The sequence below is a fragment of the Gopherus evgoodei genome, chromosome 8, assembly GCF_007399415.2.
Source record: "Gopherus evgoodei ecotype Sinaloan lineage chromosome 8, rGopEvg1_v1.p, whole genome shotgun sequence".
In the NCBI taxonomy this organism is placed as follows: Eukaryota; Metazoa; Chordata; order Testudines; family Testudinidae; genus Gopherus; species Gopherus evgoodei.
In genome coordinates this window covers 26,147,634-26,219,722 of record NC_044329.1, presented here as the reverse complement: position 1 = coordinate 26,219,722, position 72,089 = coordinate 26,147,634, and positions in this window count along the sequence as shown.

Sequence of the window (72,089 nt, the reverse complement as noted above, 5' to 3'; positions counted from 1 at the left end):
AGAGTTCTGTACTTACTCATGGACGTATGATGTAACTTTTTATTTTTAATTCGCTTTGAGTGTAGTTCTAATTTGAAACAGCGAGAAACACAAGCCCAAGGTGTATGTTTTGAAAGCTGTCTAAAACAAGCAAGGTATGATGGGGATGAGCTATGGTAAGATTCACTTTCCAACTTTGCCTCATTTTATACTTGTTGGAATGATGTGACCACTATGATAGAGAAGTTCCAGTCTGGAGCTTTGATTCCAATGACCCTTCATGCTTTTCTAGCAAAGAAAAATTAACTTCAAACCCGTAATCCTGTATTTCCCCATTGCCAGAAGAATATCTGCTAGAAAAGAAAACAAGTATTTCTTTCTTAGCACAGTGTTTCTTTCTTAGCATTCATCCCAATCTACTGGGCCTGTTCTCTCATATTCGTATGCAATAATTTGCATTCACTTCTTTTGGAGTTGTGAGCAAGTCAGTAGTAGATGTTTCTACTTTCACTGGTTCATTTCCCATTCAAAGTGCACGTACATCATTAACAACACAGATAAATCCCTTTCTTTCTGTGCTTTAGTTTTTGTGTGTGTTATCTCTCTGACACACCCCTATTATTAGGGAAGTAGTGATAGTAGCCATCATAATACAGATCCAGCAAACCAGCCATTGACAGGCCAGCAACATCAAGACAGGATCCTAAATCCTCAGAGAAATGCTTGGCATTAGAGTAAACACACTGCAGAAGTGCATATGCTGTATAATCCTGTATAATGGGAATAGCCACAGAGTTAATATTAGTACAGTTTCTAACTGAGCGGCCAAAATTCAGCATGTATGGAATGACCTCATTTGGATTGTAATCCCAATAGATTCGAACTCATGTTACCCATCTCCTGGAACATGCACACAAACATTTTTAAAAAGGCGCTTTACTCTGTGACAGGAAGTCTAATGATTTAAGTGATGTGAGAGAGAAAGGCTCCTTCCTTATAGGCTCTACCAGGGTAGCCAGACCTTTGTTACTTATTATTTCTATCGAGGTAGTGTCTAGGAGCCCCAGTCATAGACACGGAGCACTTTGTGCTAGCTGCTGTACAAATGCAGGACAAAAGGATGGTCCCTGCTCCCAAAGAATCTAACTTAAACCTTGTGCTGCAGCCTCTTATGGACTGGGGAGCAGGTAGAAATGGACTATTATTTAGTTATAATTCCTGTAACCCTGAAAACTAATTTTATTTTGCTGCCTTTGAGAATAGACTGATCATCATTGCAAAGGCTACAGAGTACCAAGTTTTATACCAGCTTTTCATTCATAACTGCTGGGACTCCTGCCAGGCCTGGGACCCTCTTCTCAGCCCTTATCCTCTCTGAGGCTATTTCAGAGCAGCAGAAGCTGCAGATAGTTCTTGTGGCAAGGGGCTCCCTGAACAGGGGACCAAGGAGCCACAGTGAGGAGCAACAGTTTACTAAAGGAAAAAGAACAGAAAATAAGGTATGCGGAGCCTGCCCCTGAGGGTATGTGATGGTGGTGGTTGGGGCTTACTTTTTAGTATGTGTCTACCTGACAGGGGCGGCTCCAGGCACCCGTGCACCAAGCGGGTGCCGGGGGCAGCAAACCATGGGGGGCGGCCTGCCAGTTGCCGTGAGGGTGGCAGTCAGGCTGCCTTCGACGGCATGCCTGAGGGAGGCCCAGCAGTCCCGCGGTTTTGGCGGCAATTGGGCAGCGGGTATGCCAAAGGCGTGGGACCAGCAGACCTCCCACAAGCATGCCACCGAATCCGTGTTACCAGCGGACCTCTCGCAGGGGGAGGAGGGGGAGGAAAGTGGGGCAATTTGCCCCAGGGGCCCCCACGAGAGTTTTTCGGGGCCCCTGGAGCGGGGTCCTTCACTTGCTCCAGGGGCCCTGGAAAACTCTCATGGGGCCCAGGCCCCCAGAGCTTGTTCCGCTCTGGGTCTTCGGCGCCAATTCAGTGGTGAGGGGTCCTTCCGCTCCAGGACCTGCTGCCAAAGTGCCCCGAAGACCAGCGGTGGGAAGTCCTTCCACCCCAGGACCCACCGCCGAAGTGCCGGGGAAGATCCCCAGGTCCCCTGAATTCTTTGCGCGGCCCTGACTTGGGGTGGCAAAATACATAGAGCTGCCCCTTCTATCTGGGGGAAAGGGCATATCTAATATATAAAGTGATGTGGGTCATACTAGGTTCTACCCTTTACCAATGTAGGGGCACCTCTTCAATCAATTCTTCTGACAACTTTTGAGTTCACTGGTGTTCAGGAGTGAACCACTGCCCCAACAACTCACTGGGTCACTTGCAGTGAGATGGTTCCTCTAGATGCATTTCCATGCTCAACATTGCTCCAAATCTGTGCTTCTGAATTATCAGTGGCAAAGGTTGTCTATTAAATATAGGTCTTTTGAAAGGTAGCAATGGTTTATCCTAGCTGGAGAAGTGAGTTACAGTGTCAGAGATGTACCAAAGTGATGCATAATCATCCAGGATTTTATTTGTCTCCCTTCCTTCCCCCCACCTGACTACAGTGAAAATGCTTAATTCCTCTTAGAATACTTAAATCAAACTCAGCTACTTTTTGTATTCTTCATGCATCCACCCTATTGCAGGTTACAATGATTATAAATCAAGAAGCATCAAATGGAATTGAACTCCAAAGCAATAATTTACTGGATAAATAACCTATATGTATTTGGGTGCTGTACTTTTTTACAATCAAAGAAGTAAAATTTCCATGTTGTAATCAAAGATACTGTGCCAGAAAGCTAGGAAAGTTTCTCACACCACGGGCTTTTAAGAGACCATTGGTATGTGAAGTAACTCTTCTTGGGGATGGAATTTAATAATACAATCTTTATAATGCCAGGGAGTTGTCAAATCATTCATAGATTGCATGTATTTTATCCCTTTTTCCAAGCTGAATATGCGCTATGAAAACAGTCGCAAGATGGAGTTATTAATAAAAAACCATTCAGTCTCAAAGAAAATTTATGTTCATAGCCTGATGGATATATTAGATTGGGTAATTTATCTCCCTGGGAAAAAAAAACATTTGTGTCACCCATTTTCTTCTTTCAAATATACAACCGTATGCCTGTTATTAAAGAGTTGGTAAATCTTAAATAGTAGCACCTCAAAAAAGCATTTTATCCAAAAAGAATTCCCATTTAGTAACTGTACAGCAGCTTCAGTCTTACAAAAAAATCTGATGTAGTGTGATAAATTCCCAGTTCGCCTTCACATAATTGTCTATATACTTTCTTTTCCAAGAAATAAAGCATACACTGAAAAGTTCTGGAGGGCTTAATATACATTGTCGACACTTTCCAATGCTGACCTTGTACCAGCACTGAACTCCTCATCAACAATATCTGCTCCTGTCAGCGTACGAATTATTAGTTGTTGTGTCATATTCAGAGTTAGATTGTCAGACTCTCAAGGTATAAACTTTGGTCCTGATTCTAATCTCGTTTACTCTATTGACTTCAGTGGAGTTTCTCCTAATATAGACTGGTGTAACTGAGAACATATGCAGTTCCTGTGTCTCCTAAGTATTCTGTAAAGTCCTATGCACACTTAGGTGCTCTAGAAATAATAAAGAGATGTTACCAGGAACTGTGGTTCTTTGAAAATGTTGCTTCTTGATCCTGCAAATGGATCAATACCGTCTTGAAGAGGAACAACTGAGAAATGTCTCAGAAGGAACAGAATTAGTTGTAAACAAGAATAGATAATAGAACTGGCAGTAGGAGCAGAAGAATGAATAGTTACTCTTAAGTCCCTACGTGCACATGCCTGGAACAGTTCTCCCCAGTTGATATCAAACTTTTAGAGGACAGTGTTGGAGGATGCTTTTTCTGCTGGGGATCCCTGGGTGGTGAATGCAAGTTCTTCAAACTCTTCTCTCTTCCTACCAGTATCACCCTACCAGACTTTCTGTGATTCAGCAGCATTAAATAGTAGCATGAAATATAGCTTAAGATAAACATAAAAACATGCATTTATTAGATTTCAGTCTTAAAAAAGCTCTACACCAAAGGTTACCTAGCCATATCTCTGAGCCCACTTGACGTAAGTTTAAGAACATAAGAGATACAAAATAAAAACTGACTAGAGGAGCAGCACTTTTTCCTCCCACTCAGCCATGTATCATTGATCACCAATCATGTGACCAATACAGGTTAAAAGCACCTCCCTTGCATCTTCCCACCATCAGCTGTCCCAATCTTCTAAGAATGTCAGCTCAAACTGGTGGGATTTGTCAATAAATTGTCAATGTCAATAAATAAAAAATGTCAATAAATTAGGCTCATTTGGGAGACTGAGATCAGAACGTTTCATAAAATAAAAAGGGGCATGGGGAAGGGGTGATGCAGAGACTGCTCTGCCAGCTGCCGTCTCCCTTTTACAATAAGGGGGATCCATATCAAGGGACCCTTATGATTGCAAAGGTAGCCATATGACATGGGAAGAAGCAGCTCCCAAGTCATTTAACCCAGGACTTTCAAAGCAGCAAAAGGCAGTTAGGTGCCCAATTTCCCTTGAATTCCCATGGGTTGGGCACCTAAATTCCTTAGGGCCTGTAGAGATTCACACATCATAACCAACAACTTAAACATCACCTGGAAACAAACAAGCAGCTAATGCCATGCCAAACATGATAGCACATATTGCCACCAGCAGGCACCGCATACCAAGGGAAACACTATTTCTCTCTCCCCCCACCCCCGTATACATGTGTGTCTCTGGAATACCTAGGAACAGCCAGATATCTATTTTTTTCCCATTGCAATCCTAGAAAAGTAGTAAGTGAACTGATAAGTGTTAGCAGTGAAAAGACCAAAGGAAAATACAAGCACATGAAATAATAATGATCCCTGTGTATTTTGAAACTAAAGGAGAAGAAATGAAATTGTATTTAAAATTTATCATGACAGGAGTTTAAAGCCTGACAGTTTATCTAAGGTAATATTAAGACTGCCAATTAATGAAGCTATTCTGAATCTAGCATAATCTTTGACAAACAAAAAGAAAACAAAAAGGAAAATTAAGCAAGACACTGTGTCGAGCATTCAAACATTTATGCAAACAGATAGACCTGTTCTTTGGTATTCCTTATCAAATTAGTTGTGGGCCTAGGACCTGTTTTGGTCCTGTTCTAGGCCCTAGTTCAACAAAGTACATAAGCATGTGCTTAACTTTAAGAACATGCTTAACTCTCATTGATTTAATTGGGATTTAAGCACATTTACGGTTAAGTGCATGTTCATGTTATGTTGAATCTGACCCCTAATGATTTGCATGCTAACATTCACTTTAGTGGTACAAGATCAGAGCCCTTGTCCAGTGGCTACAGAACAATTGTCTACATCACCAAAGCCATCATCACAAATGGCATGACTCGCTGACTGTCTCAGCAGCCAGCTGGCTTCACAGGTAGGTGAAAGAAGGAAAGGTGCTAATGGTTTAAAATTACACCTTTTTAAAAGCAGCTTTTGAGTAAAGTATCATGTAGCAAACCTTTCCTATCAAAGGAACCAAAACCCCCACCTGGCTTGCTAGCCCAACTCCTCTGGCTTCCTTTACCCTGTAAGGTGCCAGGCAACAATCTGAACACCCACCCCAAGCCAGCAGACTGAAGAGAACCAAACATAGGCCAAGGGATCTTCTGCCCAGCTGGCTGTACAGAGTTCAGGTAAGATGACCCAAAGCACAGAATAAAGTCAGTGGTTTGCAGCCACTGCAGAAGAATAACAATTTGCATGATGGTTACCAAGCCATGTTGTATACAAACGGCTGTAAAAATCATTAAACCTGAATAACTAATGCTTGATATTTAGCATATTTGTAACAGGATAGCTTTCCCCACGGCCTTGAGATCCTGGGGCTAAACCAGCCCTGACTGCAGGATGAGCCCCACCTAAGTGGGATCAGGTCATTTCTTATAAAGGGCAACGAGTGACTGCAATGGTGGCAGCGTGCACAGAAGCCCGAGGAGCAGTAGCTGTCTTGAAGAAGCAGCTGCAGAGACAGTGAACTGTGACTCAGCTCTGAGAAAGAGGGCTGGAAACTCCCCAATGACAGGGAAAAATATACTGAACTGGGGGTGGGGCCTGGAGGGCCAGTGTGTACTTCAGACTGAATAAACTAGATCTCCTTGGGGGATATTTTAATTGCCTTTGGACTGTTGAGAGTTTATTTTAGGAGGGCTGAAGAAGAAGAGGAAAGTAGAAGCAGGACCTCACAGAGACACTCTTCACCACAAGGGGGCACATGGGGGCAGCCAACCCTGTTACACCACCTTTAAAATAACTCTTCCTCTCCTGGTATTAATGACCGAGTTAACCAGCTAATGTCTATATAGAAATTTGATGATTAAAGTAGCTATTTAAGCTCTCTCTTTCTCTCTCTCTCTCTCTCTCTCTGTGTGTGTGTGTGTATATATATATATATATATATATATATATATATATAATGCATTTAAATTAAACTCATAGCTAAGTGTGTTCATTGTAGGATATCTAATAGGAAACCATATCAACTATACCATCCACAGATAAAACTGAAAGAAGAATTTGATCCAACCAGGTTTGTTTGGATCTTTCTGTCTCTAATGCTGCCCATCCATTATGGCACAAATTCCTGTTAACTCCCACCTACTGCCTTGGAGTGGTGAACTCTCTGACAGCCTTTGGGGAGGCAGGAATTCACCAGAAATCACTCCAATCCCACTTCAAACGGGAATTGTATCAGGTTCATTCTACTGCCTGGGTCAGACTAGATGATCATAATGGTCCCTTCTGGCCTTGGAGTCTATGATCTGCAAATGAGCAAACAAACCATCCAACTAGTCCCCCCAGCATCTGTCCCTCAGTCACCTTTCAGTATGCCTCCTTCTTTTTGGTCTCTGGCTGATTCAGGCATGCAGCATAAGCTCAGAGGTCCATTTATACTGGACTAAAAGACCCGCAGCATGGCCATGCCTGGCCCATGTCAGTTGACTCAGGCTCACTGGACTCAGGTCTGTGGGACTGTAAAATGTCTGGATCCTGGGCTCCCTACTCGCTGGACCCCAGAGCGTGTGCTTCAGCCTGAGCCCAAATGTCAAGACAGCAATTTCACCCCCTTCACCCCTCCCCCCCTCGCAGCCCAAGCCCTGTGAGCCCAAGTCAACTGACACAGGCCAGCTGCATGTGTTTAATTGCTGAATAGATGAACCCATAGTGGCCACACAGTGAGGCTGCTGCCTGCACCTGTCCCCCAGCCCATAGCTCAGACTCTCATCTTTCTTGTGTCCCTGCAGCAAATGGCATACCCACTCCCCAGGAGGAGTGGGATTGCTTGCTAGCTCCCTAATCAACCAGGTCTCGGGGGGATGGAGGGCTAACCCCCTTTCACACTGCTGATATGTGGAGTGAGGGCTCCAAATAACAGAAACCACATTTCAGAAGGGATACTAGTTACATTCATCAAGGCATTGTTTTTTTAAGAGCCAGGCCCTTACTGTTTCACTGTTGCGTTTCATAATGTCCAGTTTAGAAAGGCAAACACACCTGGCCTTACTAGTTTATCATTTATTTTCCTACTTGGTATAAATTCATTCTTTAAGGTAAACTGACACCCATAACAAATATTTTTGTTTTATTACATGCCAAACAGCTCAGTCCCTGTTCGATTTGAAAAGCTATGGGCAGAAATTTAATCTACAAAATATGATACAAATAATAATTTTATCAAAATAAACCCAAAGGTCAGGAAACCAGAGAAATACTAAACACCTTGGGTGCAATCATTGAAGTCAAAGGCAATTTTGTCATCAACTTCTATGGGGCCAGCATCTTTCTGCCATTAATGCTTTTTGCCAGTAATGCTCAAATTTTGACCTGTGGATCACAGTTAATTAGTGGATCAATAAGAACTGATGGGTCATGTGTTTCTAAGTCCCCTTCTTTTCACCTGCTAAACTCATTAAAAGGAGGTAACAATTCACTAAGTGCTTTTTTGATTTGATTTTCCATGAAAGTGATTGCTGGAGTTATTACAGGGCTGTTCTGCAGTAGCAAAAAGGAGGGAAGTGGTCCATAGAAGCGTAAGTGGAAGGTGAGTTGATCCAACAAAATCTCCTTGTTAAGGCATGGTCCATGGTATGAAAAAGTTTGGGAATTCCTGCTTTAGGAAAAATTCTGCCCAACTCAAACAGGCAAAACTCCCACTGAAGACGATGGGAATTCTGCTCAATTGAACATTGTTGAAATTGAGCTTTTGGCATTACAATAACTACATTTGACTAAATGGGTTTTCAAGGCTGGACCCAACTCAGTATTTCTTATTGGTTTACATTAATATTACACACAGAGACATGCCCACTGAATAATGGAGAATCTGCTTCCAAATGGAGTAGGTGGGAATCTTATCACTCACTTCAGTGGGACCAGGGTAAAGTCCTAAGTATACATATTTATTCCCAAATTCTGGCCCTGATCCTAAAATTATTATTAGCTCTGCTGTTGGTATCAATAGGCACAGGATTAAACACATCTGAAGTGTGCCCATTCAGGTTGTACTTTTGGGGTGTTTACAATCAGACACGGGCATGAGCCACAAACGTTGTATTAACTTCAGCAAAAACTGGGGTTTTTTTGAATCCAGGCTTTAGATTAGGACTTATATCTAGTTAAAGCTAGTCAGCCTTCCGTCTCATGAAATTTTACATTACCACCCAAGCTGAGCTAAAATTGCCCTGAAATGCATTGCCTGTTGGGAATTATTGCTTAAGTATACAAAAGGTTCAAGCAGATAAATTATCCAATCTCACAGTTTCACTTTTTCTGCACAGAGTGAATTAGACTATTGCCTCTTAAAATATTTAATTAAACAATTCTATCAATTATCCTGAACAAATATGCAAATACAACTACTGCTGCTTCATGTGGTGTTTTCAAACTTAGCATTCATTAAAAACTCTTCTAGACTGTGTAGCATATTAAATGAATTTAGCAAACATAGCAATTGTCTTACCTATGAAAATTGCTTCTTGTAATTAAAACATTTGCTCTTATTTTGGCACTTTTCCCTATGCAAGATGAATTACAACAGCTAGACAAGGTTTCTCTTTAGTATTCATAGGTCTGAGCACTGGGGAAAGGACAGACTTATTTAGTTTATTTGTTCAAATGATAAATATGCAATTAGACTTCAGAAAAACCGTACTTCTCTTTTTTGCACAATGCACAATTAACCTGTGAAACTCATTGCCACAAGATATCACTGAAACCAAGGTTTAATAAGATTCAAAAGAAGACTAGACATTTATTAGTAAATAAGAATATCCAGAGGTTCTCTCCCAGGTCACTGGGCTATAGCAAAATATGGATCTTCCATGAATACTCAGCAGGGCTGACTGACTTTCAGCACCTGCAAAGTCTTCCCTTTGGGAGGTGTAACCAGTGGTTAATACAGTGAAAAAACACCTTTTGAAAAAAGTATGGTTTAATCTGAACAGAAGAAATAGCAAAGCAGAACCAGAGAAAAGGGTTTTTAACCCAACAGTCTATATAGGCATATGTATTTTCCCTATGGCTTACCATTGCCCTGGAAGTTTAGGAAGGCTTAGCTGCTCCATAACCCCAAGTAGGAGTTATGTCTGAGTCAGTCTGATCGTGACACCTGACCCTCCCCACTCTACCACCACCTCTCTAGAGAGTGGCTTTATACCTGTTACTGTTCTTTTTATCTGTAGGCTCCCAGCTTTGGCAAAACAGTTGGGTAACTTTGTCTGGAACCTGGAATTAGCATCTTCACAGCTAACAGCTCAGGTATTGTCCTCTAACCTCCTGATGTGTTTTAACAGGAAGTGTTTTTTTGTTGCCTTCCCCCTTGATTCCTAACAGCCTGATATTAAAGTAAACCACCTATGTATACAGTGAATTTACCCCATATAGACATACAGTAAGTACCCAAATAACCAAGTCATGTACACTATTCATACATTATTATAGTTCAACCCCACATCCTTCATATAGGGCATAAGCCAACCTCTAATTAATGGAGATTAGAGGAAAAAAAAAAGCTTTGCCCACTTCAGGATTCTATGCATCTTCCCCTGAAACATCTGGTACTGGCCACTGCTGGAGACAGAAACACTTGACTAAACAGACTACTGGTCTGATCCACTATGGTAACTCCCTTAAAAACTCTGCATTTACAAACACTCACTAGACATGAAGAGCAAAGGCTTGTTTTCACTGAAGTATTATCAAGAGCTTGCTCCTCTTGAGTTAATCTAGCTCAAGTGAGAGCAGGTACACTGCAAAACAGCACAAGCAGCACAGACTGAGTGTACCATCAGCACAGAGCGTAGCTACATCCCTACTGCATTACTAGCTTGAGCATCAGCAGCACTCAAGCTTCAACCCTCAAGCCCTGCTGGACCAGATAGCTCAAGTTTAAAGCACCATTTAACTCAAGCTAGAGATTTTTGTGTGTGGACATGAGTTAGGCTAGGGGCAAGGCCGGCTCTAGGTTTTTTGCTGCCAGTCATGGCCGGTCATGGCTAGGGGTAATGTTCAAATTATAACTCAGATTAACACTGTATGAAGACATACTGTGATAGGATGTTTGGAGGGCCAGGCTACCTAGCAGTTAGCACTGACCTCCAGTTCCTGTCTTTCAGTCAGAGCAGTAGAGATCTCTGGTTTATGGCTGGAGTCTTTTGGCCTACATCCATATCAGGGCCTTTGTCCTGACGGAGAGCATGGTAGGGTGACCCAGGTTCTCCCTCTCCATTGGGTCCCAGACCAGCAACTTGTAGAAAGCAACATGTTGGGTCCTCCCTGCAGAGTGTCCAAGTGCATTGCCCTGGGTTACTTCCTACCTATGTGTTCCTTCAGTTTGGGGCAGGGCCCCTATAGTCCAAACGGTCAGTAGTTTAATAAAAGAATCCAAATGAGCAGGGTTATGTGGGACCTCATGGTTCTCAATAGGGTGGTGGGCCTTCAGCCACTCTGTGGTCAGTCTTCTATCTGGTTTCCCACAGAGGTATTCATTTCTCCTACAACCTGGCCACCACCCTTTGGCTGGGCTTTTGAGCTCCTTTTAACCTACTCCTCCAGCCAGAGCATGCTACCTGAGCTCCAGCTGAAGCACTGCCTTTTAACCCCTTCGAGCCCAGCATGCAGTTTATATACCCCATCACACATATCCTAAGATACCATGGTCCCTCTGTAGAATGAAAAAGGAAAATAACTGTGCCAGCAATGTAGTATCTGTTGACAAATATTGATTTTTTAATGGTGATAACTGTAGTACTTCTTTCAGTAAGCACAGCCTGAAGGATGAGATGCTTCATTCCTTGTGCACCCACAATTCCCAGTGAAGTCAGGAGGAGTTTTGGTGAACAAGAAATAGATAAACCAGCTTCAAATCTGGCATCTGGAAAAATAAATGGAGTTGTCATTTTATTCATGGAATGCAGAGTATGCTGGAAATCAAACTGAATCAGATACACATACATACACTCACACACATGATGCTGTGCTATGGTTTCATCAGCATGAGTTAGGGATGGGGCATTATGCATGAGTGGCAAAGTCATCAGTGAGTTATGTAGGATATACCAAATGAATATTGTTAAACCTTTTCTTATGTTTTCTTATATGCCACATGGGCATATTTTCAGAAATTCTCAGCATCAGAGTTTCTGTTAAAGTTAACAGGAGGTACTAGAATTCATGGTCTTTGTAAATAAGGTCTCATATGTTAGAGAAAATTCCTATTCTAGCAATGTCCTGAAGAGATTTACAACATTTTATTGGGCTATTTTTCATATCACTACACCTGTAAAATAAAGAACTTTTGTTACTTCGAATCCAGTTGTATGGGGCTTAGTAGGAACCACAAAATCTCTCAACCTGACCAAAAATAGGGTTTTTTTATGCCCTAAAATCTCAAATTAATGGCCAAAATCTTGGATTCTTCCACAGCTAGAAGTGAGAGCTGTATCCTAATGGGAAGCTGAGAGCTTTCTGTTTCTAGGGATATGATATACCCAGTTTTAGCCCTGCAGGTCCACAGGATACTAGATTTTACAGATACTTTTATATCTAGGAAACCTATCATAGGCCAACGCCTGACTGATACCCACCCTGTGACTCAGGCCAATGTCATCAGGATCAAAGTCCACATTTGCAGGAAAAAGACAGCAATATTTCTGCGGCAGGTTGATTTTTTTTTTTTTAATGCTGGCAGTTGTTTAAATTTGTTTGTCAGGGATGGAATATTAGGTTTTAAAGAGATGAAATAGTGGGAAGAGGGCAGGTGAAATGGCCAAAAGTGCATGACAAACTTACTATATGACACAAGATATTTAATCTTCTAAAGGAGTTTACATTTTTTAATTTCAATTTTATATCTACAAGTTTATATCTATTATATATTTTTACTGGTTCTATGGCTGGTGGAATTTATTTATTATTATTATTATTATTATTATTATTATTATTATTTTCACTGGTTCTGAAATTTCAGAAAGTCAGAAAAACTTTTCAAAAAACACTTTCTTTAAAATTTGTATTGGTTTTTTTTTTTCAGACCGTTTTAAATGAAGCTCATGGTTCTGGAATTTTATCCATGGGCATCACTTACACATATGTGGTGTTTTATATATTTCATGGGGGCTCCAGTCCTGACTCCATGATTAAGGCTGAGTTCTGTTTTGCAATAGAAGAGGGGACTCAACTCCTTTGCTATGTATGAACAATACAGTATATCTTCCCCCAAACTTACAGCACTTACTCTTTGAGCACAGAATGATTTTTTAAGAATGTAATAGTAAATTGTTAATTATGAAATCAAGAAACTTAGCATCTATTATTTTTTATTATTACAGTAGTGCTTAGGAACCAAGTGGGAACGGAGGCCCAAATTGTGTAAGCATTATAGAAACATAATGCTTGATTTCTGAATAATTACAAAATCCCTGTAGAGTGTGTAAGTTGTTTGTACACACACACACACACACACACCTGCCCTAGATGATTCTAGATCACTGTGCATTTGTGAGATATACAAATCTCCTATGTGGTTTCACAAATTTCATGCCTTGCCTTTACTCAATCTGGATGCAGAGTTGAAAGCAGCCAGGATACAGTTGAGAATAATAATCTCCTGCATGAAGTTGTAAAATGGAAGGCAACATGAGAGAACATGTGACTCATAAGATCTAATGCCAAATCTAAATACTATTATAATAACCACTGCATTTAATGCTCATAAATCTTTCTGTGGTATCCCCTCTCCTTGAGAGGTCTTGACCAAAATTAAACTCAGTTCTCCAAAGCTTGCTTCTAGATTGCCGTCCTCAGTAAAGATATCACTGATCTTGGGGAAAAATTTGGGCTTCTAACAGAAAGTAAATCAGGCAAATTTGAATAGTTATTACACAGCTGATAACTCAGCAACATCTGAACACTTGTTACATTGCAGCTAGTGATAGCCACAAGGGGAGTAGTAATTGCATCATTAATTTAAACATTTATGCAACAGCAGAATCACAGATAGTGTAGGGTAGAGACCTTTTTATTTGCTGTGTGCATTTCTGTCTAGTCCCTTCTAATAATGAAATCGTATGTCAAGGCTGCATCTTGAGCATCCTAAAGTGTTTGGTAAGTGATATTTGATGCACAAGACATCAAAGGCAGATTACAAGCTATCCTTTTAGGTACATAAAATGTCAAGATTTTAGTGACCACTTGCTGTTCTTATCACAATAGCTTTGTAGCTATTTACAGATTTTGCTAATTTAAACAATCTATGAACATAAATAAAGACTAGAAGCCTGAAATAAAAAAGCATTCTTAGGGCTTTTAGAAGAGATTAAACAGAATGCATTTGATTGTCTCTGTTATAGGTTCTGTGTACCGAAATGTGTTCTTTATGTGCCAGTATTTGTGTTTGTCAAATTAGAAGAAGGCTGTAGCACTGAAAACTGAAAGCTATTTTTCACAGGACTCCTGAAGTGGTATAATCTCAGGCAAAGCCTGGGAGTGGAAGGCAGAGGGAAGCAGTCAGAGGTTCCCTGGGTATTCTAGCTCATGACTTCTATCCCATGAAGCACAAGGAATATAAAGATAAAAGGTTGGAATAGTTCTTCATCCCTGTGGGGGTGAGGAGTAGGAGTTAATGCAGTGACATCTGTGCATTATTCAATATCCCTCCAACATTAATTAAATCAGTCTGTGGAAGAAGACAAATTGCTTGTCATTTATGAGACAAGCTAAACTTTCAGAAGTGACTCATCATTTTGAATATTCCAGTATTGGTGTGTCCAATTTGAGACACCTTTTAGAGGGGCCAAAAATTTAGAGGGTGGGTGCTCAGGTGCCCAGAAATTTCTGAAAATTCGATGTGATGTTTCAAGTTAAGCACCCAAACTTGAGGCACCTAAAATCAGATCTTCATTTTTTTAACATTTAGATTGAAAGAGACACTCATATAAAGCATGTACATATATGTATTATATATAAGCGCACACATACACATCCCTCCCTTACTTACCCAGAGTCTTTTTGACTATTCAGGTATATTTTTTATGGTTCCTCATTTTATTCCTGCAGCATACTCCATAGCCTGCATATACAGGATATTATTGGGGGCAGCTATTCATTGGAATTCAGGATACAAGCTGCAAATACTTATTTGGGGGGTGGGGAGGGGTTTTCCTTGTTGTTTATTACATAGTTCTACCTAAATGATGAAGATTCCCAGAAAATTACAGCCTGCTGACAATTCCCAGTTTCTTATGAATAGCTATTTGGAATTTAAATTAAAGATTATGTGTTGAGGGTTTATTTTCCTATAAACAAAACCTATATCTATTCCATAAAAATATTTTACTATTAATGGAGTACTTATGTACTCCACTCTCTCATATATATAGGAAAATAACTTAAAACAGAGATTTGTAAACATACAGCTCAAAAGATAGTGTACTATATGTTTCTCTTCCTGGAGAAGAGTATATTTTAGTAATAAAACCTGTACTTCTTTCTATACTAAAATACACTGATACTATATATCATTATATTTTTTCCTCTTTAGTATTATTTGTATTGCAGGAGAGCTTAGGAGTCCCAGCTATGAACCAGGATTGCTCTGTGGCAGATGCTGTACAAACACAGAATAATGATATATAGTGAAAAGTAGTTAAAAGATTTTTTTTAAATCCCATTTTTATTAATTTCCATATTAGGGAACAAATTACATAAGCAGCAGCTCTTTTCAAAGTATTATTTTTAAAATATACTTATTATTCTAGAAATGTTTCTATAAAATGAAGTTTTTATTCATAGTGTGGATTAACAGCAGATATGCTTGATTACTTTCCATGAGCAATAAGATTAAGCAGAGCAGAGAAAAACTGCCAGGTTAACCCCTCTACGCCCACTCTCCAACCCCTTTTCAATGTGTTGAGTTTACATATTTTAAAAAGGAAAAAGTTGAAAAAAAATCTTTCAGTAAGGATGGATCAGGAATCAATTTTCCTTTTTCTAATGCAGTTGCTCATATCATCTTATATGTGTAGGGCAACATTTTGGGCTTCATTCTGTTGCCTGAACTGAGGGGTGAAAGGAGTGGAAAAAGACAGACACAGCGATGGTCAGTCCCAGAAGAGTTGCGACTAACACAGCGTTACTGAGCCAAACCCTTGCCTCTGCTCCAGTTGCTGTCTAGTACTCTGGAAGATGCAAAGCAGCTGAAAGCCAGAGGATCCAGGCCACTAAGGATTCACCTGCATAGAAGAAACCAGGTGGTATAGAGCCATCATAGCAGAGTCCTCATGAGAACAAGCACTAGTCATAGTCCTCTGCTTTGAAGGGATTTTGGTCTTGGTCTTCTTGTATGTTCACTCTCTTACTCTAGAGTTCAAGGTAAAAGTGGGGCAGAGAATGGCATGTCTGAGGAGTCACAGGTTTAAGTGACAACCTTGCCATGCAAATATGGTGCTTTGCTGCCTACCCTATTTTTGTCCTGCTTGTTACTTTTTACTTTTATAGAAATGCCTTTCTACACTCCTGAAGCTCAAGATCAAGCCCATTTTGTTGTTGCAGTGTACAGCCTTTGGGTTGGAGCAACCTTGGTATGATTTCTTCTCTGAAAATCCCTTGCTCTCCTTCCGCTGATTAGTAGGATTTGAATAAAATTGCTGTATAAACACAACTTCCCAGATCTTTATGTTTTATGTAGAATTGTTCCCTTCTAGAAGCCAGTACTTTAAAGATGGTAAGTATTTTAATGAAGTGTTCGCTGCTCAGTGAAACTCCATCACCGACTGTTTCATGAGATTGTATTGGTTACAACAAACTACTGCTTACAGAGCCCAATCCTTACCCCATTCACACAGGCATGTTAGGGCCAAACATAGTGGAAATGGATCATTTCCCCTGGGCAGAAGGATGACAACATAGGTCACCTCTGTGAAAGCCCTTTGCTAGGTACAGAGGGAAGTGGGTTTATAGACTGTGTGAATCCAGTAGGACCAAAACTGCAAAGTCCACATAAACAATACATGTCTTCTACTTCTTCTCATTCTACACATAAGAATGTCCATACTGGGTCAGACCAATGTTCCATCTAGCCCAGTATCCTGTCTTTCAACAGTGGCCAATGCCTTATGCTTCAGAGGAAAATAACAGAACAGATAATCATCAAGCAATCCATCCCCTATGGTTCACTCCCACCTTCTGACAAACAGAGGCTAGGGACACTCAGCATGGAGTTGCATCCCTGACAATCCTGGCTAATAGCCAATGGTGGATCTATCCTCCATGAACTTATCTAGTTCTTTTTTGAACACTGTTCTAGTTTTGGCCATCACAACATTCCATGGCAATGAGTTCCACCAGTTGACTGCACGTTGTGTGAAGAAGTACTTCCTTTTTTTGTTTTAAACCTGCTGCCTATTAATTTCATTGAGCAACTGTCCACTGTGCCTGTCCACGGGCCACCTACATGTGCACCACTGCCATGAAGCATATGTTGAAGCTGAGGATTTCCTCTACCAGCCTCACTGTGTATCAGGATATATTTAATATAGCAAAGCTCTCTTACTCAAGCTTTGAAAAATGATTTTACTCTGCATCTGATCCAATGCTCTTTGAAGTGAGTAGTATACCATTGACAGCAACTGGCTTTGGGTAAGGCCCCATAAGAAGTTTCCAGTGTGCATCACTGTCTCTTAATTTTTTCCTCTTGATATTTTTCAATATTCTTTTTACATACTGCTCTATACAGTGGTGTCTCTCCAGTAATTACAAAATTATTCAGTTGTGAATATGAATAATCTGTCTTGACTCTGTTAAAATACTAGAAATTGCTGGACTTCCCATATTCAGCTCTATCATTTTCATTCTGTGGTGGAATGTTATTCCATACACAAGATGTTTTAATGTTGAACCCATGAAAAACCTTTGAAAATGAATTGAGGTGCCAGCCTTAAAAGGTGATATTCCTTCTGGATGAAGACGTGTCACTACAGCGTTCTCCCTCTCGCTCTCTCTCTCTCACACACACACAGTTCTGACTGTAATGTCATGTGAGTGTAGACATATGTCACATTCAGTTCATTTAACTGGTACTTTAACTCCTTTTTCCATCTGAGCTGGTACAATGGAGCGCCCATATTATTATCTGCACATGTAAATAAGTTTAATTAATGATGACTTAGACAGGGACATGAAAATTAGTTTACATGAGTCAATTAAAGCATAAACATTTCAAAAATAAGTGGATATGTTTTTAATGTAATTAGTGTTCTAATATCCTAATAAATTTACTTAAGATTATGTTAATTGTACAGTAGGTCACTGAAAAAAACTTTTTTATAGCTATAAAAAGGAGCTTTTGCAATTACATGATATGTAGCATCTACTTAGGTTTAAAGAAAGTGATCCATGTTAATGAGATCAAAAACCCTTTATCTGGAATGAAAAATTGAAATTTCTTAATTTTTTTGGCTAGTACAAATGCATCTCAGAGGCTTCCCTAATGACTAAAACAGTATCGTTGACTGCCAGAAACTGCTTACATTATGATCCACATGTGATTGATTGTTACATTTACACATCACCCCAAGAAAGGGCTTCCAGAAAGTAATGTCAAACCATCACCAGATAGATAACATTTTATTATTCTTCTAATCACCACATATTAATCTTATTAATATATCTAACTGCAAAGATGTTCTAAATAAAATGAGTTGCGCTGAAGTGATGACTCATGATAAAAGCCATCTCTCTTGTTACTATGTTATTATCTGTAAATTGTGAGTCACTGAAGTCCATGGGTAGCACATTCAAAATTACTGAATTATATTCACTGGCCTTATTTCATTTCAGTGTCTCATTGGGATGACTGGGGATGCTTTTGGTGGAAGGGATCCTTTGAGGGAGTGGTGATGGAATACGGGGAGCATGACACAGGAGGACTAGATTCATCAAAGGGGTGATGGAGTAAATTTTATTAAAATTCATAGATTCACAGCGTATGAGCTATGCTGGGAATTTGCAACCGGCCCTGAATAAGGGGTAATGTGTAGCTCTGCTGCCCAAGGAAGACAGACAGGCCATGGAGGGAAGTGTGACTCAGACTGTTGCTCTCTGCTTCATGCTGGCTCAGCTGCACTGGTTAGAGCACTGAGAGGAAGGGGTTTGCTGCTCCCACTCCCAACTCCTGCCAAGAGGACAAGAAGCTGTCCCACAAATTCTGCTCTGCACATGTGCTAGAACCTATTGAATATGGGAGCAGAAGTGCACATGATTAATAAATAGAATTATTTAACTTTTATATTGAAGAAGCATCTAGAGGTGAACCAAGTCGAGTCCCCAAAGGATGATATTTTTCTATAAATATAGAAATTCAGTGCTTGTTATCACTAGACATATCCATTTTTTTGCCTTCTTTTAGTTCAGAGAAAAAACTCTACCACATATGGCTTTGCTAAATCCACAGACTAGTAAAATTAACCATTAACATTATGGGTGGATCCAGCCTATTGGATTCAGCAAAAGAAGTGTCTGAGAGGATTATCCTAAAACATATTAAGAAAGAAGAGTGCTTCTGTGTCTCAAATACTTATAGGGCCCCCAACAACATAGTAATTGAAAGTCTCAGTCTTGAATGTATTTTCCCTGTGAGGCAGGGTAGTGTTATCCCATTTTACAGATGAGGAACTGAGGCAAGAAAGACTAAAGGCCAGATTTTTAGGCACCTTAAAATGCAGATAATGGGATTTCCAAAGCACCTCGGCACAGAAATTTCCACTGAAATCTGGCCCTTCATAATTTACTCATGGTCACACAGGGAGTCTGTGGCAGAGCAGGGAATCAAACCTGGGTCCCCTGAGACCCAGGCTACAGATCTAATCACACAACACCTTGGCTTTCTTTGCCTCTCTCTCTTTAACCTCAGCAAGAAAGAAAATATAATTTTACAAATTAAGATCAATTAATCTCTTTTGGCCAAGAAGTTGCACTTATTGTGATGTGATTTTATTATGTTTTTATGGAAGCAAATTAAATTTTAGGGCAGAATTGCCCAGAAATGATTCCATCTGTCATGCTTTATACTGTGAAAACTGTAGCTCCTAGGAATAAATGGAACCAAAATACTATATACATGCTATTTGCAAAAGTATGTTGGAAGAATGGTGAGAGAGTCTCTATTGCTGTGCACACATCTAGAGGTTTGTCTACATGGCACCACAGTGTGAACTAGGGGGTGTGACTTCTAGAGTCCTCTAATGCAGTGGTTCTCAAACTAGGGCCACCGCTTGTTCAGGGAAAGGCCCTGGCCAGGCTGGTTTGTTTACCTGCCGATGTGCTGGCCGCCGCCTCCTGCAGCCAGCACATCCCTTGGTCTGCTCTGCTTCCTGCATCCCCCATTGGCCTGGAGAGGCAAGCCGTGGCCAGTGGGAGCAGCAATAGGCTGAACCTGCGGACACGGCAGGTAAACAAACCGTCCCGGCCTGCCAGGGGCTTTCTCTGAACAAGCGGTGGCCCTAGTTTGAGAACCACTGTTCTAATGTGATGTGCTTCAATGCACCCTGCTGCTGTGTTCTAACAGGGACCTAGTGCACACTAATATAGCTCTGTTTGAGACTGGACTACATCTTCATCACCTGGGGTGGTGATGGCATTTGTAAAGTTTTCAGTCATTAATAACTTAATAAACTGTGGTTTTGCTAACAATGCAAAAGGCATTATCACTTTATGTTCTTGATGTCACATATGACTTACCATATATTGAGTAAGAACAAGTATTTTGACTCAGAAAGTTACTTCTATTTAGAATTTAACCATAACTGTCTATTTTATACTCATTTTCTTAATTATATTGTTGTGTTCATACGTCAATGATCCCCATTTTAGGTGAAAAACAGAATGAGAAGATGTACTAGTAAGACAGGATGTTCATTTTTATAGATGAAGTTCACAACTTTGGCACACAAATTAATGGGCAAACAGCCTAGAGATTCCTAAGCACTTGTGTACACTGAGGATTTCATTCATTCATGTAGCTGCATTGGTGCATTGCTGTAAGTAATTACTTGTACCAATGCAGCACATCTATCCATGTTGTAACATTGGTAGAGCTACTCCAATGGGCAAATCCTAATGTAGACAAGGCCTATACTTCCAATCAGGCCCCAGACAAGATTTAATGTCAGCAGCATAAGAAGAGCTCCATTTGCTGTCAGCAGCTGCTGACTGAGCCCCAAGGCAGGCATTGGATGCTCATAAAATGGTTCTCAAGACAAAGTGTGAAATCTGGGGCCACCCAAGCCAAGTGGAGCGTTGCCATTGACTTCAGCAGAGCCAAGGTTTCACCCAAAACATTGTGTGAAGATGTTTTCGGGATTAGGATGACAGATAAATTTTTGCGGCTAATTTTCTCATTGCACTTTAGAACTTTGAGCGGGTTTGTTCAGCTGTGATTGGTCACACAAGTCACATGATATTACTCCTAGTTTTCTGATTGGCAGAAGGGTAACTGGGAGCAATTTTGACTGGCTCTCTCAGAGGGAGCTGTTGTATTTTGCATGTTCTCTGTGAGCTACTTAGGAAAGACATGCACTAGCTATTTATTACTCACTTCCAAACTGCCATCTGGAATGGAAAATCAGAGCAGTGGCTCTGCCTGGTGGTTCCTGAAGGCTTATAAGGTATTAGTCATGCATCCATCAAAGATCCAGAGATGGGGAAGGCCCTTCACAGGTCTTTCCTTGCAGAAAACATCAGTGTAGGGCAGCAGCTCTCAAACTTCATTGCATTGTGGCCCCCCTTCTGACAACAAAAATTACAACACTACCCCAGGAATGGGGACTGAAGCCTGAACCTGTATGAGCCCTGCCACTCCGTGCAGGCAGGCCAAAGCACAAGCCCCATCACTGTAGACGGGGGTTGGGAACCTAAAGCCAAAGGTCCAGACCCCAGTAAGTCTAACGCCAGCCCTGGTGACCCCATTAAAATGAGGTCGCGACCCACTTTGTGGTCCCGACCCACAGTTTGAGAACCGCTGGTGTAGGGGTTATGAAGGTCACTGAAAGAGGGCCTGTTTCAGGATGTTTTTGGGTAGAAAGAGATTGTAGGGGACTAAAAGGTACATGGCCTATGTAGAAATGGTGTGACACACAGAAGTGCTGATTATCTTTATTGCCCAGTCCCATTCACATAACATGAGTGGGAACTACAAAAGGATATATCTCTGACACATGGCAGCGATCAGTGTTCACTGACTAGTGACTGTAGTTACAGCCTGGTGGGGCTCTTGATGTATTCTTCCAGACATCCAAACTTCTCAGGTTCCCCCAACACTAGATTAATAGGGAGATGTTCTATGCCTGGCTTCTCTTACACAACTGCAGGGAACCAGAGAGTCTGTTTCTCAGGCCATTTCTGTCCTTGCTTAACCTGGCATATATCTGCATACAGTATACTATTACAAATGTGTATGTGTCCCTCTGTGTTGTTTTAATCAATTCCCAAGCTAAAAGATGGATGCCATTACATTGCCTTGAGAAGAGGTGGACGTGCCACATATTATTTTGAGGTAAGAGGTAGATTTTCCCAAATTGATCTGCAGAATGTTTTGGAACCCTCAACATTTCAAAACAAAACAAAACATGAAAAATGAGCAAAACTGATCAAAAACGTCATGTGAAATTTTGCAGCAGATTCCCAGAGCCTCATTATAACTAGAAAGCTTCCCTCTCTTGCTTTATTTACTATAAATATGAAACAGTCAATCCAGTGACTATTGCACTGAGACACCCATGTCCTACTGAAAATGACTATAAAAGCACAAGTGTCCAACTCCCCAACTGATGCTTCCCTTTTCCAAACACATGAAAGCAAAGCTTGAAATAAAATGTACTCTTTGCTCTCAGCAAGAACTAATACTTATCAAATGCCCTGGTCAAACACAATAAAATCATACTGGGTAAGGAAATTGCTTTTGTAATTGATTTACTAGTTTTCATAGAGCAAAAAGCATTTCAGTAGCATTTTCATTAAATTGCTTGTCTAGAACAACAACAACCCTCTCCCTCCTCATTTTCTGTTTTTAAAAACCCAATATCTCTGTTCTTTGGAAAAAGTAATGGAATGAAAAAAAGCATTGAACACAATGGTGTATTGTGTTGCAAAAAGGAAGTGTGGGTGATGGGAATACACTTAATAGCAAGTGATAATTGTAGATACTAAAGCTACATTGTACAGTCAGCAAGACTTCTTACTCACGTGTATTTAAGTGCCATAACCTGTCCAGTATCCCTCTTGAGCTTTCCTCATCCCACCCCTGAGGGTGGATTTTACTTGGTGTCTGTGGCAGACCACATGGATTCATGTGGTAGTCAGAACACATGGGTTCAATTCCTGCTTGTCACAGACATTCTTTATAACCTTGGACAGCTCGGTTATAACCTTGGACAGCTCGGTTAACCCCCTATCCCTCAGTCCCTCATCTGTAAAAGTGGGATACTACTCTTCTTGGAAAAAGTACTTTTTTATTCATTGAAAGTTTGATAATCAGCTATTATTCTGAACTGTCAGACTTCTGGGTGGAGGGGAGGTTAATGCTTTTTATACCTCAGCCAGTAGCATGACAGCCAAACTGTGCGCGCGCAAGAAACCTGACCTCTGCAACTACTGCTATCTTGGAATCTTTCATAACAGCAGCATGTAGAGACCTGGCTTGTGTCTCAGGATTCCTTCTTTGTAGGTCAGAGGCTTAATGGCAGCCAAGCAAAGCTACTGGAAACAGCCTTGGAATAGGTGGTGTGTCCTACTTTCCCTACTAAAGGTACAGCTTTACTACTAAAGGCACCATCTACAGCTTAAGGAGAACAACCCAGTATACTGAAGCAGGCTGAAGGCTCCTGGGGCAGGTTTGTCACTGTACACTGCAATATGGAATACAGTTTCATGAGCTATGCAGTAAAATGCAATTCCCTGTTTAAGCAAGTTCCTAGTTAAAATTATTTCAGATGCACTTCTAACATCCTGTAAGAAGGACCAAGCCCATGAGAGTCCCCAGAAACTCATTTAACTCTCATTTGCTCATTCATTCAGAGCCAAACTGGTTCAACTTGCAGTACTTTTCCAGCTACAAAATTTACCCCTGTTTTCACTTATGCCCAATATGTAACTTACATCACATTTTAAATTTCAAGTGATTTCAGAGCAGAGGGAATCTGACTCAGAATACTCTGGTACTGCTTGGTAGCTGCGACCTTCAAATCAATGTAATGAAAAACAAACTCCTGAGCTTGCTTCCTAAACTACCTGGGTGAAATCTGGCTCTCATTGAAGCCCGTGGAGGGTTGCACTGTTGACTTCAATGGGACACCAGGATTTCACCCTTTCTTTCTATCACCACTGACCATCCTTCCCATGACTGAGGCTCACAAACTTACAATCTCTTATTTGCCACCTCTCTCTTCTTTTCTTTTCACAGTCACATCCTTTCTAAACATCTGTTGAGATTCAAGACAGATGTGGAGGAGGAGGAAAAAGAGGGGGAATAGGTAGATTTGCAGAAGCTGTTGTTCACTCCCTCAATGTCAGTCAATGAGTAGAGCTAAAAGGAGAGGGCTGATGATGGGAATACACTTAATAGCAAGTGATAATTGTAGATACTAAAGCTACATTGTACAGTCAGCAAGACTTCTTACTCACGTGTATTTAAGTGCCATAACCTGTCCAGTATCCCTCTTGAGCTTTCCTCATCCCACCCCTGAGGGTGGATTTTACTTGGTGTCTGTGGCAGACCACATGGATTCATGTGGTAGTCAGAACACATGGGTTCAATTCCTGCTTGTCACAGACATTCTTTATAACCTTGGACAGCTCGGTTAACCCCCTATCCCTCAGTCCCTCATCTGTAAAAGTGGGATACTACTCTTCTTGGAAAAAGTACTCCCTTTTGTCAGAACAAAGCAATTGCTCATTTACACATCTGCAATATATGCCTAATAAACATCCTGGTCAAATGAGTCCCACTGATAGGAATTAATCTTCTATCTTCTCCCCTAAAACATGATTGTATTTCTTTAAATTGCATTTATCTCTCCCTAGTGATTGTGGAAGTCTCACTTTCGGGGCCCCTCCCTTTGGAAATCAGATCTCGTTAAGGTATCTAATACTGGGTGCTCAAAAACTGAGGTACCAAATCAGTAGTCACATGTGAAAATTTTATACACACATTTTATATACCTATATCATAGTGTGTGTGCTCATACTATGATCCTTGGATTCTTTATCCTACCCAATTTGTTATCACATATACAGTATAACAAATTGGGTGAGATAAAGAATCCAAGAATCTTCATTAAAACCATGCTTGGTTCATTGTGCTACATTAAAAATACAACTCTAGGCTGACATTTAAACCACTTGCTTGCACAAAGGACAGTGTTCATATTACAAAAAAAAATTAATTAACCTGATCTCACTCACTTTTATGTATTATAATTCATGGATTACTGAAATTCATAATTGAATAATATGTAGCTGTCACCTTCAGGTACTAAACCAATTCTCCTACTTGTAATTGCCTGACTAAATAAGAGTGTCACTAACTTTAGCATTCTCTCTCTGATTAGAGCCACTATAGATTTGCAGTCGCCTCAATGTAATATATATCAATAAAGAATAATTTTCCAGGCAGTAAATCAATTGTCAGTTCACAGACCCTAATACCCCTGTGCAGGATTTATTGAAAAAATGAATGGCAGTCTTGTTAGTAGTCGTACAGCATGCTTTATGGGCACATAATGCTGTAAAACTCAGACTATTACATTCCCTGCAGTACCTACCAACTAAATGTATTAACCCTTCTCTTGCCTACTAGGATTATGCTGCAATGCTGTGAAAAGAGAGGAAAAGAGCTTCTCACAAGAAGCAAAGAATGATTATACATCCAAAGAAGATTGTTTCAGAGCTTGGCGAACCACTAGAAACTGGATGTTCTCACCTTTGCTAAAACACTTAAAAAACATATAGATTTTAGTATGAGAATGTTACTATGCAGAATTATCCTGTGGAACTTATTGCTACTAGGTAGCATTGGAGCCAGGAGCTTAGCAGTAGAGTGTCTTCCAATAGCACAGTTTTCCACCAGCAAATGCTGATCCCACAAAATCAAAACATTTCATGGGAACATGCTGCTTTTGTCAAACTTTTTAAAGGAAAATTATCAAAATGTTTCATTTTGACTTTATCATTTTGGCTTTACGTTAGGATAGGATACTGAACAAGCTGGACCACTGGTCTCATCTAGCATAGCAATTTACGTGTTCTTAAGAGAGCAAAAAGTCACTTTTGTCACTGAATACTGCCTTAGACTGAGTGATAATATAACTAAGTTGCCAAAGGATAAAGAGCTATCAGTGAATCAAAGTGAATCAAGCCCACTTGGTTTCAAGTTTCTGCTAGAACAGTAGGGAGAGCATGAATGGATAAAGGGAATCTGTGCACTGTACCATCCAACAGTTGAGAGAATAACAGTTATATGCTACAATGAGCACTGCCGTTGTTAAACAAACGTAGTATTTCCTCCAATCTAGAACCAGTGCTCAAACCAACTGCATTAAGTTCTTTTGAGGGTTGTGGATGGAGGCAAAGGTAGAATTAATCCATCTTTCTGCGTCCCCCAATGCTGCATCTTGCTGGGGCCAAACTGTCCCCAGCACAAATTAGAGCCCCCAGAGATACCAGAAAGGAATCCATCATATTGGAGTATAAGTGGGAGTGTTGGATCTCAGGGTGCATAGAAGAGATGAAGTTCACTTGCAAGGAATGAGAGGAACAAAACCGAGCAAAAAAATGAAGATAACTGCAGGAGGGGGAAGTGAGTAATAAAGGAGGTAAGGCTATTGGGAGAATTGAATGGAATACAGTAAAGAGAATGGGATAGAGAGATGAGACTGTATGAAGCAGAAAAGAAGAAGAATACTTCCACCTTTTCATGTTCTCTGTATGTATAAATATCTCCTGTCCGTGTGTTCCATTCTATGCATCCGAAGAAGTGAGCTGTAGCCCACGAAAGCTTATGCTGAAATAAATTTGTTAGTCTCTAAGGTGTCACAAGTAGTCCTGTTCTTTTTAATGGAGGCAGAGAGAACATTATTTATTCCTTAGGTCCTGATCTTGTAAGAAGCAGCATGTGGACGCAGCAGAGCAGCTTGCATGATCAGTGCCTTAGATTGTAAACTCCTGGAGCGAGGTTGTGGTATTATGTGTGATGTCTGTAAAATGTCTAGCACAATGTAGGCTCAAATCTGACTGGGTCTTTTGGGTGCTACTGCTACACAAATAATATCTAACACTACTAATAACATAGAATAAAGCTAGGGGAGAGCTATACAGCTGTTTGGCAATGAATGGCATGATCTTCCCCTGGGTTTGAGTCACCCAAGCACTACTAAAAATGTCACCTTAAAAATAAATTATTCTTGGATTTTCTCTAAACAAAGAATAGTGGTTCTTTCACTCCTTATAAGGCAAAAGAGGGAGAAAGTAATATTGAGGTAGTCACAATATGCATAACATTTTATGCAGAGAAGGTAAAAATTATGCTTTGCTACCGACTATTATGAAGAAAGGACTTGTCATAAATTCAAATGAGGCTCATTTCCTTACACATCATAAGGCTGAGTGCAACTTTCAAGCCAAGCAAAGGAGCTAGAAATGTGCAGACATTGTACTATCCACACTTCCAAGTTACCCCACAGGGTTAGGAAAATAGAATTTTAATTACCCAGCCTAGTTGTCACCTAAAATTGGAATTTACAGCCCTTATTGCTTTTTAAAAATCTGCTCCAACCTAAGCATAGTAACAGAGCAATGCTACAATATTGTAATTTCCATCTGTATTTCTGAACTTCTGTATTCTGGGTTAGCATGGATTCCTTGTGCTTGCTGGGATATAAACAGAGCCAGTAAAAGATTTTCTACCAAAACCATTTTCCAACAGAAAATAGCCTTTTATATCTCAATGACCATTTTTGTGGAAAATGTTTCATTTCATTTGAAAATTTTAAACAGGATATTTTGGTTTCTGATAACAATAATTGCTTTTTGGGAGAGACTGGGTCTGGAGGCTGCTGGGAAGAAGGAAGGGAAACTGGGACTGGGAGGTGGAGGAGTAGGGAGATTAAAAAAACAAACATAAGAACGGCCATACTGGGTCGGACCAATGATACATCTAGCCAGTGCTATGTGCTTCAGAGGGAATAAACAGAACAGGCAATCGTCAATAGATTCATCCCATTGGCCACTCTCAGCTTCTAGCAGTCAGAGGCAATGGACACCCAGAGCATGCAGTGGCATCCCTGACCATCTTGGCTAATAGCCATTGATGGACCTATTCTCTATGAACTTTTCTGTTTGTTTTGAACCTGCTGCGTATTAATTTAATTGGGTAACCCCTGGTTCTTGTGTTATGAGAGGAGTAAATGACACTTCCTTATTCACTTCCTCCACACCAGTCATGATTTTATAGATCTCTCTCATATCCCCCCTTAGTCATCTCTTTTCCAAGCTTGAAAAGTTCCACTCTTTTTAATCTCTCCTCATATCGAAGGTGTTCCATATCCCTAATCATTTTTGTTGCCTTTCTCTGTACTTTTTCCAATTCTAATATATCTTTTTTGAGATAGGCTGACCAGAACTGCATGCAGTATTCAAGGTATGAATGTACCAGGGATTTATACAGTGGCATTATAACATTTATTGTCGTATTATCTATCCCTTTCCTAATGGATCCTAACATGTTGGCTTTTTTGACTGCCGCTCCCTGGCGTTGGAACAATTTTTATAGTGGGGGTGCTGAGCACCATTGAACAAAGCTGTAAGCCCTATACATGATGGAAGGTACGTCAAGCCAGAGGGTTCTACTGCACCCCTAGCACTTCTAGCTCCAGCACTTCTGCTTCTGCTGCTGCCCATTGAATGGACGTTTTCAGAGAACTATCCATAATGACTCCAAGATCCCTTTCTTGAGCAGTAACCATTAATTTAGATCCCATCATTTTGTAAGTATAGTTGAGATTATGTTTTCCAATGTACATTACTTTGTACTTCTCAACATTGAATTTCATCTGCCATTTTGTTGCCCTGTCATCCCATTTTGAGAGATCCTTTTGTAACTCTTCGCAGTCTGTTTTGGTTTACTAACTTGAGTAATTTTATATTGTCTGCAAATTTTGCCACTTCACTGTTTACTCCCTTTTCCACATCATTTATTGAAGTGTCTGGGCAGAGATTGGAGCTGGGAACCAGGGGAGTGTGACTGGCTGGGCAAGGAGACTGTGATTGACAGCTGGGAGGGGAATTGGGGAGGGAAACAGGAGCTAGTGAATGGGGAGGAGGGATCAGAGATTAGATGAGAAGCTGGAGGGAGACTGGGAGAGGCTGAGCAAGGAGATGTGAACTGACACTAGGTGGGGTGTGGGGGGAAAGATGAGGGGAGATGGATCTGACAAGGAGTCAGGTAGAGGCATGGTTACACAACTGGCACTAGCTGGGGAAAGAGAGTGGGACAAGGAGCCAGGGGAAAAATGAGATTGGAAGAGGAGCCCTAGAAGGGTGATTGGGTCTAGGCGTCAGGGAGGATGGGGAATGAGAGTGAAGGGAGTGTGACTGGAGGCCAGGGTCCTTTGAAAACAATAGTAGATAGTTATGTTATTGAAGACTACCATAATGCATACATACAAGGGTGCTGACTTGAGGTTGCACAGGCAACCTTAATTCTGGCTTTCCTAACTTCCAGTGTTTGACTTTGCAAACTTCATAATGTTCTTCTAACTTGGTTTTGTGTGTGCATATTATGTAAAACACAATTTTTAATTTTGAGTTCAAATCCAGAATGGAATATTTGATCTCTAGTGCGGATTGCATGGGTGGAGGGAAAGAAAGGAGGGAACAAAATAGCAAATAAGTCCTTCAACTAATCCACCGGCAGCCCCAACAAACTGCCCCCGACTGAGCTCAGTGACCATGAAAGCCACACATGGATTCCTAGCACCTTCTTGTAAGAGAACAGGACACCTTTCTGCCGCAGTCACACTAGCACTGCCAGAGATAGAGGAATTTATTCTGTTGGTTCCCACTGTACAGTAGTAGGACAGTGGAGTGTGCAGGCTAAAACCTTTCCTCCTCCTCTCCCTAGAACATTCTGTAAAGATTGAGACAACAATGGTCTATAATAATAGGGAACACTCCTGCCCACTGCCAGGGAAGAGACCCCCCCAAACTAGGGAGGGAGTAAACAGGATCACCTGTTTCAATGAACTGGTCACTAGATCGGACTCTGAAGATCGGAAATCCTGACCCTATTGAAGTCTATTGGAGTTTTGCCCTCAGTTTCAATGGAGCCAGGATTTCACCCCAGGATTCTATTCTTGGCTCTGCCCCTGGCCTGACATGTGACCTTGGCAAATCACTTTCTCTATCTATCCCTCGGTTTTCCATGTGTAAAATGGCAATAATGATACTTCACATAAAGCACTCTGATAACTTTGAATGCAAAGTGCTATGTGAGGTCAAGTATTATTCAGGACCAGTTTGTGGATTCTTCTCAGCAAGAGGGGAAGCTCAGCATTTTGAACACATGACAGCAGCAGAAAGCTTTCCAGATTGCTGAAAGTTACAGCAAGTTTTTGTTTGTTTGTTTTTTAATCTTATCGCTGTTAAATTAGCCACATTAGAACTAATAGTGGTGTGAAAATAGCCTTGAAAATCTCCTGCCATCCCCCATACATTCAAACAGTGAGCTGAATTTGTGCATGAACAACATCAGACTAAGCAGTTGGCTGATTCTAGATGGATCATTGCTCATTCTTATTGTTATATTTATGATGCTTTTTAAAATCACTCAATGATTTATGCTCCTTTCTGACTGGAACTTTTTTACATTATACTGAATTTTTCCTTTTTTTTTTTTTTCCTTTTCTTGGTGAGCTCCATCCCATCTGATTTTGAGGTCCAGCTGCCTACTGGCTTCTGTGCTACCAGGCAATTGGGGCCACATGGCTTTTTCTTATGGTTCGCATCCTAGAGCTGGCTGAAGTATATTGTACTGAATAGCTCACAGGGGGAGAAAAAGCAAAAGAGCACAAGGAGGTAGAGATTCTTTTCTCTTTTATAGCATGACAAGTCTGCATTCTAACTATGCTTGACATGTGGCACCAGTGAATGAGCCAGTGTTTAAAGGATCACTCCCCGTTTAGTATTTAAAAGAGAACAATGCTAATCCCCTTATAGAGAAGCTCCTCAACCCTTGTCTGTAATTACCCATTGGCTAAAAGTCAATACAGTAGATTCTCTTGAATAAGTCTGCCTGGAAAGCTGAGACACTTACCTGTGCTGATGGTAAAATAAACTACTGAGCCCTCTAAGTCTAAATCATGCAAAAGCTAATAATCTTTAAAATACCGGTGATGAATATTGCTCAGTAATAAACACAATACTGTATGATCTTCATTACACATACGCCCTGGTCTAGACTACTCAAAGTTCCCTTTATTTGCTCTTCCCCTTGTAACCAGAAGATGAACACATTGCAGCTTAAAAAATATTTGACTGCATCAGTCAAACAGCTTTACAAAGGAAGAAGACCTTAAACCCACCAAATGAATGCAAAATTTATGATGACGGAAAACACAGAGCATCCAAATTACAAGCCAGCACTAAATTTCCTGTCAGCAGCCTGAAAGCTCAGAGCATGAGCAGCTCAGTTCACTGTTTATAAATGGATTTGAAGATGAACTTGCATATTTAAATGTGTGTGTTCTGAGCCTGCTGCTGCTGGCTGCAGACAGGCGGCTGAAAAGTCACATTATAGCCTTGGTGACACTTGCCCATTGGGATAAGAGCTTGAAATAGGAGCCTAGTGTCAGAGACTCCATATGGCTTTCATTTGCACTTAACAGCAGAGGAACAATATGATGCAAGCACACAACATTTGTCTAACTATTTAATGTTAAGTGATACAGTTAAGTATATTGCCCCACATTTACATAGCTAAATCCAGTATGTGTGTGCCTAAAGCAATGCTCAAGAAATATTGGTATGTTAACCTGCACACATGCAGGGTTGTTACATTAGTCCATCACTGTGCTAAAACAGGTGGTGTGTGGCTGCAGCTCTGAATCTAGGCACATAAATGAAATACACACAAACATTTATGTACGAGACTTCCACTCTGGTCAAGATATTTTAGACAACTGAAAACTACACATAGGAAAAATTATATTTCCTCAAGAATGGCTGCCATCCTTCTTAACATCTGGTAACTTGCCTCTAGCATTTTAATTAGGAGAAGGGCCCTTGCAAGGTTCCAGGACCATGATTCCCTGGAGGGTATCTGGACTCAGATAGTAGGAAAACATATTACATTTTGGTGCTCACAGGGGAGAAAATACGGCAAAGAGACTAGCTGGGTTTATGCAAGATTTCCCAAATTAAATAGATAGGAGCCATGTGCAGCTATAATAGAAAAAAATCAAATCAGGAAATGTCCAGTGTTTAGTATAATTATGTAAATTTGCCTAAGCAGATACAGATTTTCAAACATAATTTCAGAACTTTTATATCCTCCCAATGTCAATGCAGTTTTTTGCAACATGCACTATAGTGAGTTCAATTGCACAGTTGCTAAAATGAATCACATAATTTTTTTGCACTAATCACATACTTCTTACACTATTAGAACATAATTTAAGATAGATGGAAAGTGGTTCACCTTATTTTTTCAGTGGGTCCCATACAATGTCATCGGTGATGGTCGTTTTTTAACTGAAAAAGTTACTTTAAAATGCATTTTATGGGTTCTCTGAAAGAGGTTGCTTCTCATTGTGAAAACCTTCCACTGATTGCAGTGGTGGATTGATGATTTTGTCGCCCTTAGGCCCTAAAATAATTGTCGCCCCTCTTTCCCCTAGCCCTGCCCCGACTCCACCCTTTCCCCGCCCCCATTCCAACCTCTTCCCCAATGTCCTTCCCCAGCTCTACCCCCTCCCTGCCCCTATTGGATCCCTTCCCCAAATCCCTGACCCAGCCCCACCTCTTCCCCCAGTGCTCTGCAATCCCCCTCCTCCTCCCTCCCTCCCTTCCGCACAAAAGAGCTGTTTCGGGGTGCAAGTGCTGGGAAGGAGGGGAGAGAAACAGGACGTGGCGGCACATTCGCAGAGGAGGCGAGCTGGAGCCGAGGAGCTTCTCCGTGGGTGCTCAAATTTGTCACCCCTTCAAATTTGTCGGCCTAGGCAATAATATGCCGCTGATTGATTGTGCTAAACAAAATGAATGCAATGTTCACAGAATTATAGAGAGTAGACTTGGCAAAGATGTTACTAGCAGGTCATCTAATGAATCTCACTGACAGTGCAGGATTTTCCCCTACAATATATTGTATACAAAGCTCAGAGAAAATCATTTTGATATTCTGTCACCCTAAGAACATCTCAGTGCCATAGGGCAAGGGTCTGACTGGTATCAGATAGTGAGTTTCAACCAGCAAGATGAGTTCAGTGTATCCTAATTCACTTATGTCATAACCTGTATCTAATATGTGTCATGTAAGGTGTCATTGGAAAACCAGTAACACACTGATCATTAGTATTCCTGTGTGGTGTATGTACGGTAAATGCCCAAAGGATGTACACATGTGAAAAAAATATGGGACTAAAATATGTTTGAACCAAACAAGTCTGGGGAGATTTTTCCAGACAAAGGAAAGACTAATGACTCCATCCAGGTGCAATCAAACGGCCATTCACTGGCATCTCAGAGGCTGCAGGGACAGATTAATTTGCACTGTAGAACACATTAGTGGGTTAGAAACCAGCATGGAACTTTCTCCATGAGACTTTATGGTACCATTCCTCATAGCAGGAGCACTGGACTTTGAAGAGGATACATTTCAAAAGTTCACTGAACTATAAAAGAGAGGGGCAAAGAACCCAAAGTTATCTTTCACTTAAGAGGACCAAGGAACTGAGCATGTTGGACTTTGTGGGAGATCCTGATTATCTGGAAGAAAGTGTGGTAAGAATCCTAAAAAACATACAGTCTTGGTTCAAGGTAAGTCTTAGTTACTAGAAAGCATTTTTCACTTTTATTGTTCATAACTATTTCTAACTCTTTCCTTTACACTTGAACTCACTTAAAATCCTTTTATTATTGTTAAACTTCTTTTACTTTTAATCAAAACCAGTGGTGGGCAACCTGCAGATCACGGGGTAATCTGCTGGCAGACCACCAGTTTGTGTACATTTGAACAGCTGCCCACAACTGCCAGTGGCCACGATTAGCTGTTCCCAGTCAATGGGAACTGCAGGAAGCTGTGGCCAGCATATTCTGTGGCCTGCGCTGCTTCCTGCAGCTCCCATTGGCTGGGAACGGCAAACCGTGGCCACTGGGAGATACAGGCGGCCGTGCAAATGTAAACAAACTGGCAGCCCGCCAGCAGATTACCACGATAGGCCATGGACTGCAGGTTGCCCACCACTGATCAAAACCAACCCAGTGCTGTGAATGAACTGAAGCGAATATTATGTCTCCCATGATGCATCACAGTCATGTACATACCATAATACACCATTCATCTTTGTCCAAGGGAAATTGTAGTGCATTATGGGAGATGGAGTCTAGTGAAGGATCCTGGCCAATATTTAAACTATAACTCTCAGGAGGCTGGAACTGGATAACAAGGATGGATCACTCGATAACTGCCCTATTCTATTTCATTCCCTTTGAAACATCACAGCACCGTATTCAGATACAGTTTAATGTTGAATTGACTTTGTAATTAAATGCTTCGGATCAGGTCAACAATTTGATTCAGGTTGAATTTACCCAAAACAAAATATTTTGTTTATATTTTCCTGATGGAAAATTTGCAAAATCAAAATTCTCTCACGAAATATTCTAATTTTGTGCAACCGCATTTTCTGTCAAAAATAATTGATGGAAAATTCCTGGTGAGTTCTAATGATCTATTGTTTTGTCAAGTCTAGTTCTAAACACAGGCAGCTACTATTCACACAAGCAGGTATCCACAGTATAATAGTTGGTGCATGATCTATGAAAACTTGTTCTGATGATGCAGGTCTTGTAACCTCTGATTCCGATGGAGAGTTTAAATAGGTGAAGTTTCTGTTGAGGCAGCCATAGCTGGAATGCCTCATTTTCAGTCTGTTTATGCAATTGCACTTATACTCAGCAGAATTAATCTCTTGCTCTTCATAACTATTAGTTGATTTTTGTTTTTACATAACATCTGAGCCACATAGACCATTGGACTCAGTGGGACGGTTATTTTCTTTGACCTCAGTAGGCTCTGGGCCATGTGCTAAATATGTAATTATAAATATACTATTTCACAAGACACTACAGAAGACTATTCTACAGAGAAAGAGATTCTCCATGTCTGAAAGATTTTCATGATATTCAGCCAGTGTTTTCTTTTAATGAGTCTAATTATGTGTGTGTAACATTTCTGCTATAAAGAAGTCCTTACTAAAACCAGCTCAATTTTTATATATGTTTGACCCTGCTTTTTAATATCTGATCACCCCAAATAATCTACCGATGGAAAAAACTGAAGACATTCTAATATGCCAACATATTGTCATGGCATTCAAACCACCAAGATGTGAACTCCAGATGAAGGAGCATTAACTTCAGTAGAGTTACACCCCCTTATTCTAGTAGCCCTATATTGTTTATTTTTAAGGCTTTGCATATATTCCACTATATAATATACCTTTCACCTTGCTCATTACCGAAATGTCATTTCAACACATCTAAAGGAATAATTACCATAAATTGTTTGAAATTGATTAGTGTAGAACTAAGCTTCCACTTCAGCAGCAAGTCTACATAGTCACATTGAGAGCTACTACTTTCAAGATTCATTTTGTTTCTAAACAAAATCATATTGTGAAAGAAAGCAATATAATTGATGGTCCTGGCAGCTGATCAGAATCACTGACTGGCTTGCCAAGTGGCTGATGAGCAGTTCAGACACCTGCAAACATGGGAGCAACCATCTACCTACCACAAATGTGTGAGCAGGGGGTGGGGAGGCAAGTGCCTGTTTTAAAATAGTCAGTTAATTATCTGCAGCAAATACATACAGAAAAACAAGCTATCTTTGGCAATTATTTCTTGTACAGACCAGACTCTTCTTTCACACAATGTTTCTCAAGAGCATTTTTCTCTCCTCAGATAATGCCCCTTCCCTTTCCTTTCATCCTCTATGTTATGAATAGCATATGATAATGCTGTAATGTGCCACCCAGGGTTGGATCATTAATAACTTAGTTATTTCACATAATTTAATATAATGTGATATGACTGATCCAATTTCACAAAACAAATCCTAACACCATGCCAAGGAATATAGATAGGTGCATTTTCTGAAAAGTGCACTCAAAAAAACCTAGGTTCCCCTTTGGCACACACACACTATATTTTCAATAATTTTCTTTACCAAATTTTTGAAGATAAACTTCAAATCCTGACTAAAATTCAGTATACTGATTAGCATGCAGAACTCCTGGGTTCCATGACTGATTTTGCTAATGAATTCCTATATGACATTTCTCAAGTAGCTTAACCTTGCTCTGCCTCACTGTATCAATCTGAAGATCGTTATGGTACTCCTTACCTTTGCAAGGTTATTTAGAGAATGTACTAATTAGTTAATGTTTTAAAGCACTTTGGAGACAGTATAGTTTAGAGATACATTTTTCAAATACCTAAGTCACTTAGTAGTCTAAGTCCCATGACATAGGCACTGGAGTCCAGATCCTCAGAAGTATTTAGGCACTGAACTCATTAAAATCAGTGGCATTTAGTTGCCTAAACACCTTTGAGGATCTGGGCCTTGGGACCTCTAGTCCCATGGAATTTCATTTCAAGTCCAAGGGATGTAGGCCCTCAATTTACTTGGGCACCTTTGAAAATCTTACCCTCTAGCTCTACATAACTACTAAATATTATTATTCATAATAGCGGCCGCTTACTGTTTGTGCTTTGAGATAACAGATGCTATATATATGCACATGTTAATTAATATTGCCAGCATACACTAAGCCAGGTCATCACCTCTGCTTCTCCCTTTCCAGCACAGGAGAAGGAACGGGGAAAGTTAAAGGTAGCTTTAAACTACTGTTGTGCTTTCCTCTTCTGCAAGGTAGCTGAGGAATCTGGATGCTGCACATAAAATGTACTTTATGCAGGAGATTTTCAAAAATGCTTTAGAGGTAAAGGAGCACAAGTCCTATCAAAAGTCAGTGAGATGTATGCTCCTAAATTCCTTACGCATGTTTGAAAGTCCCTCCCTGTACATTGTATTAGCCACAATTTTGCCAGAAAAATTATTAACAGAGCTGCTTTTATTTTTGAGATAAAAAATAAAAAATATGAGTTTCTAAACTCATGACTTCAAGGAGACCTTCATGAAATTTTAATGGAGACATCTCCATCAACAACAAAATTAAGTGCATGATGACTTGTTTTAGTTCTGAATTCACAAAACTTTGTGGCTGACTTTAATGCAATCACTAGTACTGCTATTTTATGACAGATTATGCAGGTGCCTCACATTTATCCTGCAATTCTCCTACTATTCCAGTTCTATGCTTCCTATTTTACCTTTTAGGATAAATAAAATACATGGAATATTGTGCTCAATTATGTGGTGGATTTGTGATGTAACATAGGACTGGACTTTGTAATCTCAGCTAAATCACTGACTCACTAGGTGACTTTGAGGAAACCTTCCTCTCTGAGTCTCAGTTTTACATTTGTAAATGCAGACAAAGTTACTCTGACATAAAAGCTTAAGGGGCTGAATTAACTAGTGCTTGCAAAGCAGTTGGAAGCCCTCAGATTAAAGATGTTATGTAAATACATGTCTTTATTAACCATTAATTAATTTATTTTCATAGCTCTTTTGCTCAAAAAGCATGATCCAAACCTCACTGATGTCAACAGAAAGATTCCCATTCAATGAGATTTGGATCAGGCCCTTAGATAACAGCTTTGTTTTTTAATCAGGCATGAGATCAATATGCAGTAGGAGACTGTGGCTGCACTCACATACCATGCATGGCACTTTCCTAAATGTATGCACCACTGATTCCAGGCAGCTGACTGAAAACCCTACTCAGAACAGAAAAATACTGAGTGCTTTGTTTGTTTCCAAAGGCTCTGGAAAATTCAGAGATTACTCTCTTTCTCTCTTACTTTGCAGCCTCAGACAGATGATAGATCAGAAAGCGCTTCAAAAACCTACACTCCTCTGCAACTTTCCTCTTTTCTTTAAAATCTAATCACTTTTGGAAAAAAATATTTTCAATAACTTGTTTTTTTCTCAACCTAACATAGGCAAGAACAAGACAAATTTAAAATGTTCTGCTACCCGCTAGTAAAAAAGACTCATGTGCATCTCGTATGCTCATCTCAGCTCAACTCAAATTTGTGAATTTGGAACAAGGCTGGAGAACTATATATCTGTGCATCTTGATTGCAAAGGGAAACAGCTCCCCTCCCCACCCTGCACCCCAAGAGAATTCAGAGATCTCAGGGCATGGTGGAAATTTATCAAAGCAAAAAAAAAAAGCTCTGTTTACAAGGCAAGTGGGTAACCTAGATTTCTCTTGTGCTAACTTATGCATCTGAAATTTTCCATATTTCTCCCCCTTGTGAACTAGTTTAAATTGCAGTTTTCAAGCCAAGAACATCTGTTTCATTTTGACTCCTCTCCCTCTCTGAACTATAGAGACTATAGGAGAATAGTGTCTGAAGCCTTAATGAATAAGAACACTGTACTAATAGATTTGGGCATATTGTGCACACCTTACCCTTCCCCCTAAGAGGAAGATAGTGGGGAGGGAAAAAAAGATACAATTGTAAAGTTTAGGTCTGGGCATTTGTTTATTCTCTATGATCTGCTACTGTACAATTTTTGATATAGCACTGGCACAACTGATTATTTGTTTACCATAGGGTTTTGTTGCACAATGACCTAGCATTTCATTTGGACATTGACACTTTCTCTCCAGCTGGAGAGAAATTTCTGAAAAGCAATGGCCACTGAAATACCAATTTTGAAACAAAACCTTCAAAATATAATAAAATAGAGATCACACAGCTGCTATGAAACATTGAGCAAATGTTGCTATTCATAATTGTATGGTCACATGGGAAATACAGAGTAAATATATACTCTAGCTCATCCAAGATCCTGATTTTAAGTTTCTTTGCATGACAAACAAAGGCAATACTCACATCAGACCATGCACAGCGTTATGAAAACCTAAGAAAACCAAGTAGTAGAAGTAAGCCTTAGGGCATGGGTCGGCAACCTTTCAGAAGTGGTGTGCCAAGTTTTCATTTATTCACTCTAATTTAAGGTTTAGAGTGCTGGTAATGCATTTTAATGTTTTAGAAGGTCTCTTACTATAAGTCTATAATATATAACTAAACTATTGTTGTATGTAAAGTAAATAAGGTTTTTAAGAAGCTTCATTTAAAATTAAATTAAAATGCAGAGCCCTCCCGGACTGGTGGCCAGGACCCAGGCAGTGTGAGTGCCACTGAAAATCAGCTCACATGCCGCCTTCGGCAAGCGTGCCATAGGTTGCCTACCCCTGCCTTAGGGTATGAAGGATTTTACACAGTTGTTAAGATATTTGTGAGCATCAGTGTTAGGAGAGGAAATGTGGTTGGTAGTGTGAGTGCAGACCTGTGTCTAGCCGACACTCTGAGAATGGAGATTCTTATATAGAAATTGTTCTGTTGTTTCCAATGTCACATCTATCTTTGTACATGGTAAACAGAAATGTGTACATATACAACCGGATCCTCGAGGGATGTAAATCAGAATAATTCCATTGAGTTCAATAGAGTGACTTCAACTTATACCATCTAAAGATCTAGCTCAATGTGAGCAAAATAAACTAGGAAAGAATAATTTATCTTTTAATGAAGAACTAATACACTCCAGAGTCCAAACTTTTCTTTGACTGCTCAGAAGCCAAGACAGTGTTATAACACTATATTATATATTGGTACCATCTATATTAAAATTACGAGCCCAACTTTCCTTATTGAGACATGACTGGATATTGCCAAACTACTGAGGTTTCTTTGTGCAGTTTTAGTATTTTGGAGCAGATTCTGAGAGGTGGCATTGCTGGACTATGATTTAGGTGGGACGGTGGAAGCAGCACCATAACTTTTTTTTTCAACTCTAAACAGTTTCCATGTGCACTCATTTATTTGATGTCCAGTGGAAAAAGCTCACCACAGAACTTAGTTCTATACCCCATCCCCCACCACACGCACCTTATCCCAATGTATATGAGCATCAAGGGGATCAAGGGTGGTCTTCATCTGTTCCTGCATTTGATGAGGGGCAGAGGAGGGAGATGAAACTATTTATTGCCTGCATTCCTTCACTATGGCACCTATATGATAGTTATATCCTTTTCATCACAGAGCAATGTGATCAGGTCGCTCTAGATGCTTCTGATTGATCTTCACCTTCTCCAGTACTTTTATTAATACTTCTTGATGTCCTATCATTGTAATTCCTCACAATAAAATGTTCCATTTAATCAAATAAAGCTCACCCCAGACACACAAAATCTTTTCAAACGTGGAAAGCCTTGATTTTTAAAAAGTAACTAAGGGCCTCCAGACATTTCCTGTGATTTCTTCCTACCTCCCCACTACAAAGTAAACTTTCATGTTACTTCATAACTCTATCATATCTTTCTCTCTCATTTAAATAAAAGGCCTGGAAAGCCATGATTATAGATTGACCACAACCCACAATTTATGGATGCTACTTACAACCTTCAAAAGCTTTTTAAAACAGTAGTGGATCTATTATTCTGTATTACAGTAATTTTAGTGAAGATTTAAGAGGCACTTTGAGAAATTTCAGTTCCATAGTATATTTTTCTTTCCACTTCTGGTGGAAATGCAGTTGTTTCTAAAAGAACTTCCCTTTCTGATACAAAGTTTCCATTGGAACTACAGTAACTAGAACGCTCTGCAAAATTAAATGTGCTGGGCATCCTACTTGAGCTGCAACAGGGATAGAGAAGAAATATGGGCTAGATTCTCATCTCTGTTACACTGGGGCAAATCCAGAGTAACTCCACCCAAGAGAAGAAATGCTTTTTGACTTTTGCACTATGATCTTTTTAAAGCAGCTCATATTCTGACTTGTTGGAATATATTAAGTTGTATGGAATCTGAGGCTTGCAGCTTTAAAAGTAAGAGTCCAATCTTCCAAATGCTTCTTCAGGTGAGAAGTTTTAAGGAAACAAATGTGGATACAGACTATTCACAAGAGAGCTCATCAGTTTGTGCCAGAAGGAACAGATTGTGGCTGTCTCTTGGATGGGTAGGCAGGGCTAGAAAGTGCACTCAAAACTTCTCAGCACTCCTTTCATGGTCTGCCCAGTTGCCTCTTACAAATGTAGCCCACTGAATTTGGCAAGCACAAGAACTGCTCACTTGGGGTTCATGGCACCCCAAACTGGGCTGGAAAGAAGCAGTGCCATGGATCAGCCTCCTTGTGTACTGATCTGCTGACTGGGCCAATCACATTGGGAACAGGCTGCCCCATCCTAAAAGATGCTGCAACTTGTCCAGGCTCCGCCCTGCACACCAGGCCACCCAAGGCAGGATTATGGCTCCCAGATGCTCCACAGCACCCTCTATTGGAGCCAGTGGCTACAGGACAGTTCGTACCTATATTCTCACAAATTTGTTTTCTAGAGATGCAAGAAGCAATTCTGACAGACAAGAATAGTCCCTTCCTCCCTGGTCCCCTCCCACTATCCAGAAACTTGGCCTGAAACTCTCTTTAGAGTGGTCATTTTCCCCCATTAGTTTTTGTTATGATAGCTCTGAACTTCCCCTCATGTTTTCCAGCTAGGATTAGATGCAGAGAGGACAATCAACCATTACCATATTCCATTTGAAGTCAGTTCAGTTTTAATTTATGATACCACATTTGCCCCAAAACACTCATAGCTTGAGTGCCTCATGCCCCTATTTTCCCCTGTGGGCTGGGTTCCCTGGCCAGACTACCTCTTTCATGATGCACTCCACTCATGGACTCCCACAATGCACCATGCAGCAAAGTCAGAGGTGAGTCTGTGTTGCATCATGGGTCAGGGGCTGCTGGGAAGGAGAAGAAGAAAAGCACCAAGGGTAGGAGTTTGGGTAATAAGTAATAATAAGAGGCTGGGGCCTAGAAGTGTGTATCTGATGAGCACTGACCTGTCCAGAAGATTCCTCCATGAAGTAAGGCCCATATTTCAGTCTCATAAATTCTCCCACCTTTATATTGTTACCCAGAAGCACCTATCTAGATCAGAGCCCCATTGTGCTAAGCACTGTACAGATACACGAAAGCTTTTTACAGCAAGCAAGCCCTTCTCTTCCTCTCAAGATCACCTGTCTAGATTTTGCAGCCAAAATATCTGAGTCTGGCCTTGCAAATTTGATAGCCACCATCTTAAGTGACACATCAGAGACTGAAACAGGGACCCCTCCAGCACTAAAAAGCATGAGCTGTTTCCATTTGAGCTAGATAATCAATCCTCCCTAGCTGGGGCTGTCACAGACTCACATCCTCTGCAGATCAACACAGACAGCGACCTCTAACATATTACCCCCGGCAGGTTACATAAACATATCACAGGAAAGAATGTCCCAAAATTAGCCTTTCCCTAAAACACAGTGGAATTTCATTTTACCTAACCCAGTGCAATATGATACATTTTCCTTCTCTAGATGGAATATAATAGACTTATAGACTAAGGCCAGAAGGGACCATCTTGTCTGATTTTGCAGGCCACCAAACTTCATCACCCACTCCGTAAATGGGCCCATAACTTCTGAGTTACTGAAATGCTCAAATCTTGATTCACAGACTTCCACCACTTTACTCTAGTTCAAACCTGCAAGTGACCCATGGCCCATGCTTCAGGGGAAGGCAAAACCCCCAAAGGATCTCTACCAGTCTGACCTGAGAAAATTTCTTCCTAACCCCAAACATGATAATCAGTTAGCAGGGCTGGCTTTAGGAAGTGCGGGGCCCAATTTGAACAGTTTTGGCGTGGCCCTAGCAGGGATGACTTAAAAAAAATATTAAAAAAACAAGTAGGGCTTGTTCTCACTGGGTGGTGCTCCAAGTCTTTGGCAGCACTTGGGCAGCGGGTCCTTCACTCACTCTAGGTCTTCGGTGGCACTGAAGGACCCGTTGCCGAAGACCCAGAGCAAGCGAAGGACCCACTGCCAAAGAGCTGCTGAAGACCTGGAGCGCCATCAGGTGAGCAAAAAGGCTCCTCTAGCTAGGGAAGGGATTCTCACTGGGCGTGGGGCCCTCTTACGCGCGGGGCCTGATTTGGGGGAATTGGTGGAATAGGCCTAGAGCCGGCCCTGTCAGTTAGATCCTGAACATGTGGACCCACCAGAAAGACACCTGAGAAAGAATTCTCTGTGGTAATTGAGAGCCCTCCCCATTTAGTAACTCATCTCTGGCCACTGGAGATATTTACTATTAGGTGGCTTCCCTTAAATTCTGCTTAGATTTTCTATTTCTTGGAAACTTTAAAAGCAATATTTTTTTTAAGTTAAGAAGAGGTTCCTTTTGTTTTTGTTTTAGATAGTGTAGTAAAAGAACAAGAGTATCAGCTGTGTGTGTGCAGTAGGGGAGTGGTAACATCATCACCTTAAAATAAGGGTAGCTTTTAAGAGGAGAATAAATGATCATTGGCCTTGGGTTTTGATTAGCGTGCTACTTACAAGGCAGCCTCACTGATGGCTCATCACACTTTAAATTATTGTTATGGGAGCAATCGTGTTGTTCAGACACTAGGAGGGTCAGCTACTACCATAAGGATGGGAGCTGAATCTAACTTTCCCTCTCCACCCAAGAACACCATGGAGATTAGCAAAGTTCATATTTGGATGAACAGCCTGAAGCACTGATATCTCTGTTCAGAGGCAATTGCTACGCTGACTAGACTCTATGGTAACTGCACTGGTACAACAAACTCTGGGTCTGATTCAAAGCTCATTGGAGTTATTGGCAAGGCTCCAATAGCTCCAGATCAGGCCCTTTGGTATTCACTGACACATCCTTGACTGCTACCCTTCACCAAAAACAACTGGTGCCACCTGGGTTCAGTCTCTGTCTCATCCCAGACAACGTGGAGGGTAGAGCTAATGGGAAAGAGAGGAAACTTCCTTGCACCTTCTCATGGTTTTAGTAGAGAACAAGTGAAAAAAGCTTCCAGCTGTTCTGGAGAACAAGGAAACTCGTGGATTCACCACCTTTGAGGAGTGAAGAGCCAATCCTGCTTGCTCCCTGCCTCTGTGGTGGTGAAACACCAGCTCTGCTCCTGACTACAGAGGAGAGGAGGGAACCAGAAGTGGTGAGATGGGGTTGGAGTTAACCCCAGGTAGCAGGAAGCAACATCCAAATAGAAAATCCAGTGAAACATTACTTTTTCTTTGCCTATGTGCGAAATTGTAGGGGCCTGCGCACATGCCTGTTTAGCTTCTTACTCTGATAGCCATGGAGACCTTTGCATTCCCTGTCAAAACTCTCTCACACTTGGCTTGGAAGGCACTTTGTTGCTGTTTCTCCACCTAATTCCCATCTGGACTTTCTTCAGTGTGCCTCTTTGTACAGTGATGTCGGAAATAAACTTGCCCTATTTCAATCTCTGAGTCACAGCTGGACTGCTGCTGCTGTCCCTGAGATGCATGGACACAAAAGTACTCAAGCTCAGAGTGCTCCTGAAGGGCACTATTGTGATGATACATTTCAGCATTTGCCAGAGCCTGGCAGGGATTGGTGAACAAACTCTTCTCAAAAAAACTTGTTAACTACGCACATTTATCCAGGTTTTTTCACTGTTCTCTTCCTAATAGGAAGAAAACAACATTGCACACACACTGTAAACAACAGTAAGTGTTCCTGCTTAGTTTTGTATGGCTCAGTTTCCATGTAAATTACAGCACAGTGAGATGCTCCGCTATTCTGCCCAGCAGTATTTTATGATTTTAATTTGTTTAAATGCTCTAAATTTCATTATATTTTCCCATTGGGTGCATGGGATTTGTACAGTTAACAGATGTTCATTTAATAGGCCCTCGTAGTGATCAAATCAGGGTTCCCCCCATCTATCCCTTGGTATTAGTACAACTTACGGTACCAACTCTATGGCAGCAACATTAGTTTCTTGACAAGTTATCTGGCAGCGGAAGATATTCAGAAAGCCGCAACAACTCTTAGCAAGTGTTAAGCAATGTATTTGACTCCTTCAGCAATGTACCCTACTAACACATGTTTGGCTTTCAATGGCTTTGCTCCTTCCTTGTTAGTAATATGCTATAGAGCCTGGAGCAACAGACCAGAAACCAGCCAACAATCACTGCTTTATGAAAAACAGTTCTGTTGCTGAATCAATATTTTCGTAGCCCCAAGCTACTGTAAATGTCAGGATTTTTAATGCTGCCAAAATACTGACATGTTGTTTCCAAATCAAGGTCCAGATTCTGATCTCTGTTACGTTGGTGTAAGTAGACTTCAGCAGAATTACTCTGGTTTTATGCGAGCGTAACAGAGAACAGAATCTGGTCCCATATGTCCTGGTTCAACACTGTTTATTTTCTATCCTGTGTTTTATAAGTCTTCTGTAGGACCCCAAAATCTTGAGGGAAAGTAAGAAGTCAAAGACCCTAATTTTCATTTGGACAGCTGTTGCACATCATTCTTATTGCTCAGCCTCCATTTCCTCATCTATTTCCAACTCTTCCTGTGAATATTAGCCAGGTCACTTACAATTAATCATTTTCCCAGATAAGACTCCTGTGATGTTTTCTGAGGCTGTTAATCCAGAGAACAAAAAAAAAATTGTTTTTAATTAAGATAACTAGAACTGGCTGCGCATATTCAAGCTGGGCTCAGTGGCAAAAAGGAACCTGAGAGAGAAGGAAACTGACCAAAGACATTAAATGGGGGAGAGGTAGGAAAATGTAATGGCTTATGTGGCTAACAAAAGGCCAGAAAGTTGTGATTCCCCCAAACAGTGAGAGAAAGGGACTTATATGAGCCAGAGAAGGACTTTTGCAATGAGAGGAGGCTAGACTTGCTTCTACCGAGTGAGTTAGTTCACAGTCTTTTGGGTCACAACAACCCAGGAGTGTTAATTAATATTTCTTGTGCATGGCCATGCTCTTCAGTATTAATTGGTGACAAGTGAGCAACCCAAGAATTATAAATGAAATTTCATTTATCTGTGTATAGCTGATCAATATTCACTCAGCATGCAATGAATCCTTGCATCTCAGAGGAATAAAATAAATTGTCAGTCAGCAGCACGGTTTTGTTGTTGTTGGAATTTTTTCTAGCTAAATTATTCACCTTCTCGAAAGGCAATTTGATAAATGTTTATTTCTTCATAATGCATTCTAACAACTGCTGATTTGTGACACTTGCTGTGAATGGAATTTAAATTCAGAACAGGTGCTCTCAGTAAGAAAATGTTAAGAGATAAGAACAAGAAAGGGCTGTTGGAATGTTTCTCTTTCCACTTCAGATATTGCAATGGCCTCCCATAGCATAAGGGGCACTAATTGAATTTAAGAGATGTAATAAGTGAGAAATGCACCCATTCACATCACATCACAATGAAAGCCAACTCAACAGTCTTGGCAGTAGCAGCTGCAGCAGCACCAGAACATCACATAAGTACCAATTTCACAGCCAAGCAGAAGAGCCTGTGGAGCTGTGAAGTTTGCAGATGAGTGCTAGGTGAGGGCAGACCTTAATATTTTGTGGTAAAAGAGTCACAAGAACTTTCCCAGATAGGCTGAAATACCAGCGAATCATTTTGACCAATGATAATCCTTGACTGGTGTCATTTTCTTTGTAGCTTCAGAATAGTTGACTGAAATTCTCCCCTTACCTGAAATTGAGCTATACACTTCTTTAGTATTCTATATAATCTGGCACCATGAACAGTTTGAAAAACACAGACACTGTCACAAACCCTTTTTCTACATCAAGGCATTCTAGCGTCTGAAGCATACTATCAGTAGGGTTTTTACTAAGGACTTGAATCTTAAAATATTAGCATCAGTTCTATTATTATTTTCAGCAACTACAAGTGTGCTGCACAAGGCAGATGAAAAGACACAATCCCTACCACAAACTTACAAACAAAGACCCTGATCTTGCAAACTCTAATAAATATGAGCACTGGTATCAGTGAGACTCCACATGCAGGTTAACTTATACATGTTTGCAGGATTGGGACCTAATTTAAGACATGACCCAAATGAGATAGATAAAAATTGGTTACCTTTCATAACTGTTGTTCTTTGAGATGTTTTGCTCATGTCCGTTCTAAGTAGGAGTGTGCGTGCCACATGCACAGTGATCAGAAGGCTTTTCCCCTAAAGGTACCCATTGTGTCAGCTATGGCGCCCCCTGCAGTTGCACCTTAATGGTGGTGTATGTATGCAGGGCCAACTTTAACAAGTGCGGGGCCCAATTCGTACTCACCCAGTGGCACTCTGGGTCTTCGGCAGCACTTCAGCAGTGGGTCCTTTACTTGCTCCAGATCTTCCGCGGCACTCAAGGACCCGCCCCAAAAATGCCACCAAAGACCTAGATTGAGTGAAGGCCCGCCACTGAAATTCTTTCAAAGACCCCGGAGCACCGCCAGGTGAGTAAAAATTAAAAAGGGCCAGCTTGGGGCCCTTTTAGGCGCAAGCGCGGGGCCCTCTCAGGCATGGGCCCTGATGCAGGGGAATTGGGTGAATCGGACTAAAGCAGGCCCTGTATGTATGTCCCTGCCAACCTGCTGCCTCCTCAGTTCCTTCTTGCCGGAGTACTCTGGGAGAGGGGCAGGCAGGTGGGTCTTGGAATGGACATGAGCAACACATCTTGAAGAACAACAGTTACGAAATGTAGGTAACCATTTTCTCTTCGAGTGCTTGCTCAAGTCAATTCCAGATGACTCCCAAGCAGTTCTAGGAGGAGGGATCAGAGTTCACTGAGTTGCAGACTGAAGCACCATTCTGCCACATGCTGCATCATCTCTAGCCTGCTGAGTAATGGCATAGCACAATGTAAAAGTGTGGATTGATGGACTATGTTGCTGGCCTGCAGATGTCTTGAAAGGGGACCTGCACCAGGAACGCTGCAGAGGAAGCCTGTGCCCTGGTGGAGTGCACTGTCAATCCTAGGGAGGTATCTTTGCTAGGTCATAACACACCCTGATACTGGCTATGATCCATGACGAGATCCTTTGGGAGGACACCAGGAGTCCCCCTCATCTGCTCAGCAATTGCAATGAGGAGCTGTGTCAACTTTTGAAATGGCTTCATCCTTTCTATGTAAAAAGCCTATGCTCATCTTACATCCAGGGAATGGAGCATCTGTTCCCGATTACTAGAATGTGGCTTAGGGAAGAACACTGGAAGAAAATGTCCTGATTTTTCTGGAATTGCAAAACTACCTTTGGGAGGAAGGCCGGATGTGGCGGCAACTGTACTTGTCCTTGTAAAAAACAGTATGAGGGAGCTCAGCTGTTAAGGCCTTAAACTCAGACACCCTCCTGGCAGAAGTTATGGCCACTAAGAATGCCACTTTCCAGAAAAGATGGAAGAGACAACATGTTGCTAGGGGCTCAAAAGGAGGGCCCATCAGCCTTAAGAGCACAGGGTTGAGATACCTTGCGGTGAATGGCTGTTTTACCTAAGGGTACAGTTTATCTAGTCCTTTGAGGAAGCGGCCAATCATGGGGTGAGCAAATACTGACCGGAAAGCAGAATCAGAATAGATAGCCAAGATGGTGGCCAGGTGCACCTTTACTGACAACACTGCCAGGCGTTGCTGTTTCAGATGCATAAATAGTCCAGAATGAAAGGAATCAATGACTGTAATAGTGGAGTGTCTTTTTGCAGAGATCAGATTGAGAATTTCTTACACTTAGCCAGATAAATGACTCAAGTGAATGATTTCCTGCTGCCAAGAAGAACCTCCCTAACAGAGTCTGAGCATGTGAGCTCCAAGGAGTTTAGCCATGCGGTGAGGTGGAGAGACTCTGGATTGGGATGCCAGAGGCAGCCCTGATCCTAGTGATCAAGTCCGGGACCAGGGGCAGTGTTATAGATGTGTCCACCGACATGTTTAGAAGCATGGTGAATCCATGTTGATGTGGCCATACTGGTGCTATCAAGATCATTGATGCTCCCTGTCTTCGGATCTTCAGCAGGACCTTGTGTATGAGCAGGAGGGGCAGGAATGCATATAGCAGGTGCACCTTTCACGAGAGGAGAAAGGTATCTGCGAGTGAGCCTGGGCTGTGATTCAGGAAGGAACAGAACTGCTGACACTTCCTGTTGAGCTGTGTTGCGAACAAGTCTATCTGGGGATATCCCCACCTCTGGAAGATGTTGATTATGATATCTGGGAGGAGGGACCACTTGTGGTTGTGAAAGGACTTGCTGAGATTATCGGCCATTCTGAGAGCCCAGAAAGTGTGATTCCTGCAGAAGTATGGAGTGGGAAATTCTTGCAGGCTTCCTGGAACAGGACAGAGGAGCGAGAACCACCCTGTTTGCTTATATAGAACATCACTGTGGAATTATCTGTCAATGTTGATACACATCTGCCCTGCAGATAAGTTTGAAATGTCTGGCAAGCAAGGCGAACCACACATAGCTCCCTGACATTGATGTGCAGTGAAAGTTCTGCTTGGGACCAGAGACCTTGAGTCCTGATTCTTTCTAAGTGTGCCCCCCCAACCCATTGTCGATGCATCTGTTACTAGAGACAGCAAAGGTTGGGCCCAGAGAAGGACACTCCCACACATACCACTTGTGGCTCAAGCCACCAGCTGAGGGACTCAATAATTGGAAGAGTGAGTGTGACCAACTTGTCTAGGCAGTCTTGGTTTGGCCTGTACACTGGGGCTAGCCAAGCCTGATGGGGAAGGAGCAACAGCACTACATATGAACAGGTGGCCATATGGCCAAGCAGCTTCCTGCAATTTCACGTCGCAGTGGTGGGATATCGCCTGACTTCATCTATGATGGCACCACTGGTGAGAAAGCAAGTTTCCAAAAGGAATGTCCTGGCTTGATCAGAGTCTAGGAGACCTCTAATTAACTTTATCCTCTTAGGTTAGGGTCATCTTTGACATATGCAGTACCAGCTCAAGCCTGTGGAACGTTGTCCGAACTAGGCTCAAATGGGCCTCCACTTCAGCCCTGGAGTGGTCTTTGATTAGCCAGTCATTGAGGTACAGGAACACTTGCACCTGCTGTTTACACTGGAAGGCTGCCATGACCGACATGCATTGGTGAACACTAGAGGGGCTGCTGAGAGGCCAAAAGGGAGAACATAAACTGATAGGTGAATGTTGTTGGCCACAAAGCGGAGGAACCATCTGTGGGACAGGACTATGGACATGTGAAAGTAAGCATTCTTCAAGTCGAGGGCAGCGTACCAGTCCCCCAGATCCAGGGAGGGGATAATGGAAGTCAGGGAATCCATGCAGAACTTTCTCTTCTTAGTGAATCCATTGAGGTTTTGCAGGTCTAAAATAGGTCTGAGCCTACCCAGGTCTTCAGGAGTAGGAAATACCAGGAATCGAACCCCCTGCCTCTGCACTCTAGAGGGACCTCCTCTACCACCCCAAGTAGGAAGAGTGATTGCACTTCCTGCATGAGGAGTTGCTCATGAAAAGGGTCCCTGGAGAGGGATGGGGAAGGAGAGTGGGAAAGCAAGAGGGAACAGAATTGGAGAGAATATCCCAATTCCATCATGCTCAAGAACCACTGGTCTGAGGCGATTTGTGTCCAGGCATGGTAGAAATGGGATAGATGATTCATGAAGGGAGGGGGAGAATCCGGGATCTGAACTGGTGCATCGCCCCCTGGCACACCTTCAAAAGTTTGGCTTGGAGGCTGAGGACTGCTTCACGGAATCCTGGTCCTGGTTAGAAGAGGACTGAGGGGTCTCTATCTATTACTCCTGCCCCGCTTCTGCTATAGTCCTGTGTAGGGGGAGAATGGTAGAAGCAAGGGGCAGGCTGCAGCTTAAAATGCTTTCTCTGGGGGGCTAGCATATGAAATCCCAGGGACTTCAGAGTTGCCTGTGAATCTTTCAGGCTCTGGAGCTTAGAGTCTGTTTGTTCTGAGCAAAATTCTAAACAGTCAAACAGCAAGTCCTGAATTATCTGCTGGACTTCGTGCAGAAATCCTGACACCTGAAGCCATGAGCTCCTTCTCATGGCTATGACTGTTGACATAGTACAGATTGCCGAGTCCACTGAATCTAGGGAGGCCTGTAAGGGGGTCCTCGCGACCTCCTTGCCTTCTTCAAGGACAGCAGCAAATTCCAAACAGAAGTCCACCAGCAGTAGCTCTTTGAATTTGGACAACATGTTCCAAGAGTTAAAACTGTAGTGGTTAAGGACCACCTGTGGGTTGGCAATGCGAAGGAATTTGGTCGAATACATCTTCCTACCAAAGAGATCCAGCTTCTTCACCTCCTTGGACTTTGGAATTGGTTCTGGTTGTCTTTGCCTTTTCTTTTGGTTGACATCCTCCACCACCAGAATGCCCAGCTGAGGGAGAGTGAACAGATATCCATCTCTTTTGAAGGCACAAAATATTTTCTCTCTACCCCTTTGGCTGTGGGGGGAAGAGAGGTGGGCATTTGCCACAACGCCTTGGTAGTGTTATGGATGGTCTTAATGAGGGGTAAAACCCTTGAGGGACCTTCTGACACGAGAATGTCAACCATGGGGTCGGTCTCCTCTGACACCTCCTCTGTCTGCATGCTCATATCCTGAGTCACCCTTCTGAGCAACTCCTGGTGAGCTCCCTTGTCCATGGAAAACAGCATGGGTGGATGTGCCTGCCACCACTTCAGAGGAGGATGAGGTAGATGCCCGCAGGAGCACTGGGTCTTTCTGACCTTCTGGCTCATGGGGATCCCCCATACCAAACCAACCTGCATGGTGCCAGGGGCAGTGCTGGTTTCCAGGCCCATGCTCATCTTGGTATCAGCCCTAGTACTGTGTCCCGCTGCAGTCTTGGTGCAGGCCTGCGTGCCCATCTTTTGGCCTCATGGTGACGGAGGAGGCCTATGCCTCTGAAACCACTCACAAGGATCTGGACCCCAGCACATGGGCTTGGTGGTAGACCCACAGGGTCCAGAAGGTTCACTGAGCTGGTGCTTGTCACTGTGAAGGCCATGGCATCATAGGCAATGGCTGCCCTTCCTCTTGTCTGGAGCAGTGCCAAGAGTAGTGCTGGCTTGATCGAGGGGCGTACGACTATGCCGCCAAGCCAGACAAGGACTTTGACCTCAGTGACCAAGGCAGCATGGAACAAGACAGTGCCAGGCAGAGGTGCAGGGTGAGGGTGAGCAGTGCCGCATCATTGCCAGCTTGCCCTTAGAAGGCACTGTGCCTCTTTGTGGTGCTCGAACTGGTACCAGTGCCCATGCAGGGGACTGCACTGTCATCACTATGAGGTCTCTAGCTGCGTCAAAGGTGTCCAGCATGGAGGGAGGGTCTAAGTCCTCCTCCGGACACTCTCACATCAGGGATTCCACTAGAACAGGATTCAACAGACCACCCTGTGAGGCCGGAGTCGACAGTGTCAGAGGAATCAGAGCCGGAGCCTGTTGGTGCATCCTCCCTCCACTGCACTAGTGGGAGAGTGACCTCTGTTGGTCTTCTTTGTTTTGTGTGGGACCAGCAAATGGGAGCGATGCTGGGCACTTGCACAAGTGGAGGTCTTTGGCGCTAGGGAATGGCGGTGCCGAGGGTCACTGGAGCAGTAGCCCTTTCTTGGCGCCACAGCCTCTCTGAGGCCGGTGCAGTCTGCACTAAAGTGCTGGGATTCGGGTCAGATGCTGCCTGTGCTGTCTGGGGATAAAGGGCTGACTCCATAAGGAGAAATTTCAGCCTAAAGTCCTTCTCCTTCTTAGTTCTTGGGCAGAAGCCTCTACAGATTTTGCACTTCTCAGTCTGATGGGCTTCCCGGAAACACTTTAAGCAGGAGTCATGTGGGTCTCTCTTTGGCATAGGCTTCAGGCAGGACCACATGGTGTGAACCCTTAAGACTGAGGCATTCCATGGTCACCGGGAGGGGAAACATGGGGGAGGGAGAAACCCCCAGCTAAAACTTATCTAAACTAACTATGAACTACTAGAACTAACCAATACTAAGTTTTTAACTATTTACAGGTACAACAAGAAAAGTCCACTGGGGATCGCTTGCTGTAGCAAGAGGACAGCTGTTCCAATGACTGTCACTGGTGGTAAGAAAGAACTGAGGAGGCAGCAGTGGGTCAGCAGGGACCTATGTACACTGCAATGAAGGCACGACTCCAGGGGATTCCACAGCCAACCTGACCTGACAGGTATTGCTAGGGGGAAAACCTTCTGACAATTGTGCACGCGGCATGCACACACATACTTGGAATCGACATGGGCAAGCACTTGTAGAAGAACAAGACAATAGGGAAGGCTTGGGAAGGGAAGAGCATGGGCAACATCTGAAAGATTATGTAATTACATGGCAAGGCTCGTCGTCATTGTTAAAACACAACGAATATATGTCTTGGACTATGTCTACACTGGAGCTGGAAGGTATAATTTTCCCAAGTATGATCCCATCCAAGACTCTGGGTACATATTCGGATCCTATCCAAGACCCTAGGTACATACTCCAGCAGCTAACCCCTGCCGCTGCTTGCACTGCCATGGCTACACTTAGTTCACTAGCTCGACCAGAGCTAGAACAATATGTCCACCTGAGATGGAAATGGCACCTGCCAGCTCTAGTCCTGACATGCCCTGAGTTGACTAATTTCTCAGAATTTGATCTCAAAGTAGGTAGTGAATGATGAGATAGTGGCATTGTGGACCACTGTGGAGGGGTTCCACACATAGAGCGCAGCCTGGAGGAATGCATGAGACAATTCTGGAAGAGGAGGAAAAAGGAAATATTGATCAGCAGCAGAGTAGATGGGACAGGGCACTGTGATAAAAGACTAAGTGAACAAGCAGAATGAGGCTGAGTTATTTAGACCATGGAAGAAAAAGTCAGAAGTTGATGTAGCGCAGAAGGGAGGGATCCAGTTTGGAGAAGGAGCAACAGGCAAAGAAGATTATTTTAGTAGTTGTGTTTTGTATAGTCTGGAAGAGGATGTGACCAGCATGAGCAGAGGCTGCTGTAATCCAGATGGTAAGTCATGAGAACCTGGGTGAGTTTTAGTGCTCTGTCCAGAAAAGGGATAATCTGACTGTCCAGCTTGGAACATGACAGGTTTGTGATGTGATTCAGCCATTACTTAGTTTGCATTTCACTGAGGGAAAGAATGCGAAGAAGGGAGCAGAGAGAGGGAGAGAAAACTCTATTGAAATACCATTGTGAATGTGGAGCAGCTTTATCTCTAATTATTTTAAAAGGTATGCAGAGAAATACAAATTGCACATCAGCTGTAATTTATGTTAAATGCTGCCATAAAACTGTGCGTGTGATGTGTTCATGTTCTGAGAAATGGGCAAGAGGAAATAAAACAGATATTGTTGCTGTTAAACATTAGGCAACATGAACGATTCCACTATTTTCCCCCAAACACACACAAAAAAACCCCCAAGAGAAATGAATACTAAGGACCTAAATTCATAAAATATTAAATGCCTACTTCACTTACTCAGTGTATGTGACTCCATCTCTCACCATGAACATTGCAGCTGTTGTGGGGAAACTGATGTTCATATGAAAGAGACATAGGAATGGGTGTTTGTGTGTAAAATGGTGTGCCATCAACTTGGCAGAGATGGGGAATCCCTATAGCTATAATTTAGAAGCTTTTAGACATTTTTCCAGAATTCCAAGCCTTGTTGAAATTTCTAACATTGCATAACATTTGGGGTAAAGAGGGCAAGAGCGAGAGAATTCAACCCTGGAGTCATTTGGGAAAAGTATCTGAAACCTTTCATAATAGACTTAGAGCTTTACAAAGAGCTCCAGAACTTTTATAAAACTTCAGTTCTCTCTGGGTTTGACCCCTCCTCTTAGAGCTTTCAGAAAATTGAGAGACATATTGTCTAAAGCTGTGCAAATCTATTAATTTTAATGTTGCAAGTATGTAAACTGGAAAAATTAATATTATTTTGCAAATGTCCACGGCAAAATTTGGACTCCTAGGTAATAATTTGCTCAAAGAGGAAATTTTTAAATTTTTACAATAAAAGCTATTTTTTTGCAGTAAAATGACTTTTGTCCACCTGTGAAAAATGTCTTTCATTTTCATATGGCTAAAAGAATGAGACATACAGCAATGAACATTGTAAGCATCAAATCTTCAGAAGCAAATACGTACAGATGCAAATACCTCACTTTCGCAGGCAAATGATATTCACACACAAGTTGGAGTTTGTACATGGCCACCAGTGCATTTACAGGTCTAAGCCAGGCACGGGAAAGGCACAGGAGCAGTTTTGAATGTGCACTTTCAAGATTTGGTGCTGAAAGGCTTTAAAATATCTGAGCTAAGAAATCTGTCTCCTGATGTCAAGAAATCAAAATACAGAGACATCATCACAATTACTGCTGATTGGAAAATGGTGAACATTTCAGCAAAATGTTGATGTTCTTCATCACAATTTCCCAACCAGCCCTACTCATGAGATAAGATTCAATAACAGAGTGTCCCAAAGGTTACTCGTCTGTCTTTTTCCTTGCAACCCACCTTAACAAGATATAGCCCCATTTCCTTGTGCTTCTTTCACCTTTATACGCAAATCGTATTCACTGATGACAAAACATTCAGCTTGAGCAGACTGGAAAACTCCCACACTGCAGTGAACATTCTGAAGATGGTGCATGTCAAATTCAGTGAGTGGCTTGTCTATTGTCTTCTTCCTTTGGCTTTCTGCTTTTGATAATGGGCAAATTGGGGTTTGTGGTATCAAAGAGAGACTGCCCATAGTTTCTGAGATGAACAAGAATGCAAATTCTATCCTGCTCACTTTTAACAGTGTACAATCATTCTACCCCTCTTCCAGAGGCAGACAGTGATGAAGGAGCTGTAAGCACAAATACGCTGGGCCAAATTCTTTGCTGATACAAATGGGTGAAAAATGCCAGTGAAGTCCACTGAGAGGAGCTCATTTAAACCCTCAGAGTATTTGTCTCCTTGTACCCTTTGAGAGAAGAATGATGGACTAAGTAGAATTCTATCCTGCATAGGTCCAAAGGGCTAAGCAATGCAGTCATTACTAGTGACTGTTCATTACTGAACCTGAGGGAGAAGAGGGGCATGTCTCCCCTCCCCTCACATGTTCTTATCCTATATCCTCAATATGGGTGCAGGACTATTGCATTTTCACTTCTTGTTTCTTCCAGTTGCTAACTTTTTCCCATATGTGGGTTGTACCTCTGAGCTGACAGAATGATAGCCCCTTAGTTACGGAAACCCATGTGCCTACCCTGAGACTTTTTGAGAAGAACACACAGGTAGCGGCTATGAATATGATGCTAGATTCATCCCTCTACTCCACCTGCTACAGGGAAAAATCTCAGTGCTGATGGGAGTACTTTGAAGCAAGTTCTAAGGGACATTATGGAATCATAGTTCATGCTATCCCTCATTTATATTTTTAGATATTGAATTCAAAACCACTCTTTCAGCTCTCCTCTCATGGGATGAGGCTGACCTAGAGAAGCTAATGGACAAGGCTGCCAGCTGTATTGCCAAGATGATTTGTGAGAAAGCACAAAACACCTCCTCTGCTGACATTAGGGGGTAGCAGGAAGAGAATGCAGAAAAAGAAAGTGAAAAAATAATTTGGAGGGCAGAACCTGCAAAGAGTTAGAATTGGGGTAGAATAGTAACATCCTTCAGCAACAATTACAGACAGAGGGAACTCATGTGAATAACTGGGCAGGCACTTTACACCCTCATATTGGCTGCCTGCATTTCATTTCCTCATTTGCAACTACAGTGACTCCCTTTGTTTCTATAGGGCTGTTACTTTTACCCTAGGCACAGCAAACTCCAACCCCACCCCACCCCACCCCTGACACACACACTGCTCCACTTCAGCCCGTCAGTCAGCCCTGTGGTAGTAATGAGTGCAGGGACTGTCAGAAGGTAAGAGAAGATATTGGACCTATGGGATGATTTTATATCTCTTTCCCTCACTGCTTACACTTTTCTTTTTCCAAAAAGAAGTCTGGGGACTATGGCCCAGATTCTCAAATGTATTTAGGTTCCTATCTTCAATTGAAATCAAGGGACTGAGGTGCCTAAATACCTTTGAGGATCTTGGCCCATGATATTATGTTCTTTTTCCCTCTAATGCGTCTCCCCCACCCCACAAGTGCCTGGAACTGTTGAATCCAGATCCTTTTTTCTCATTTTTCCACTGGTATTCTCTCCTCCATACACTTGCCGTCCCACACCTCAGCCCACTCTCCCACATAAAACAGCCTTTTAGTATCACATTTGCTGTGTTCAACAATATACAGTAGCGACCCACAGTAATTGCTGAGAAATTTTTCACTTTTTTTTTTTAAATGTAATTTCTTTCTGATGCCTGCACATCCTCCATCCCCCGCTGAGCCAGGGCACTCTGATAATCATGTGAATAAAATAGAGATAGAGATCAAGTGATGCAGCTGGCTATCTCTCAACTTTGACTTTCAACTCCACATTTACTTGGATGCACATATTACCGTCTGAGGAAATATAAAGCCATTTTTCCTCTGATGAAAACAGCTTTTAGTCTATGGTGAAACTGCCCCAGATTTAGAGAATGAAGTGGGAGGGAAAATTCTGCTTGCCTCTAAAAATAGCAAAGCATTCATTCTGCTAGCTGTTTCTTGGGTACAATTTTTCTTTGTACATATGGGTTAGCAACCCATTTTAATTCCAGCTGTAGATCTATGCTCAGTGCATTCATGGTTATAAAGGCAGATTTTTGCCATGCCCTTTTCCAAATGAAAGATAGTTGCTTAATGCTTTTCAAACACCAGAGTCCCAGGTTTTCTAATTTGGCTGCGAGTGAAGGTGCTCAGATCTTCATGTGTGAGTGCCAATATACCAATCTGAGGGACAGTACACAGCAGGAATCCATAAAACAGGCAGCCCAGTTTCAAAACTGAGTTCTCAGTCTTTGGTTTTAATTCTGCAATCAGATCCAAATGGGCACAAGGGTCCAACAGCACGAATGAAATTTATAGAACTTCATATCAATCATGATTATTAGGTTTTAAAATTGGCTAAAATGTTTAAATGAGATTAACTGAAAGGATTTTAGGGGGTAAATGTGTAAAATTAAGAACTACACCAGGGTTTAGAAGAGGGATTGTGAGAAAAATTGCCAGTTGGACCTTGATTAGCACACAGAATAGCAGTCTCTCAAAAAATGATTTACATATGATTGAACATTCATGCACCTTAAAATAATTTATGAAAACTCTAAATACAGTCTAAACTAAATGTTTCATTTGGATCAAGATGACTCTATTGATTTTTTTTTCTGTGACTTTACAGTTTGGGGCTCATAGCAAATTAACAGCTAATATTCAAATATTATTATTGTTATCATCAGATCTGTGCATTGGTTTTCATAAGGACCTGAACACAGCCAATGCACTTAAAAGTTTTGGAAGAGTCTCCTATTTTATATTAAGGATATTTCCTATCCTTAATGCAGAGGATGCTCCTGAACCCTGAAATCTCTCTAAGGATGTATCTACACAGCAATCAGAGGTGTGACTACAGCTCACATAGCTCTCTCCAGGCTTGTTTTACTCATGGTACCAATGCCTGGGCTGTACAAGCACGCCGGAACCCTGGATGTCTAGTCACCTTGTTGAACCCCCTTGCTGCCACATTTACATTCTATTTTTAGCAATGCTACTATGGGTAAAGCTACCCATGCAACAATCACATCTCAGATTGCAGTGTAGACATATCCTAAAAACAGAATGAACTTTTTAAGAGCAAGCTCTGCATCTCATTTACATGAGCCTTCCTATTGATCCATTTATGAGGCTAAAGTCAAGTATGGTCCTCTTGTCTCACAGTATTTTCACCAGCAAGTATCTGAAACACCAGGAGAAGACCAGATATAGAATACTACAGGCCCCTAAAAAAAAGTCTCCCTGAGGCATTTAAAACACGTGTGAAATATCTAAATAAAATACAAATGGTCATTAGTACTTGAACTACAAAAACTAGAGCCAGGGCCTGCCCCTAATTATTACATCTGAATGTGAACTTTCTGCTGGTAACAATGTCAACCAAATCATATAACTTCTTGGCTTCCTCTTTACAATCATCTGTGTCCATTTCAGTCACTCTTCACCCACTCTACATTCCCACTTTATGATGAGGAAGAATTTTGTTATTCTGGATCTGTAATGGAGTGAAACTCATGGACAATTGCCTGATTCAGCAAACCCCTATCAACTTCACTGGGAGTGCTTGCCTGGGAAATGCTTATTTATATCAGCAAGCATTGCAGGATCAGCTCCTGTGTCTCCAATCTAACCTTGACACCTGCCAAGGATTTGCCATCCCTAGTGATATTACTCATAGGCTCTGTGTAAGATTAGTTACCCTGATTACAGTGAAATCAGTCCACAGTAAATATGCAATCAAGCAGTATGAAATTGTATTCACCCATTCCACATTGCTTTTATTGATGCAAATTTTTACCATGTGCCAATACACTTACATTCTTCATTTATGGGTGTGTTTGTTGTATTAACTTCCATGCACAATCTGTGCCCTCTGATTCGCTGCCCACTTCCCCTATGCTAGCTTATAATGGCATGAATGTGCTTCTAAATCAACTGCTGAAGCAATCATGGCTCAATGCAGCAGTAAGAGGCTGAGGGAAATATCTATCCCCCTAGAAAACCAGTCAATTAAATTCAGCCTAGAAGGGATTCAATCTAATATCAAAGATACTGCCACAAGGATATGTTCCCTGGAGCATAGGGTTAATGATTTAGAGCATATCAAGATGGCCTGGAGTAGAAAAAATTAAATCACATGTCTGCACACACACATAGACAAAGGTGTGTGAAACTATCAAAATAAATAAATAAATGCAATAATTACAAAAACCATTCACCACAGAACGACAAGTAATCAGCACCCCAGTTCTGAGACACATCAAGACGTTCTCCGTTTTGTTGCAAGTATTCCATCACAACAAATAGTTGACTGCCCAAGTTTACTGTACTACAGCACTAAGAATCTGCTAATACCAGGATGCCAAAACCAAAGCATATGTCAATCCTCATTCAAGGTAACTGTGTAATTCCTACTAGGAGCAGCTGATGATTTTACTGCATTCAAAATGGAGGTTAAACGTTTAATGACTGCTTTCCAAGATGATGATTCTCTCTCAGGAACTTCTCTGGTACTCATATGGCCCCCAGCACCAAAGAATCTAGAACGCCTCACAATCTCTAATATATTCATCCTCACAACACCCCTGTGAGGTAGAAAAAAATGATACAAGAGGTCAAATTTTCTGCCTCAGCCTCTAATCTAAGTATGCAATTGACTGTATTGATAAAAATGCATGCGGCCTCATTTTTCATGTACAAAATGGCATCTGTGTCTCCAAGTTGTGCATTTGCCGTCCCATTTGTCATGCTGCCTGGAGTGGCTCATGACCCTGGGTACCTACCTCAGGGCAAGCTGTCAAAAACAAGGCAGACACCCCCAGTTGGGGGTAAATTCTATCATTAGATTTCACCAAATCAGTAACATATGTGAATTCCTGGATCACTACAGCAGTCTTAGCATAGAGTCAGACACAGTCCCCTTAGACTCTCCAGTCTATTTTGCCACCCAGGCAAGCTGGACTTAGTGATAAATGGTCACTTACCCCCAAAATCACAAAAATATTCAGGTTGCTTCCAGTCCCAAGAGACCAGTCACTTATCCCAGATCAACTGGTACCCTAGATCTTACACCAAAGACAATGCCTGTAGCCAATCCTGTAATGAACTATCTAAAAGGTTATTAACTAGGAAAAAGAAAAAGTTATTTGCAGGTTAATGCAAACAAACACACACACACAAATGAGTTACCATCTATGATTCCTAAAGATGAAAGAGGTGTGGTAATCTCTCAATTCAAAATCTTTTGTGACAGACTATGGGGTAATCCCTGGGGATTTCTGCCTTAGTTTAGTGTCTCTGGCCCTGTGAGAGCTCAAAGAGCAAAGAGAGATGAAAAATTTCATGTTCACTATTTTTATTTCCCAGTATTCAGACGGATGGGACGAGGCTTTCAGCACATACTTCTAGATGGGGCATGTCATAAACAGATAAGTAAGAGTTAATAGAACAAAAGTGCTTCATATCTCTTTGCCTGGAAAGGGTTAACAAGATCAGTGAGCCTGGCTGTCACCTGACCAGAGGACCAATCAGAGGACAGGATACTTTCAAATCTTGAAGGAGGGAAGTTTTGTGTATGCTGTTAGTTTTGGGTTGTTGTTCATTCTGGGGGCTCAGAGGGACCACACGTGCAACCAGGTTTCTCTCCAATCTCTCCGATACAGGCTCTTAATAGCTCAGAATAGTGAGTACTAGGTAGATAAAGCGAGTTAGGTTTGTGTTTGTTTTCTTTATTTGCAAATGTGTATTTGGCTGGAAGGAGTTCACATTTGTATTTTGCTGAAAGGATTTTAATTTGTACTTGTATACTTAGGCTGGGAGGGTATTCCCAATGTCTATAGCTGAAAGACCCTGTACCTATTCCATTTTAAATTTACAAAGACAATTTTTACTGTTTTTCTCTCTTTAATTAAAAGTTTCTTGTTTAAGAACCTGATTTTTTTTTATTCTGGTGAGACCCCAGGGGACGGGGTCTGGATTCACCAGGGAATTGGTGAGGAGAAAGGAGGGAAGGGAGAGAGAGAGGCTAATTTCTCTCTGTGTTAGGATTACTGTCTCTCTCAGGAAGAGTCTGGGAGGGGGAAAGAGAAGGAGAGGGGAAGGTGCATTTTCCTCTCTGTTTAAGATTCAAGAAGTTTGAATCACAGTGATCTTCCAGGGTAACCCAGGGAGGGGAAGCCTGAGAGAGGCAACAGTGGGGGAAAGGGTTTACTTTCCTTGTGGTAAGATCCAGAGGGTCTGGGTCTTGGGGTTCCCCAGGCAAGATCTTGGGGGGACCAGAGTGTACCAGGCACTGGAATTCCTGGTTGGTGGCAGCACTACAGGTTCTAAGCTGGTAATTAAGCTTAGAGGAATTCATGCTGGTACCCCATCTTCTAGACGCTAAGGTTCAGAGTGGGGAATTATACCATGACAGGGCATTTAACAATTTTTTTTTCTTATAAAGACCCGCTTAATTTTTGATAGTCCTGGATAAGTGTGGGAGGGGGAAAAGTCCACTGTCTGGGTTCACAAGTTCAGAGCAAACCTTTACAAAGTTATAAGTAATACTTACATATTTCCTTATTGCATGGAATACAAACATGATAAGAGAGATGAATGCGTGCAGCAACTTACAAGCATTTCATAGATTCTAAACACTAAATACATTTCAAAGAGATTAGTGCCTATTTTGAACAAAATTAACATATAGGTGAAATGGTTTGGTTTCCAGTTATGAGTTCATCAGTTCTTAGCTAACGCCTACATCCTTGGCCAGAACTGGCACTAGGTTTACCAGCGTCACACCATCTGTCCTAATAAAAGTGTCAAATAGGTGCCTGGCTATTTTTGCAAGGGCAATCAGTTAAGTGTGCAACAACTGACCTAATTTTTTTCATATGGAAGTCACTGAAAGATGACAGTGACAGAATCCAACAATTTAACTTCCGGAGGTATATACATTGGCCTAAGAGACATACATGAGAGATATAGGAGTGGTGGAAATATATCTAAAGATGCAAATTAGTTCTACCTTGAGGAGGTATAGCTGAGGAACATATAAAAAAAATACTATTTAGATACACTGAAACTGGGAGAAGACCCTCAACTGGAGTCAAAGAGTATGTCTACACTTGGAGCTAGCAGTGTGATTCCCAGCTCAAGGAGACAACTCATTCTAGCTCTGATTGAGCAAGTACGCTAAAAACAGTAGTGTAGTCACAGCAGCATGGGCTGCAATGAGGAGTAGAAGGGGCTCGCCATCCCAAGTACAAATCCACTCAGGCCCCTTGGCTGCATACTCGAGCAGCGAGCTTGGGCATTGCCCAAGCTACCACAGCTACACTACTAATTTTAGAATGGCTGCAGGTATGTCTCCTCAAGGTGCTCAAAACACCAGCTCCAAGTGGAGACATACTCAAACTATCAACTTCAGAGTAGCATGTGCAAGTTCAGGATTCTGTACTTCTTCAGAAACCATTTCAAAGGGAGAGAGAGGATAATTTTGTGGTTTGGGCACTGGATGGAGACCTGGGTTCAATGTCTGGATTTGTTACAAACTTCCTTTGAGACCTTGAGCAAGACAATCTCTCTGTGCCTCAGTTCCCCATCTGTAAAATGGAGATAAGAATACATCCCTACTCCCATCTTTTATCTAGCTTGCCTATTACAATTTTAAGCTCTTTAGGGCAGGGACTGTGTATAAACAACATCTAGCACAAAGGGACCAAGATAGAGCCTTTAGAAACTATCATAATAATAAGCGGTAACATTATCTCATGAATCAGTGTAAGGAAAATGACAACCTTAGGTGCTCTAGGGATTTGAAATGTCATCAGCGAAGGAAACCCCAGAGACCAAAACTGCATTCTTGGTAGACAAGTAAAGGAGCAGGTGATTTTAAACAACTGTGTTTTAAGATTATTTATTTGCAATTTATAATTTCTTCACTTATATTTTCTGTTAATGATGACCTCAAACAATATTCTATATCTATTTTCAAAATCTAAAAAACTTCTGCACCATTACCTGTGGAATATGTCTCAGTTAAGTAGTTCCTTCAACAGTCTCTTTACGGCAGCCATGAGGAGTAATTAAATATTTAGGAGTGCAACTTCCATATAGTTTGTCAGCCCAGTTCCAGTTAAATTATGTTCCCCATCACAGACTGCATCTAATGATTTAATTAGGTGGATGGAGTTAGTTACCATGATCATTAATAGACTGTGTGAATATAATCAAAAATGAATACTCTCTAGAGCTGGCTGAGTTTATGCTAGTTGGACTCTATAAAATGTTTGGCTATTTTAAGTAATTAGTTCTGGTCTGTTTTACATCCATCACAGGAATTCTGGGTATATTTGCTTTGTCAAAAAAATCCATTTATTTATATGATTCAAGTCATAGGAAACCTTGTGTTATAAACTCAAGTGCACAATTTCTCTCTCTTTCTCCATCACTGGTACTTATCTGCTCCCCCATTATCATGGTATCTAAGCACCACACAATCTTTAACATAGTTATCCTCACAGCACACCTGGGAGATAGGGCAGTGCTATTATTCCCATTTTACAGATGGGGAACTGAGCACAGGGGGGTGAGTAACTTGTCCAAGGTCACATGAGAAGCCTGTAGCAGAGCAGCGATTTGAACCTAAATCTCCCAAATCCTAAGATCATCCTCCCTTAACCCCTACATCATCCTGCCTTTACATATAAAAATGAGCACTTCACTGCACAGTTACCAGCAAATGTGAGACTTAGCACAAACAGTTTAAGTACAGTAGCTACTTTTGGAAGGTGGTCTCAAAGTTAACAAAAGGAAAACTTTTCAAAACAATGTCAGTCCCTTCCTTTGTGTCAATGCAGAAAAGAGTTACACACTCAAAAATGTATTGGGGTCCTTCTGATTTTAATAAATCAAATTGTGAAAATCAACAACATGATAGAGGATTTTGGGGGGAGGAAATAAGTTTTCCTTATAAAAGATGTCAAAGAGATTACTGTTGTGAGACAGTTAATAAGCATAACTGATGAATGTGATGGGGAACTTCAAGCTCAGGAGGAGAACTCTCCTAGGCCAATCACTTCTGGGAAATAAACAAGACAAGCTGCTGCCTCTCTATCTACTGCAAGAGGGAATCTAGAACTAGAATGATTAGACTCTAAGGTGCTCAGACACCACAGTGATGGGCACAGTATTAAAAAATAGACAGTAACAACAGAACAAACAAGTAGGTGCTTGTTACCCTGGTAACTACAGAGCAAGAAGATATAGGCTGGAAAAGCCTCTGGGGAGATCACAGAGACAAGTCAAAGAGACAATATAAGGGGTCTGGCTTCAGTTGGCTTAAAAAAGAGCCCTATCCCAAATATCTTAGGCAGAAGGATGATGGACAGAACATAGGATTCCATGTTATATGGAGATTTAAATAGGGATCTTTTATCTTCAGGTGTCCATCTAACATACAAACAGATTGTGTTCAGGTATCCTAGTAATAGCACAAGTATAGTATAAATGCTCAGACAAACAGATAGGGCTTTGTTTTACCCATTACTTGAGAGTTCAGTCAGAGGATGATTGCTGAAGCTGATTTGATAGAATCATCTCCCTAGAGAGAGTATAATATCTGAGATCTGAACTGGGATGATGTCTTAGCTTACACTAAAGAAGAAGTATGACCCCTCTTCCACAGAGAAGTTGCAGCACTCACTGTGTGTGACCATCAACCAGTCAGTAAGCGACTAACAAGGAAGGTCTGTAGCATCTCCCTTTCACTCTGTGTGAAATGGGGCTAAACTTAATGGTAGTGCCACATGGAACATCAAGGACTGATTTCCCATCCCCTGCTTCCCAAGCAGACAGGGACTCGGAGTCCTCTGAAAGAAGCACTCATATCTCCTATTGAAAGGTGGCAGAGACAAAAGGAAGGGAGACGCGACCTCTCACATCTTAGCATTCTAAATCACCTGAAGGCATTTACAGTGCCTCGTTAATCACTCAGCACCCACAGCACTGATCATGTCCCATCTTAATATTCTGCAGGTAAAATGAACAGAACTCTGATTATCTCCTTTGAAGAGGGAAAAGCAACCACAGCAGAGGGCCCTTTACTTTCAAGCATGCCTTCTGAGATGGGTATTTAATGTTAGCAGTAATACTGTAAGCTCATTACATTAGAGAAATTCTAAGGGGAGGCAGCAATACCAGAAATAGTAACCCTTCATCCTTAAGGTCACAGGAAAAGTCATTCTTGTGGGCTCAGTGAAAACTGATCTGATGGATACAAAAGAAAGCAAAGAAAGTTGTCTATTGTATATACACTTCCAAAGTAAATAAAACCCTTGAAGGGAAATGAGCCTGTTACTGAATCAAGAGAAAAAGCAGAAATATATTTTATCTCAGGAAGCCAGATTCACTCCCATGCAATAAGTCACTGGAAATTTGGTACTGTTTAAAGATAGGACAAAAAGATTGGAAATCTTGGAAAGTTTTAATAAATCAAAGAGAGGATGAACAGTCGGACCCACCAACTCTGCCTTTTTCTTCTAAAAGGACGTTACAGAAGAAAATGTTACCTCTGGCAATTAGATGACGTGATAACTGCTCCAAATATTAATAGACTAGGATGGTTTCAACACTGCAAAAAAAGTTTTTCATTTCAAACTGACAAACCAGATTAAGATCTCACTTGCATGGAGGAAATATGTCAAAAAATGTAGCAAAATTGATAGTCTATCACAAACATAGAAGAAATAGAGTCACTGGCTGTGTTCTGCTGTGATTCACATTTATGTAAATCAAATATGAGTTTTAAAATGAGTTATTCCAGAGTTATAATGCTGTAGCTGAGAGCAATATTTGGCCCACTTATGATCCACATAGGAGGAATTCACAGATTTGAGAAACACTCATACAGCAAAGTCAAAACGAAAATGATCTTGCGTGGAGACTGTGGGCTTGCAAAAATGTGTATGTATCTGTGCACTGATATACATTGCTAAGAATCCTAGATAGGAGTTATTAAAGTGATTTTTTCATAATTATGCTTACCTTCTCCTGAGTGGTGTTAGGATGATTCCTCAAGTCTTTGATATTGGTGGTTTTAGAGTGTAAAGATCCAGCAGTGGATATTACATGAAGGATGTCTGACTGTGGGAGTCAGAAGATTAATGTTTCTAATGGTTCTGGAGGTCTCTGGATGAAAACTTCTATGTAAATGCCAAGTGTGATCATTTAAATGTTAATTCTGCGAATTGGATGGGTGGCAAAGAATGTATACAAAAGGAAAGTGTCCGATATTGATCAGTCTAGTGATGTGAGAGCATTTAACTAAAAAAATGGTTTCGCACAGTTTCATTTGAAAATATGACAAAGACAGTTTATCAGATCCAACAAACTAATCTATCATCTTCTAATTGAGAAGTCTTTTCTGCCAGCATGCCTGGTGCCTCACTAATCCGTATACAGTTTAGTAGGAGAGATAATAAATTATGCAAGAGATCTAATTATACCAATTTGTTAAAAGATGAGATAGTTAAACTGAAGACTTAAATAACAAGAAATGAACATTTGATCCTAAGTAGTTTGACCTAAACTTTAAGAACAAGTGGAAAAATAATTCCATGATGAATCTGTGAGAAGACTTACTACTGTAAAAAATGCCCAAGGTTTGAAAGGACTGCTGTTAAATGGCACGAAGAAACATCATTTCTGTCACATCACTGGAGATTAAAGTGCCTGATTCCCCTGTCTCGCCATATATACTTGATGTATCTCCAGAGGGGGCAAAGTTAACTTTAAACAATCCTTCCTCTCCTCTGATTCTGGTACCATCAAGGCACTAGGTTGACTTCCAAATAAATTAAAGCATCCTGAAGGTACTCTAATCTACAGAAATTGCACAAAGTAGGTGACTGAACACATCAAGGGGCTTGCACGTATTTTTCAAGGCATACTTACTGTTTTTGGGATTGAAAACTTGACTTATGCTTTGAAATCATTTGGAATGAAAGGCACTATATAAATTTAAGATATTATCATATTTGACTGAGAAGTCCACTTCATGGGCCAGATCCTGGGTGGGCTTCAGTGGAGCTACGTCAATTTACACCAGGTGTGGATCTGCCCCTATATCAAATATGAAGTCCATTAAAATTAAATACATACTTTTATCATGTATTTAGCCAAGTTTAATTTGAATAGAGAATGTTTAATTTTAAAAAGACAAATATTTCTTACTTGTGTTGAGTAAAGATAAAAACATAGGAAATGAATTATCTCTGTTTTCTTTAAATACATGCCAAAAGGCCTGACTGAGAATGAAAAGTAATAAAATATTTAGCAGGGATAACAGAACTGTTGCCACTCACAGGCAACAGAGTTTTTAGGTCTATTACCTGAGAGCCTCTCATATGATGGGTAATAATCCAAAAATCAAGTGCCAATTGGGGTTATTTTGCATGTCAAGTCATATTTCTAAATTGCAGAGTCCAGATTGCTACAGAATTCTTCTCTGTTCTTGCTGTACCTTTCTGTCTTTTCAGCCCTGATTCAAGTGTTATTCCTGATTCATCGCAACTTCATGAAAAGCAATCCATCAGGAAAGAAACAGAATGATGGGAATCCACAGGAAACTTCCTTTGCTAAACATGACTTGCTAAGGAAACTCAAACTTGAATGAATTGTGGGAAGTATTCAAACACCCTGCATTACAAAAATTCTGCACAATTTATTTATCACCAGTTGACCAATTTGCAAAGTCAAAGCCACTTTTGAGATCTGCAGACCACAAGCTTTCAGGATATATCATGTCCAATTTCATGGGAAATGTGTTTTGTCAAACAGACAAATACTGATGCTATAGCTATTCCACAGATAACTCTACAGCCAAAAACTTAGACTAAGATGTGCCAACATTAAGTTTGTATGCACCACCTTAACACTGCCCCATTGTGCATATACTTCATAACTCAGTCTTTATTACATGACTAACTATTATTTCTTGGATCATACATTATAGTATACAATTTTTCTGCAGCCTTAAATGTCACATCTTGTAATAGTGTGTAACACTCTTTGTATGCCAGACAAAACAGAGCTTTCATTGAAATTATTTTCAAAGAAAAGTACATCGTAACAGGATCTTACAAAACATACCACAAATTAAAGGACTGATCCAAAATCTACTGAAGTCAATGGGAGTTTTTCACTGACTTCAATGAGCTTGGAATCAAGCCTAAAAGTCTGTTTATGCAATCATTAATCACACTGAGTAGCACTTACACATGTGAGTAGTCCACTGACTTTAACAAACTACTTGCATATAAGTATGTACTAGTCAATTTGAATATGTGCTGCAGAATTGGGCCTTAAATATACAACACAGTGAGTGAAAATTTGATGCTGTACTTAAGCCACCTGTAATTGCATCTAACTCAGCTTTGCAGTTAACTCTCTCATCCCCAGAACTGCACCCAAGAAAATTCATTCTTTTCAACTAGCAGTATTTGCAGAGTACACTATGTGGGTGCTGATTAAAATACATACTTTAGTGAGAGAAAAGTTTATTTATTAAAAGCCTAATGTCCTAATCCAAAATTCACTGAAATCAATAGGAGTTTTTCCACATATTTCAATGAGCTTTGGACAAAGTCCTGAGACAAGGAATCTCTACTGGGCCAACTTCACTCTCCAAAACATTGACACATTGTTTGTGACTGATATGGCAGTCTCCTGTAATATTCTTTAAAACCCTTATTGAATTAAGTTTAAGTATCTTTTGGGGTCCATTGTATTAAATACAAAGTTTATGTATCATTGTGGGCTCAGATTGTATGTAACCTTTCTAAGGGAAAAATGAGATGTGAGACCTGGGAATTCAAAGGACTATATTAAATATACACCAGACAAGAATGGACTTTTGGGACAATACATGTGAAGTGGATTTCCTGGGAATACCTGGGGAGTGGTTAATGCAAATTCCCCACCTCTGGTTATGCAAAACCCCAACCTCTGGAAGCTACACCTTGGGACATGGGTCACTGGCTGCTGATTACCTGTTCCCAGAGACAAGAACAAAGGCCCAAACTGTATAAAGAAACAGCTGAACTGCCCAGCGTGGGCTCTGGCTCTGAATATGAGACAGTTATGTACTTGTAACCATGGGGAAAACCCATTTATGGATTATGAAGGACTTACATCAACCAGAGACCAAGGCTGGAGTTGGGGGTGACTCTGGCAAGGTTTTTAGCATGTGTGCAGGTTCTTTTATTGTTTTTAATGTTTTCTTTGTAATGTTATCACCTTAAGAATAAATGTGTTTAGAAAACTGTGTGGTAACTTGTAACTATGGGAAATTATGTTGTTCATAGCCTCTGGAGAGAAAGCAAAATGTAGACACTCATCTGCCTAGGAAATCTGGCTTGTTGGGAATATCACAATGTAGACCAGGAAAAACCCCAGTCAGAAGGGAGTGAGATGTGGGTCTCTGCCCAAGAGAGTTAATGGCTGAAGAGCAGGGAACCTAGAGTGAATACCCTTGAAGGACCACAATGGGGAAAATACAGGTGCAATTAGACTAAACTGTGACACTTATCTTGCAAAAATTCTGTCTCTTGCAAAAATATCCCTGACTTCCTTTCACTTTATGGCACCGATTCAACAAAAAACTTAAGTACATGCTTAAAGGTAAGCCCCTGCTTAAGAGTTGTGCTGAATTGGAATGGATTTGAGCATATGCTTAAAGAATATATATCACAGTTTTCTGAATCAAGGCACATAATTCTAGCAGATCTCCTAAGGTCCACAAGAAGGAGCATATCTTAGCAGCTCTTCAGCTGTCTCAAGTGTGCAGAATCTGTCTCTCAACCCCTTCACCCATTACGAAGTCCACAGGAGCCTTTCCCTAATCTGAAGAACCTCTACTGCTTCACAGCAATGTATTTTACATTTTTGTCCTTTGGAGTGAACTTTATGAGTGTATGTGGGGGGAAATACTGCATTTGCTCAGTACCTAATTTTTAGACTCATAACTTGATAAAATAAAAACCAATCACCACTGGAACAAAGAAGAGCACTTAACAATGATGTTCAAAAACAACAGAGCCATTATCTCTCCAATTATCCTGAGAAAATTCATCTTCAAACAGAGATCAAGCATGGAAAATCTCAGCCAAAGGATGAAAGTTTCAGAAAGTTATGTTAACTTGACTCTAGCTGTTACTACAGGTCCTGCTATCATAAGGATATATATCATAAGGATATTTATAAAATAAGTGGATTTTACTGTTAACGCCTTCATTTTATTTCCTTCTTTTGTTGGAAGCCAAAGGAAGTTGATTTTCTTGCAATTACTGTGAGTGGAGAAGAGAGATATAGGAAGACTATTATAAAATTTGAATTCTTCAAAAAAGGTTTGGCAAATTTGAATCCTCTTTTGAAAATTTTCAGGCTTGGCAATTCAGCTTGATAAGGCTCTGGCCCGATTAAGATAGATCTACAATACAATTTGTTGAAATAAGCCTTAAGTCGGTAAATCCTGAACAGAAGTTTCTGGGAATGGCATTTAAAATCCTTTTGTTATCAGGATGCTTTAAATAGATTCAAACCAAAAGAGTCTGGAGCAAGGATTTTTTTTAGTGACTACAAGATTCCCCCACCCACCACACACACATTTTTTATATCTATTATTACAGAGCAGTTTGTTTCTGCGGGATGTGGCTAAGCAAATAACTATGCTTACTGGGAAATGTAGTAATAGGAAAATATTTAATGTGGTTTTAGTTGTCTTTAATGTGCATTAGAAGATGGAAACAAGAACTAGTGTCATGGACCTAATCCAAAGACCAGCTAAGTCAATAGGAGTCTTTTCTTTGACTTCAGTGAATTTTAGATAGATCCAACACTGTGGGTATGTCTACACTGCAACTCAAAACCCACAGCTGACCTATGTCAGTGACTCAGGCTAAGGGGCTGTATAATTGTGGTGTAGATGTTCGGGCTCAGGCTAGAGCCCAGGCTGTAGAGCCCTGAGAGATGGGAGGGTCCCAGAGCTTGGGCTGCAGCCCAAGTCTGAACGTATATAAGCACCGCACCCTGAGTCCTGCAAGCCCAAGTCAGCTGGCACAGGCCAGTTGTGGGTTTTTAACTGCAGTGTGGTGATAGGGTGCACAAAGCAGACCTTGACACATAGATGTCAATCTCCAGAGATGTTTTTAAGGCCCGAGTGATATAGGCAGCCATCTGGAATGTCAGAATAGTGTCTCCCCTGGATAAAATTTTTCATTTTGGTATCCAGTAGTAGGATCCCTGCCTCCATCTATACATTCCATGGTCCTTTAGTCCTTTGTGTCAACTGCCTGATGGCATTCTCTGCAGGAATATAAGGTAGCAGGCACCAAATCCCATCTACACCTAGGACACAGTTGCACCCAGGAACAGTACAAGCTTTCACTGCTTGTAAGCCCTGGAGTGGAATATTATGAGACTGTATGTTGCAGGTCAGGACTTAGGTGCTGCTTCATGCAGCTTAATGCTAGACATAAATAA